Source organism: Dermacentor variabilis, chromosome 7 (assembly GCF_050947875.1).
Source record: "Dermacentor variabilis isolate Ectoservices chromosome 7, ASM5094787v1, whole genome shotgun sequence".
NCBI classification, from domain to species: Eukaryota; Metazoa; Arthropoda; class Arachnida; order Ixodida; family Ixodidae; genus Dermacentor; species Dermacentor variabilis.
The window spans coordinates 36,254,492-36,326,580 of record NC_134574.1 but is presented as its reverse complement, the minus strand read 5'-3'; the positions used below and the strand labels follow the sequence as shown (position 1 = coordinate 36,326,580).

Here is a 72,089-nt window from a genome sequence, read left to right as displayed (position 1 = left end):
CCAAGCTCTACTTGAGACGAGAGCGCAGCTGCCGAATGAGACGATCGCGATGTTCACTGAGGAAATGAGCCGTCTGTTCCGCCACGCCGACCCCGAAATGTCCGAGGAGAAGAAAGTACGTCTACTGATGCGTGGTGTAAAAGAGGAACTTTTCGCCGGTATGGTAAGAAACCCACCGAAGACCGTCGACGAGTTTCTTCGTCAGGCGACGAGCATCGAGAAGACACTGGAATTGCGGAACCGGCAATTCGACCGACGCACCAAGCCAACAAGCTACTCCGGAATTCAATCACTGGCCACGGACGATCTATGCGAGACCATCAGGGCCATTGTGCGCGAAGAACTGCGCAAGGTCTTGCCATCGTCGCAGCCTCAAGTGGCCTCGATCGCCGACATCGTGAAAGAAGAAGTGCACCGATCGCTAGGAGTTCCTGAACTGCAACCAAAATTACCGCAGCCCCAGCCAGAAGCGATGACATACGCCGCCGTCGCACGCCGTCCAGGTCCCCCTCCGCGACCACGCCAGGGCCCTGCAACGACGCAATTCCGTCGTCCACCGCCGCCGCCGCCAGCACACCCACCCGTCGCCCAGCGCACCTACGCGAGGAAGACGGACATTTGGCGCGCCCCCGACCACCGCCCGCTCTGCTACCAGTGCGGCGAAGCCGGCCATGTGTACCGCCGATGCCCATACCGCGACCTGGGATTGCGAGGCTTCGCCGTCAACGCACAGCGCCCGAGGGAAGGTGAACGACCTCGTGACATCGCCGACTACCTCGCCGCTACTCAGTGGAGCACTCGACGACCATCGCGTTCGCCATCACCAGGCCGCTACCTGTCGCCGCAGCGCCGACCATACACTGGCCCAGCCCGGGGCCGGTCAGCGAGCCCATATCCGGAAAACTAAAAGCAGCAACCGATGGAGGTGCGGTTGCTGTTCATCGAACTGACGAAGATCCTCCGCCGCTGACGAAAACGACGAAGAAACGATCTCGACGACATAACAACGACACGCCGCCGTCCCGACGAAGTCAGGAAGGCAAGACTACACCGACGAACGACGACTTGACGACGGGACGTTCCAACTTCAGTTCAACACGACACAGCCGTGATCCGACGCCACGACCTAACTGCAACGCCAGACAAAGAACCACCGACCTCGACGTGCTTCTCGACGGCCACGCAGTCACTGCCTTAGTCGACACGGGGCCGATTACTCTGTAATGAGTGGACACATCGCCGCCCAGATGAAGACGGTTAAGACTGCATGGGAGGGCCCCCAAATTCGGACCGCTGGAGGACACCTCATTACGCCGACTGGAATCTGCACGGCAAGAATTACCATTCACGACCGGACTTACCCTGCCACCTTCGTTGTCCTCCAACAGTGTTCACGAGACGTCATTCTCGGCATGGACTTCCTGAATCAACATGGCGCAGTCATCGACCTGAAGTCGAAATCGATAACGCTGTCACAAGATCAAGCGATACCGCCGGAGAGCTGTCGTAGTCACCACGCCTTGAGTGTGCTCGAAGATCAAGTGAGCATCCCGCCGCGTTCCAGCATTATTATTTCCGTCGGCACTGAAACACCCGCTGACGTAGAAGGCGTCATCGAGGGCGACCAACATCTACTGCTCGACCGTGAAATTTGCGTCGCAAGAGGGATCGCTCGACTCCACGGAGGGCAAGTGGAAGTTATGCTAACCAACTTTAGCCAAGAGTTCAAGCACATCAACAAGGGCACGACAATCGCATACATCGAGGAAATTGTGGAAACCAGCAATGCCTTTGTCCTCTCGGATTCAGCCGCATCTACCCCGATGAGCATTATCCCCGAACCAGACTTCGACGTGAATCCAAGTCTTCCTATGAGTAAGCAGCAACAGATCAGAAGTCTTCTCAGACGATACAAAGACTGCTTTTCGACGTCATCGAGGATTAAACAAACACCAGTTGCAAAGCATCGCATAATAACCGAAGAGAGCGCTCGACCACTCCGCCAGAGCCCTTACCGAGTTTCGACGCGAGAACGTGAAGCTATTAGGCAACAAGTCGACGAAATGCTGCGCGACCACATCATCCAGCCGTCGAAAAGCCCGTGGGCCTCTCCTGTAGTCCTGGTAAAGAAAAAGGATGGAATTCTACGCTTCTGCGTCGATTATAGTCGACTGAACAAGATCACGAAGAAGGATGTGTACCCCCTTCCACGGATAGACGACGCATTGGATCGGCTCTGCAACGCTAAATACTTCTTGTCGATGGACCTCAAGTCTGGCTACTGGCAAATAGAAGTCGACGAGAGAGATCGCGAAAAGACTGCCTTCATCACGCCAGACGGCCTCCACGAGTTCAAGGTCATGCCATTCGGACTATGCTCGGCGCCTGCAACGTTTCAGCGCGTCATGGACACGGTGTTAGCCGGACTGAAGTGGCAGACGTGCCTTGTTTACCTGGATGACGTCGTTGTCTTCGCCAGAAATTTCGACGATCACCTTAGGCGGCTTGCGACAGTGTTAGAAGCCATCAAATCATCAGGGCTCAGTCTGAAGCCGGAACAGTGCCGTTTCGCTTACGATGAGCTTTTGTTCCTAGGCCACGTGATCAGCAAATCAGGAGTACGCCCCGACCCACAGAAGACAGCTGCCATCGCAAAGTTCCCGCAGCCAACCGACAAGAAGGCAGTGCGCAGATTCCTTGGCATGTGTGCCTACTATGGGCGCTTTGTCAAGGACTTTTCACGCAACGCGGAGCCGCTAACACATCTAACCAAATGTGATGTCGCGTTCAAGTGGGAAACGCCTCAGGCCAAGGCATTTCAAGAACTCAAACGACGCATGCAGTCGCCGCCGGTACTTGCACACTTCGACGAGGACGCCGATACCGAAATCCACACTGACGCCAGTAGCCTAGGCCTCGGTGCCGTCCTAGTCCAGAGGAAAGAAGGACTTGAAAGGGTGATATCGTATGCTAGCCGGTCGCTGTCAAAAGCGGAAAGCAACTATTCTACGACTGAAAAGGAATGCCTCGCCATCATTTGGGCTACAGCTAAATTCCGCCCTTACCTCTATGGCAGGCCATTCAAAGTCGTCAGTGACCATCACGCACTCTGTTGGCTCGCTAACTTAAAGGACCCTTCAGGACGGCTGGCGCGGTGGAGCCTCAGACTACAAGAATATGACGTCTCGGTAATATACAAGTCCGGAAGAAAACACTCCGACGCCGACTGCTTATCGCGCGCCCCCATCGATCCCCCGCCGCAAGACGACGAGGATGACGACGCCTTCCTTGGGATAATAAGCGCGGAAGACTTCACTAAACAGCAACGAGCCGACCCGGAGCTAAGAGGCCTCGTCGAGTATTTGGAAGGGAACACCGTCGTTGTCCCTAGGGCATTTAAGCGCGGGTTGTCTTCGTTCACGCTACAAAACAACCTGCTCGTGAAGAAGAACTTCTCACCAGTCCGCGCCAGCTACCGTCTTGTTGTACCGTCAGCGCTGCGTCCAGAAATACTGCACGCCCAACACGACGATCCAACCGCTGGGCACCTCGGGTTCTCCCGGACGCTGTCGAGAATACAGGAAAGGTATTACTGGCCGCGTCTGACCGCCGACGTCGTCCGTTATGTCAAGACATGCCGAGACTGTCAACGACGCAAGACACCACCGACAAGGCCAGCAGGATTACTACAGCCGATCGAACCTCCTCGCCGACCATTCCAGCAGATTGGGATGGATTTGTTAGGGCCGTTTCCGATATCAACATCCGGGAATAAGTGGATCGTCGTGGCGACGGACTATCTCACCCGTTTTGCTGAAACTAAAGCTCTACCAAAAGGCAGCGCAGCCGAAGTGGCGAAATTTTTCGTGCAGAACATCCTGCTGCGACATGGTGCCCCACAAGTTCTCATCACCGACAGAGGAACGGCTTTTACAGCAGAGCTCACCCAAGCCATTCTGCAGTACAGCCAGACAAGCCACAGGAGGACAACTGCCTACCATCCGCAGACGAATGGTCTCACAGAGCGCCTGAACAAGACCCTCGCCGACATGCTAGCAATGTACGTCGACGTCGAACACAAAACGTGGGACGCGGTCCAGCCGTACGTAACCTTTGCGTACAACACGGCGGTGCAAGAAACAACACAGATCACGCCGTTTAAGCTGGTTTACGGCAGGAACCCGACGACGACGCTTGACGCCATGCTGCCGCACGTAACTGACGAAGAGAACGTTGACGTCGCTAGCTATCTCCAGCGCGCCGAAGAAGCCCGACAGCTCGCCCGCCTGCGAATCAAGAGCCAGCAGAGGACCGACAGCCAACACTACAACCTCCGACGATGCTTCGTCGAGTACCAACCTGGCGACTGTGTTTGGGTCTGGACCCCGATACGCCGACGAGGACTCAGTGAGAAACTACTCCGACGCTATTTCGGACCCTACAAGGTCATCCGACGTATTGGCGCTCTGGACTATGAGGTCGTACCAGACGGCATTTCGCATTCACAGCGGCGCCGCGCACGATCTGAAGTGGTCCACGTGGTGCGCCTTAAACCCTCTTACGGACGCTGACAAACTTCGCCATTTTTGTTCTTTTCATTGCTACGAGTGCTTTTGTTTATTACCTTCGTTTCTTTGCAGCATCGAGCCGATGCTTTTTAAGAGGGGGGTATTGACACGTGTACTTATCTTTATCGGGCGACCACGTTTCGCCGCTTAAAAAATATAATCACACAGCGAGGGACGCGCCTGCATGTATCCGACGTTTCTGGAAAGTTATCGATGCTTCTACCCGGCTGTCTGTTGTCGCCGAACCTTGTGTTGTCTGATTCCATCGCGTAACGCGAATGGTGTAGAACATTGTGGAAGGCACGCGGGTCCGAACGATTAGTCTGGAACATTCGACGACTGCTCTATAAAAGCCGACGCGCTTGACCCGCTGATCAGCTTTCCGACGATCGCCGACCGTGTTCGCCGCTATCGTTGTGCTATAAGTGTAGCCTGTTTTGTGGGCACAGGTTCGCCCAATAAAAGCTAGTTTTGTATTCCACCGTACTGCTTCTTTCTTCACCGTCACTACCACGTGACAATACCATGGGGTACTCACGTTCTATCTATTGTACTTACGTGAGCAAACACTTCGGATAAGTACCTTACTACCTTGCACGCCATTTTCGCACACTGACTACACTAATAGCCAGCTTTAGCATAGCGTTTCTTAGGTTCCGTTCAACTAAGTTTTCACGTGCTGAAGCAATGAAGGGAACTGCGTAGAATAACAACTTAATAATTGCGTTTTGCTGACATGCGAGCGACGCACTATGAGTGTGGCTGCAAAATGACGGAGAAACAAAGTGGACACTCCCGCAGGCTCCGCTGAATCGGCTTTCTAACGGAGCGATGGAAGCGTTCTACTTTGCGATGCTGGCATGAGCGCCGTGAGCACGTGTGCTAGCGTTTTCACTAAGCAGCTGTGTGCAAATTGCTAGCACACACCGTAAACGGTTCGCTAAAGCTGTCCAATAGCACATTGACCATGCCCACCGTGCCATGACATATCACAAATCAGCGACAGCGCCGGACACTGGCGTAAAAATAAAAGTCTTTTTTCTCTCTCTCACGACGATGACCTACGCCACACAAACGCTTATTACCCTCCAGGCTCCTATGTGCTAATGTTGACTCCTCGGCGTATCCTTCATTTAGAAAAGCTCTTTCCTCTGATAAGCGGGTCAAGAGCGTTGGCTTTTATACAAGAGCCATTGAAGGTTGCAGAGTAATGGCTGGTTCCCACGTGTCTTTCAGAAAGTACTACACAATTCGCGTCGCGCATACATGCAATCAGATTATACAAAGTACGGTGACAATAGACAGCGCATAGACCAATCGATAGCATAGAGAGACTTCCGATACCTACAGGCACGTCCCACACTGAGCAATAAGACAGTGAAACGCGGTCACCCGATAAGGATAAACAAGCACACGTGTCCATATCTTGCCGTTGAAAAGTGCCACATACCCAGTGGCACACACCCAATTATCCAAGCTGGGGACAATGAGGTTCATTGAAGAGCGGCACACACCAAGTGGCCTATGCCCAGCAATACAGTTAGCATGAAAGAGTGGCACTTACCCGGTGACACGTACCCAGTGGCTTAAGTTGGTCCGACGGTTGGTTTCGAACTCTGTTCACCAGCAAATCAGCCCAATGTATAGCCATTAAGGCATCGACTACCCAGCAACACAAGCTGGCGGGAAAATGGCTAGATAGAAAGTCACCTGAAAGTGTGGGAAGTTCTGAAAGATGTAGGGATACGAGTGAGGTGCCCACGGCGCTAAGCCTCGGCCCACTGATCCTCGTGGTTGGCGCACGGCTGCCCATCAACGACCGCGGTTAGGTGCAAGATCGAGGAAACAATAGACGGCAGGCACTTGTTCACTTGGAACGCATTTATTGCGTATGCAACTAACCACTAGGAGCAAGCCAGCAAGCTATATAGTTGACATAATTGAAAGTTGCATCAAAGAGAATAGTACGCTAGATAAAGAAAACGTCCGACCTACCAGGTGAGGATTCAGGCGGCCGCAGCGACTGCCATGGCAAGAACGTGATTGATTAAGCACGTGCGGGAAAACAGGAGCGGCGGCGGATGCTTTCACGCTCTCCGCTTGCTGGTGACCGAAGGAAGTCGGGCGATCTCAGAGCGATCTCAGTTCACACAAGCAATGGCGCTAATAGCGCTCGCGGTGCCATTGCGCCACCCGCGAAAGGATGGTTTCCCCTCTCCCCAACCTGCTTGACGCGAGTGTGCCCGACGCGACGTTCGCCGCGCCTGCGACGGACATGGGACCTGAGGACCCCCACAAAGAATACAATCGCCTTAATCACCCTTTCATACAATGTCGGCTGACCTTACCGTATTACAAAAAAAAATACGAAGTTGAAGGCTTCATTGCCTTTTTCTTCAACCTACTGCTGCTGTGGCTTTCATGCACACCGCTTCGGCGATTGGTTCAGAGTGTATATATACACGGAAAGAGCGTGACAGGGAGGAAAGGGTCGTTTGGACCTTTGCACTGCGTCGAATGTGCAAAATTCCCTCTGGCCTCCAAAGGAGCCGACAAATTGCCCTCTTGATAGCGGTTATTATGTATTCGAGAAACTGCAGCGCTAGCCTTTCTCTTAACTAGCAAGTCTAGAGGGGAGCTAGATACAATGGTAGAGAGGAGGGGCAGAGTAGCGAGAAAATGGGAGAACCGACGCAATCGCGGAACGAGCGCATAACAGCCGTTCCACGACTCGTGTTTCCATTTACGCCCAAGCCCACTGTTCGACCGCTGCGCCGCCATGCGCCGCTCGCGTGTACCACGTTTCTAGGTCTTTTCTTCGCGCCCTAGATCCTTACAAGTAATTGGCGAGACTAGGGAGATGGGCGCACAATCTGCTCAGCCAGCTATCGCTAAGAGAAAATAGGTTTTCCAAACACGTCGCCTAGGCTATTTCGAAATAAATGTTGCGTGCGGGAGATGAAGTAAAACTGGACCACATTTTTGAGTCTGGATAAAGGGATAAAGGGACGTGATAAGAAATTGTTCGTGGTATGCGAGGAGCCTCGGTCTATAAAAGCTGGGATAATCGTGGGGCATGCAGGGTTTCTCGCCCCACAAGAAACCCTGCAACGATGAGAATTGCAACGATGATACCATCGTTGCATTTAAGCGTTTTTTCCTTCTTTACATGACTATATCTCTTCCAGCCGAAACGATAGCAAGGCACAGGCGCCACACACGACGCATATTAAACTATCGCGCGATGTCTAGGAGCAAAACCTAATTACACATAAACTCCTCTGCGAGTTAAACTAAGTATGCATAAGCATTGTGCCACTCGCCCATCTCCCCGCAGCTCGATGTCATTACCAATGTTATGTCACTTGATTACACCAGCCCATAGCGCAGTGGCGACGCGAATGGGTGCGGATGGCGGCGCAAGGAGCATTGATGACGCAAACAAAGTACTGTAGGTGGAGGCGCCAGGTACGCTGATGACGTTCCCATCATTATAAGCCGTTATCGCTCTTTAGCGCCTTATTCGACCACGTCGGACTGTGAACCTACTCAGGCGGCGTGTTCGTATGGCACCACCGCGCGTGCTGCATCTTGAAAGCGTTCTGCGATGCCCACAAATAGTGCCCACTGCTCATACATTTGCGAGCTGTGTTCTCACTGCTTACTTAGTCTTGAAGAGATACGCGCATCCGTAACTTGAAAGCGATCAGCGAAAATGGCAGAGATAGGCGTTTGCTGAGAGCACCATCAGCGCTGCGTTCTCGCCGCTACTTTGGCGTTAAAGCGAGAGGCAGCGAAAAGGCAAATTTGCTCGTTGCTTGGGGCGCTATTTCGAAAGCGGTTTTCTCGTTGGGTAAGGAACAAATGCTTACGCATTTAAAATTAAACTTACGTACACCGCTAAGCTCTGCTAATGCGGGATGGGCCGAGCAGACTGCGTGCCCAGGTACTGCCAGGGACGCAAAACCATTTATCTAGACGGATCTAGGGCGTGTGCCGTGGCGCTTCGGTGAAAAAATACCTAGAAACGTGATATGTGCGGGCGGCGCATGGCGGCGCACTGGGCTTGGACATAAATAGAAACACGCTTCCGCGACTGCTTCGGAGAAAATTACGCCAGAAGGCGAGGAAACAATACTTTATAGACAGTTTTCTCATGGGCGCCACCATATTGCTACGCAGTGGCGCCATCTGTGGGCAGTGGCCATGCTGGCTTGGGCGAGCACTCAGTTTTGCATGGCAGGTGTACGCTCGGCGGCAGTTTCTGGCGTTTGTTGTCGCGCCCGTGTTGTCACGACGTGGCGTTTTCTACGTGGAAAACGGTTCTGAGAGGCGTACTGAAGGGATTTAAGCCGGTATGGTAGGACTTTCTGCTAGTGTTGAGGCGGACGGAGCACGCAGCGCGATGTGTGCGCGCATGTATGAGCCTACAATCAGCCTCGGAGATCAATTATGCATTTCTTAAAGTTCCATTGACTAGTGTGATCTTATTGTAGTATTATCCTCTACTTCTACGCTGCGGTTTAGGAGCAATGAAACATACAAGACAATCGTAACAGCGTTAGTACCGTCTTGCCAAGATAATTCTGAGCTATGCTGTTATACTTTGACAAGCGTTCATGCTGTTAGCTGCAGATTACATTGCGTGCCTACTTGCTTCTGTGCATGTGGTTTCCACCCATGAATAAAATAGTTTAGCTTAGTAATAACCGCATACCTTACAGTGTGCACAATACTTGTCCAGCAATGCGACCGTTTACTAACTGTGCAACCATCCTAAGCAGTGGTATGCGCTGCATTACAAATATCTTTGTTCTATATAGCGCATGGTCCACGCTTGCGGCATCAACGTTTAAAGATCTATAAATGTTGTGCTGCGTGACTGTGCGAGGTCGTACTGTGGCGTTAGCGCGCTTTTCTTTCTTTTTCAAGAAAGAGGATGATAGCCGAATTTTTTTTTTCGGTTGTGTTCGTTCCGTTCTCTATGACGCACTCACACGTATTACGGAAATTGTGTCCTCAAAAATAGCCATCGCATTTTCTTTTTTATGCGATCCATCCCGGATATTATGGCTTTACCGCGCGAGAAGGCAATGCTGAAGCACGTAGCTTATGTATGTATCATGCTGGTTCTCCAACCGCAGTGATCGCTGTGTTGAGCAGCGCCAACGGCCTCATGCAAAAGGCTAGCGCAGACATATAGTGATTTCAAGCCTCCTACACTTGAAATGCGTCAGAAGGATGCCGGTGTATCACAAACATTTGATAGCGCCTGTCGCTTAGATGTTTCGGGGTGGCCTTAGGTTGGTCGTACACGAGCATGCGCTCTTATGTTTTAGTCCCTACGCCAAACGATCAGATAGTGAGCTGGGGTGCTATGCAGGATGCGCCGAGTTTGGCGAAACTCGGGATCTTCACGAGCTCTGGCGACACCCCAAGATGAAAGCACGAATGGTACCGAGACACAGTTTATCTTTCGACAAGCCTGCAGTTTCATTGGTTTGTCTAGATTCACTCTGGCTGGCTATCATTCCTTGGGCGTTGCCTTCTGGGCGGTCGACAAACTGGGGCTCACGTGATCATACCGTCGGTGCATGGTCGTGCCATCTTTCACTTGTTTGTCGTTCCACCGAGTGCATTACATGCACAAGCGAGTTATAAAATAAACGCATTTAGTACAATATTATTAGTTAGTTTAACGTGGTTTAACAGCATTTTAAAGCTTGCAACATGTACACGGAATGTGCATTAGACTAATTTGTAATTTAGTACGCTTCGCATTATACCACGAGGGAACGCTGTGGTGGCGTCATCACATCCATTCACCGGGCGAGCATGGCGGCTAAGCATCGGAGGCGCCCAGTGTAAACAAACTCGTACAACGAGCTTGCAGTGCGCGACGTAGTGATCAGGCTCGACGATGACCACTATTCCTTGGATAGTTCTGTTCCTCCGTGAGCAATCTTTCCGTGCACCCCGAAAGACTGCCAATAGCTTCGGCGATTTTACAGATCGCAACGCGCACCTACTGTTCACGGCGCAGTGCTGAAGAAACAACTTGTCCGGTGCTGCTTCTGCGAGTGCGCTGAGTTTCTCCACTCTGCGTGACTGCGAGCGTCACGAACATTACATAGTGTGGGCAAAAGGCAGACATCCTATATAGCTACGATGCGACAAGGAGGTTGTACCGACGATGGATCTCGCTACCAACATAGTGAAGGAGACATCGACAGACTGCAGTTAAGTATATTTCTACTGTTTCATATTTAGCATAATAAGAGTGCACGGATTAAGTCGCTTTCGTAGTAACGAACTGAATGTCCAGCAGTTTAAAGAAGGCAGTGAGAACCAATGAGTGTTCGTGCTTCTACATGCAAGTGGGCCCGCGAAAATATGGAAAAGTTGAAGGTAACCTTCACTAACTTGGTGAGATAACAGAAATTCATGAGTGACATTAAGCCCGCAAAATTTATGGAAGAGTATCTTTATCCAGGTGAAATATCAATAGCAGGCACTGATATAAAGCAGGAAAGTTATACAAAAATTTCATGGGTTGAACAGGACATGGAAGGCATTACCGAATCGTGATCGCCACGTTACCGATATCCTTGAAAAAGTTTAGAATCATTGCATTCAACCGGTTATGCAATATGGGACATAAACCTGGAGGCCAACAAAGAAACTGTGCAGAAAGCGAAGTAACAAAAATTGTTGGAGATAGCATTAAGGCAGGAAGACAGTGGCGTAGTAAACCGTGGCAACTGATATGCTAGTTGACCTTAAGAAAAAAAAAAAAAGGAATCGGCAGGTAGGCCATGCACGTAATCGATCACTTGTTGCCAATTCATAACAGGTGATTACATAAGCGTGACAGAATGGATGTCAAGGAGAGAGAACTACAGCCGAGGATGGTAGAAAATTGCGTAATGGGACAAAAATATGATGTCTGTAGGCATAGGATGCAATCAGCTCGTATAAGACGGGATTGTAGGGTGAGGCATTTGTTTTGCAGCGAACAAAAATAGGTTTGTGGTGCTGACAGTAGAGATTCGTGAAGGTGCGGGGCCACCTTAGCTGCTGGCACACTAATCAACATGATAATTGGCCCTGAAAAAGAAAACCCCAGTTATGAAAAATAAAGCAACGTTGTCCCAACGCATTGTTTAATTATGCATACTACACTAGAGGTTTCTACAGTTAAGGGCACTTAGTACTAATAGTGCAACGATCATTTTTCTTTGTAAATAATGGTTTGTATGCGGCTGATTCATTGCAATACACTTTTTTGCAGCAAAACATTCTGCTGCTGGAGGCACTCAACCGCCTGGTGGCAGTAGGTGAGCGCCAGGCACGTGCTCTTGAGAGTGTGGCAGAGGTCCAGAGGGCTGCTCTGCAAGAGTAGTATCGGTGCCCTCACTGCTCTCCTGTGAAGCCCACAGAAGGCACCTTATAAAGGAGCTCTCAGTCTAATCTTTTGTTTATTATTCAAGAACATGAATAAAATTATTGCAGCAAACATTGTGCTGTGCATATTAGGAGACTTGTAACATCCATTGGTGTCCCTTCAATATAGGCAAAAACGTAAGACAACCTGTGCCACTCTTGGACCATGTAAATAAAGAATACACTAATGCAGCATACACGTCATTGTGCTGTTTGTTCTTTCTATGTGCAAGAATACAGTGCGTGTTGATAGCCACAAGATGAACGGTGTGTGTAATTCACAATGAAGACAGGAAACAGCAGGAGTTTAATAATGCTATCACCTATAGACTGTGCATATGACTGCAACACACCCCGATTCAAATGTGCCATTACATGCATGTTCGATACCACATATTGTTTAGCATTGTCTTATAATTGCATGTACTATATTTCACACATCTTAAGCCTTTGCATAGCACACTTCTAATGTATCCATTTCATAGGCCAAATAATTGTACACTTTGTCATTTTGTGTTGTATGAAAAGCAGCATCCTTTCCAGTCGGAAAAAACTTCAGAAGACAGGAGAGGCCTCGCCCAGATGACCAAAACGCAGCAGCCGATTGCCTACACGTTTAAAGAAATAGTCCCTCTCCAACGAGCAGGTATTAGTCTGTCCGGCGGCACGATGTCAGTCTAGCGTGCGTGCCCATTGGTGCAGGCTTGTGTTCATCAGCCTTAAAGTGCAGATTCCGCAGCCTCCTAAAGTTGTATCCGACTATAGAAACATGTAATGCCTAGCACCAGTAGCATAAACTTCTGCAACTTGATAGCACACAATGATCAGGAGCAGAAATCTATAAAGGCATCCAAGCAAAGCTGGCTGGCCACACTTCCATTATGAGGGGCTGCCAAAGGTCTCGTGAAATATTCCCATGACGTCCTTGAAAAAGAGGTGGTGTTTGGCACTTCTTTAGAATCAAAAACAGATTACAGTGAATGTTATGTAGCACGTCAAAACAAACTGAGCTTGGTTGTCTGCACAGCATGTAATGGGAGGTTGTGATTCACATAGGAAACAAACTGCTCTGTCCAGTACAATTTTGAGGCCGGTATGGCACCTATTATGTCAACAGTGTCAATATACAAATTACACTTTTCACAGGCCATTGATTTCACCATTATTTTTGTATGATGGCTCTTTCAATCAGTTCTTTTATAACATGAGCAGGTGGATTTGAAAGCAAAGCTTTGTTTGCAAACCTTCCGACTTCCATAATTGTGTGGCAACGCACTGGCATGTTGTCGAATAGCTCACACTTCCTCGGTCCTGCACCAAGGAAGCCCAATGCTCTATTTGAAGTTGGATCGCATAACAATTCAGCGGCACACAAAGAAGAGTAACACACACAGCAAAGCATTCTGCTGTGTGTATTTCTCTTCTTTGTGTCCCGTCGAATTGTTGTGCAATTAAACTTCAAGCTACTATACCAATACACCCAGTCTTCAACATCACCAATGCTGTAGTTATTAGGCCACAATGGTGCACATCTTTGAAATTTCCCAACAGAAATTAGCTCTCCAAAAAATCACAAATGTTAAATTTTGCAGCACAGGTGTATGTATGCACGTGCCATATTCTTTACCACTAAACTCACAGGAATCAAAGGGGCAAGCATTAACCAGCCTTGCTGCTGCCGTTACCATTATCATCATGACACCAATGGAAAGACAGTGCCACGTTTCAGTAAAGGGAGTGCCGGAGGGAAAGGTGTGAGAGCGAGGGCTTACAATAAAATAACGGTTACGAAACATGTTCAATGCCAATATACGCTGCATGTCGCTCAGCCTACTTTGGCATTGCGGCAAGCGTTTACTCGTTTGAGCATATCACGTTTTGTGTAATCATTGCTCTAAAGCTGTACAAGTGGTCTATTTGCTCTGCAATTTTTATTTTTATCATGGTGGGTTAAAGACCCACTTTTCATTGGCATCTGCACCACATTTCTCCCGATATGTAATTTTGCCTTGGTGGTTCATGACATGTTCACGCACAGAGAGTTCTGCAGAGCATTGGATGTGCATTATTCTACTGCTTAAGAATTAGAGCCCCATTATGAGACGAAAATATACAATTTATCCATCCAGAATAACGCCGCCCCCCTAAAAAAAGAAGATACACTGAACCTCTGGCACATGCATCGACGGTGAACAGAGCAAACAATCTCAAGTATTTTCTTCATGCAAGCCAACACACTAAGATTCTCAATGCATTTTCATTTCGCCACAAATGCATAGGCAGAACCGGCTTGGCGCAACACCCACATCTCGCGCTGCAACAAATTGTGCAATGCCTCGCTGTTTCATAGTGCGGCCGATAGATTACGCATGACCAAAATTCAGTATTGTGCATACTAAGTAACTTCACCAATGAAGAACCCCAAGTTATTTATGAGATTAGGATTCATAGATTACTTCACACAATTTGTGATATCCATTCATCTATTTATACTTAATTAACCTCTTTCCCAAGAATGTGAGCCATTTGGAACGCACCCTGACAGAGAAGTAGAACAATCGGCAAAAAGTCATCAACCAGCGAAAAAGTCAGTATCATAAGCAGCCGCATGTGAGATGTCGCTAACACAAAATTTAAGTCGGCTACACAGATGTGACAAATTTGGCAATATGGCGTGTCTAAACATTGCTTCAATGTTAATCACAGTAACGCTGACATTGAAGGCGCCTTAATTCCTACGTACGTTCCGTTGACACACCCGACTACGTTGGTAATGTTCCCACGAAGTAGGAAGCATTCTTTTATATATGCCCGCTCAGCCGCAGTATTCTGGAAAGCTAGCCACCGCTTACGCACTGCCGCATCGATAAGCGCGTCAGACACATCTCTGACACAGTGGCTAACAGTAGTTTGATAGCGTCCAATGTAACGCTCGGCGCCGACGCATCTCTGAAAACTCCCAGTCTCGTAGAAACGGAGCGCACAGATGACTTGCTCTACGACGGTGACTGAATGAAGCCCGCCACACTGTCTCCGCAGACGAGAGTCTTCGCCTAGCTCGTCACACAGCCAGCGCACTGATGTCTTCGACAGGCGAAAATGACGCTGCAACTCCCCGTCGGTCATGTAGGTGAACGGGTCCGGACGGTCATACTGACGCTTGCTGCCGCTGGATGCAATGAAACAGGCTGCTGCTGCCGCCGCCATGTTTCCGAGTTGAACTCGGAGGGGGTTTCGCGATGTACGAGTTTAGCACGAGTTCGCCTGTCAATCAAAACCAGAGGTCACGCCCCGCGCGAGGCATGTAACTCTTGTGTGCGCACCCACTACAGTTGGGCTACGCCCAACTTATCTTCCGGCAACAGCGACGCGGTGTCGAGCTGAGAGGCATCAACTATCTTGACCGCCGACACAAAACGCGCACAATGCACTGTCATCGGTGATGTACTGAGCACCACTATCAAAAACAAAGCGTTGACTGTCGCTGGCTTATGCATACATCTTCTCGGGCTGAGATGGCCGCACAACACGGTTTCATTGCCTGCATTGTGGCGACGTAGCGCACAGTAAATAATTATCGGCACGTCACTGTAGCTGCTTACAAGGCGTCGATGCGGCGAGGGGGACGACGATGCTGAGGAGTGCGTATTGCAGCAGTCGCTTGAGATGGCTTCTCTGTCATCGGTGATGAAACGGAGCCACAGCGTCGTAAACAAGATCAGCGTCCTAGAATCGCTCGCTCTTCTAGACCCAGTGCAATGGCATTTCTTCATCACAAGCACTGCGCACTCAACAGTTCCAACACCTCTCTCCGTTCGAAATCTGATTTCATAACTGCACACAAGAGCCCTCACCTGCCAGAATGCGAGTGCTGCGGTGCCGTTACGATATCCATCTGCGATCGCTGCTGGCTCCAGCAGAGGTAACCCGCAAGCACCTTCGACTGCACAACACACTCATATATTGCGTACATGCGCTCAGAGGCACCTTCACTGGGCAAGCGATGACAAGCGATGAATTGTGTCGCTGGGGAAGCACGCACTTTTCGCAATGTATCGCAGAGGCTTCGCGTACAAAGATAAACTGGTACATTTTCACTGAACTGCGTCACTACGCACTCTAAAATCACATACCACCACGGAGGAAGGAAACTAAGGAGAGGCCCTACCCCCTCCGCGCGCTAGGAGAAAAGTGTGGCGGAAATGACGTATAGGTATTCATTTCTTTTGCTGCTTTTTTATTTTTTTTGCTGCATGGCCACGCTTTTTGGGCCACAATGGCGGCGTTGTTCTGATTTTTTGAGCGCTCACACGTGTTGCTCTGGTAGGTTTCGTGCCGTGGCAAAGGCGCTGTGTGGGCGGGTTTGCGTTAGTCACCGTGTCTTGTTGCGCTGTGTTACCTGCACCGTGCTCTGCCGGATGTTGCGCGAGCGTGCGCGAAACCACGCGCAGCGCAGCGTGGTTTCGCGAAAGATGTAAACAAGAGAGGAGGGTGGCACAAAAGGCGGAGCATCGCTATGAGCAACGCCAACTTCCGGCTTCACTTTTGCTTCACAAAGAGTGACGTCAGGGCCTCTCCTTAGTTTCCTTCCTCCGTGCATACCACCATTTGGGAGCGACAGCCGTTGTGTTGTTTTTAGTTGGTAAAGCGGTGGCCGTAATGGCCTAGTGAAGCGCCCGCGATGAACAACCGTACCGCGGCGCTGCGTTTCTATTCCCCTAATAGAGAAAGAGTGGCCCTGACCCTCCATGGATCATGACCAGCATTATTGAGAATAGCTCTGCAGCGCCCCTAGGCGACTTATCGCCGTATGAACGCCCTCGTGCATGCGACCCGCTTCAATGTACCGCCTCTAAGCTTTCGCCTCACTGTCGCCACTCGCGGCAAGAAGTGCAAAATTTAATAATTTGCTCGATCTCAGTTTGTCATCACAAATTTCTAGCGTTGAAAACGAAAAACAGATACTTAGAGAAACAAAAATGTTCGTTATTTTATTTGATGTATTTTAACGTATTCGTTTGAGTGAAAGTGTAGGTGCAAGAATGCGCCGCATGTACCCTGTTCGCATTCGATGGAGGAAAGAAAGATAGCACCGGAAAGAGGAGGCACGCCCTTGACGCGCCCGGGAAAGGCGTGGCAAGCGGCTCACGGCAAGTGTGCAGACAGACAGCGGGACAGTCACGGTATCGCTAAGTTGCGATAATCCGTTGATAACAATACGCGGCGCTGGCGCGTTTTGTTGTGCAGCCTTCTGCGCTTGAAACGTGGAAGCAGCGTGCCGCGCAGGGTGCGCTCATGTTGTCATACGCGGCCTTTTTTCTACATATTTTTTTGCCTGCACCTTCGGCGCGTTCCGCGCTATCTCCGTTCACTGACTGCCGTCGAGCAAACTCGGGTAAAACTCGGGTGAACGAGAAACTCGGCGCATCCTGCATAGCACCCCAGATTTACCATTTCATGCTGGTAACAGGGAGACACCGATTCTCTTCGTTGTATGAAAACCGATGTACGCAAAATAGTTCACAACACATACACACAGCGCGGTTGATAACGCGCGTCGCATGTTTGCGCCCTCAAGAGAAATTTCCGCGTACTGTAGTGCACCGATGCACCGGAAGGCTTCCCTGAAGACCTTATATGACCGGACATTGCGTAAATTTCCCAAAGTGCAATCTAGAACATCGAAATCGTTCCGCAGCACGCGACCACAATACTTTCAAGCAACGACGCGCCGGATCGCCCATGCCAGAAAGGAGGAAAGGCTCGCCGCGCACCGTTTATTCCTCGCCCGATGAAGAGGTCTGTAACTGCGACAGCGGTTGCGGGCAAGCTGAAGGTACGGTAAGGTCCGCTTCTGTTAAAGTTAAAAATACACGCCATGCAGATGTGTCAAGCTGACAAATGACACAGGGCGTGCAAACGAAAAGCCGCATTAACGCACCGTAAGGTCTATGCTACACTATGGAAGCGCTGGCACGTCAAATCAACTCTTCCTTGCCCGCACCGGTAGCTTTGCAACCATGGCGCTGATCGAGATGGCAGGTTGATCATTCCCAACCGCGGCGTCTATGTTTCGACAGGATCAAAATACAAAAAGAGCGCATCCGGACTTAGATTTAGCTGCATGGTAAAGAACACCAGGGTGTCAAAATTAACCCGGAGTCCTCCACTATGGCGTGCCTCATAATCTTATTGTGGTTTTGCTACGTACAGCCCCGTAATTGAATAGAAGTTTGAAAAAGTTCGGAACCACTCTGCGGGCTTGGTGAAAAAACATAGCCTGCGAATAGCATACGCTTCTGTGAACATCTCAGCCAAGTTTTGCTGTTGTACATGGCGCATGAAGCTCGCAAGCGGAGCGCAATGTCTTCTTTCTCTCGAATGATCTGTTTTCAACAGAAGCCTGCTCCTTATTCTCTTCTGGAGGCTTTATTTCTGGGCGCTTTATAATAAAGCGGATTCCCATACGCGGCTTCTTTTGGCCAGTAGGTGACGTCAATGAAGAATGTGTTCGGATTACTGCGCTTCTTTCCAATGTTACTGTGTGTATTGACGAAGTTCAATAAATTACAGGCTGAAATAAGCAGAAAATGCTTTCCAATTACGATAATGATTGCACACTTCCAAAGAAGCCGAACATCGTCTGCTTACGCACGCTAGATCCCGGTCGTCCACGAAGGAATTGAACTTTGGGCACCCTGCTTGTCGCTGTCGTATCCGGCGGGTCTCGCCAACTTCTACTACTTTCGTTTGCTCAACTAACCTCGAACCACGCGAAACTTAGACCTCCCCCCCCCCCCCTCCAATAGCCCGCGCCCACTCACTTCTGCCCGCTCCTCGTTAGACGCCGTGGCAGACTCATTGATAGCGCCTCGAAAATACCCAATTTGGATGTGGATACTATCCGACGGTCAAGGAGGTAAGACAATTCAGCACCACGTAGCATAGTCAGATTTTAGCATATACACGTGAGCACGCACTCAAGTCCTGTCGTGCACAAACAAACGCAGTTGCACGTAGTCGTGGTCTTCTACATAGCGTGGACACCGCGGCCGCCGCGGTGTGCCGCCACGAGTCCGCTGGCTAAGTGCGCGGCGGTTCGCTGAGCACAACCGCGTTTGACTTGCATTTGTCCCGTCTAAATGGGAAGTAGAAGCGTCCATGTTAAGGGGCCCTTAAACAACCCAGAAGTCGATATTTAGTTGTGCACGAGTCTGCAACGAACACGTAGCCGCGAGAATCTTTTGAAACAGTGCCGTAAAAGCGGAGTTATCCGCGTTCGATGATCTAAACGCGACCTTCGCTCGTTTTGCTCGTTGCTTCGCTACGCTGCATACGTCGGCTCATCTCTCTAGATCGCTCCTCCTGGTCGAGCATAGAGTCAATGTAACCAGCTATAGAGGACAAGCAGGGCCGAATAGAGGGGGAACCGCTAGGGCGCCTCCCTGTTGCTACTCGTCAACGTGGCCAGCACAATTACTATTGAAAGGGCTGAAAACAAGTACAGGTCACCGTATGCTTTGTCATTAAAAAACGCATATCTGATGGCTTCATGAAGGTGATGAGTGAATATTAAGTTTACAGAAAGCGCTTGCTACGTGCGTAATTTATGTAAATCACGATGTACGCGTTCATTCAATAAAGCATGGCGAGGATTTCGGTTTCGAATCTCTGTGTTTTTGGATGCGTTGTAGTTTCGTGCAGTTAGGTTTCACATGCGATCGCGCGATGACATCAGATGCTATAGCACCGTCGTGCCTTTGTGTGCCACAACCAAGCCCCGAAGGACTCTGGCTTTTACCTTCACATGCAAGTAAGCGAATGCGTCTTCTTGTTCAGAACATCCCTCGAGTAGACAGCTTTTGTGATGCACCAGAATAATTTGAGAAGCGTCACAACAAAGTATTTTTTTACCTATCGCTCTGTCAGCAAAGCAATAAACAAAGAAGACACTGAGCATGCGGAGTGGCGTTTTTATTAGCAGGTTTCCCTTAAGTAATAGGGAATTGCTGTACTGGTGGATCAGCGCAACCGGAATTGTACTGGCGAATCTACAAGCAAGTCATAGAATCCGTTGAATTATTGCACTTTTTTTAATGTTGAATAATTGCACTTTGAACTATCATGCTTCTGCAAAGGCCACAGATGAAAGACATTGAAGCCTGATATTGTACCGAGTATTTTTGTGCTAGGAAGCAAACAACATGTGAGCGCCTAATGCGGACAAAATCGAGGGCATGAGCCCACATAATAATAGAGTAGGCCTTTTATTAATTGTGCGATATTTTGAACGCTTCCTTGCATGTCGTTGCATGCGACATATCTTTTCTGGTCACAAATGTGTGCAGCGAATATATTTGCATGATCGACACTTGTGGGACCTGTGGGGCTTGCGCGGACGGCCTGTAGACCATTCACTTGCACTTAATGCTGAGTCTTTTACATGTATCCAAAACTGCAGGTACGCACATCAGAGCTCTGCTAGCATTTTCAAAATTTAATTATTTTAGACAACACACACATATGCAATACTGACATAATCTCAAATACCACTAAGCAGCTGGGGCACAAATTTTTTACTCGCAGATAAAATAAGTAGATCATGCGAACACCTCCACCTAATTTTCCTTAAATCAGTGTGTACAAGGGTTATGCAAAAATAAATTTTTCTCGCGCACCGATTATTTTGCTGTATAAGCCAGAGAATCCACCACAATAGTGTACGGTATATCGTACATCATACTAATGTGTGCGTTAGTTTACTACGTGAGATGAGTTATTTTTCTGAATCATTAAGTCAAATTACACTGCAAGCTGCAGTCATCAATCCTCTGTTGGATTTCGCAAATGCCCAGTGAAACATGTTTCTCTGTTGTGCGGATATGCAATGGCAAGCCCTACTATGTGTTCGAAAAGTAAAATTTAAGCTCTAAATTAGAGAAGGCATTTCTAGTCATAAACAACAAGCAAAATGATGAATGCACAGTATCAGAAGCCCGAGGTGCGGAAATTATGAGAAGTGTCAAATGATTTTAAGGAAAGAATGGTATTTGAAAATGCAAGACTCTTTCGCGGAGATCAAGCAAAACTCAATATAGGTAGACTACTTTGAGAAATTATGCGAGTAATGAGACAGCAAACAATGGGTCAGGAAATGTGTTGTTTTTTCTGAAAAAAAAGCTGAGGATTGTCATTACACGAGTCATTTTAGCATCATGAGCCTGCTGCTCGATAAATTCGGAAACAAATAAAAAAACAAGCCAAAGAAAAGAAAACAATTTAGTGCTGCTCTTTCCACAATAAGGTAAATAAAAATACGTATCACATCTAGTGTGCACATATCAGACACCTTGTGAAACAATGAAGGAAAAATTCAATTTCGAGCTATGGCACTTGCCCCGTAGGTGTGGGGGGCTTTGCACCAATAGCGATAGTTACCACTGCATTTAGAAATTGAAAGCAGTCATGCATACAAAGATGAGTGTTTCTATTGTTACGTGTAGCTGAAGTCCAATGCTATATAAAATTTATTTACAGGGACGCTAACGGAAGGCCAAAATGGCGATGCTATATCAAGCGGGCCCATGTCGCTTTCTTCCTCTTCAGTGCAGCCACACTGTGGCGGCTGTACCGTAGCATCATCCCCGGCAGTAGAAGCGCCGTCCCGGTGCTTAATCTGCACATCCGCGGTGAAAGGTGTACGGTATGGCTTTAGTCTCGCCCCGTGAACGATGTCACTTGCAGCCGACGATGACGCTGAGAGGTCAGCGGGGATGACTTCATACGTGACATCGGTCGCTTGTCGCACCACACGGTATGGGCCCCTGTAGCGCGAGAGCAGCTTTTCGGAACCACACATCGAATAGGTGACCAGAGAAGCACCAGAGAACCCGGAGTAAAGTGCATGTCGCGATGGTGGCAATCATAGAGGCGTTTCTGATGCTCCTGTGAAGCCTCGAGATGGGTGCGAGCGAGCTGGCGCGCGTGGTCAGCGTGTACGATCGCGTCGCGGGCGTATTCAGTGGCTGAACGCTTGGCCGAGGGCGACAAAGTGTCTAAGGGCAACGCGGGTTCTCAGCCATATAGGAGATAAAACTGTGAATAGCCGGCGGTGTCGTGACGCGATGAATTATACGCGAACGTCACATATGGTAAGTGAAGATCCCACTCGTGGTGGTCTGTCGCGACTTACTTCGAAAGCATGTCGGTGATGTTCCGGTTGAGGCGCTCCGTGAGCCCGTTGGTCTGTGGGTGGTAGGACGTGCTGAACTTGTGCTTCGTCGAGCAGGAGCGGAGGATGTCCTCGACGACTGCCGACAGAAAGCTGCGGTGTTATGGTTGGCGTTTGACACCACGTGGCAAAAGGAATTTCATCCGACCATCTTCGTCGAAATGAGGCGTGAATTCTCCTGCGATGGTTAACGTCCCGCACTTCGTGCACAAAGAACTTTCTCTCACCGGACCTTTTACCAGGCCTCGTCGAAATGAAGCGTCACTTTCTAACTCGCCATGACCGTTTCGAGTGTGCCTGTCTGCCGGAAGCCCCGCAGTGTACAGACTCTTTTGTGCGTGTGTGTGTGTGTGTGTGCAAGTTTAGAGAGGCCCTTTCCTCGAATGGGACCTACAAGAGAGCTTCTACGAACCCACAAAGCGCAGAAGAGGCGGGCAGGCGTCTACAATTCCCGGAGGCGGGACGACTTCTTCCTTTCAACAGGCTCGGTATAGCCAGAGTAGGAGGGGCCTTCTTTCTGTGCCTGCCATGTGACATCGACGGAAGCAAGATCCCGCCCACGATGAAAGAGAGCCTATTTAAGAGGCTCCGAAATGTACTTTTGATCACTTCATGCTCTTCTCATTTTCTTTCATCTACCTTTGTATAAACCGTGCAAGTTTCGCACTAGAAATCGTGTCGCCCTTGCTTGATCGCCATGGTTTACCGGATGCCTGAGACAACGCCACGCTACCCATAAGTAACGTCGGTCGAGATTCGATAGAAAGGCACCGCTACTTCTCGGCAGCAGTACGATACGCTACCTTGGAGTACGCAACAGCGGCCACGGTCAGTGAGTAATTGGCGCGGAGCACCAGGCACTAAAATGACGTCATAGAGCAGGAAGTCAGCAACGACAGCAGCACAACTTGTCGGGAGGGCTCTAATGATTGCGTACCGCGTAGCATATTCAGTAGCGACGGCGACCCATTTATTTCCGGAGCCCAGGAGTGAAAACGGTCCAAGCAGGTCTAGACCAACACGGAAAAAGGGTTCCGGTGGGGTGTCGATCGGCTGGAGACATCCAGCTGGAAGTGTGGAGGGCTTCTTCCGGCGCTGACAGGGCTCACAAGCGGCAACGTAGCACCGCACGGAGCGGGCGAGACCCGGCCAAAAGAATCGACGTCGTACACGGTCGTATGTGCACGAGACGCCCAAGTGTCCAGCCAAGGGAGCGTCGTGAAGTTGTTGGAGGACAGCCGAACGCAGGTGCGACGGAATCACGAGCAGAAGGTCAAGGCCATGTGGATCGAGATTGCGGCGGTATAATGTCCCCTCCTTAAGCAGAAACATAAGGAGAGAGGCGTCGCCAGGCGTTACTCGTTGCCGATTTCAAGCAACTGGGACACAGAAAACGCAAGCGATGAAGCCGCATCAGCCGGTTCGTCGACGGGGTAGCGGGACAAACAATCGGCATCCTGGTGCAAGCGTCCCGTCTTATATACTAAGGAGAAGGTATATTCTTGCAGGCGTAACGCCCAGCGAGCGAGCTGTCCCGTGGGGTCCTTAAACGAGGATAGCCAGCAGAGCGCGTGGTGATCAGTGATGACACAGAAGGGGCGTCCGTACAAGTACGGACGAAACTTCGCAACAGCCCACACAAAAGCGAGGCACTCGCGCTGTGTGATTGAATAATTGCGCTCAGCGGGTGATAGGAGTCGGCTGGCATAGGCTACAACGCGATCATGTCCACGCTGGCGTTGTGCTAACACTGCTCCTGTGCCGTGTGTAACACCATGTGTAAACACCATGTGTAAGTATAACTGCCGGAATTGGTGCGACCACGTAATTACCGTCAGGTACAGCTGGTGAGGACAACAAGACGACGTGTGTCACAGAGTGAGGTGGTAGGCGAATAAAATTCATGCGGCTCAAACGGCTTGGAGGCGGGTCCACAGGGTCGGCAAGAAGAGGCAAATCAAGGCGAAGCGAGCCACCCGAACCGTCAATGAGGGCAGAATGATTGGCAAGGAAAACCAGACCGAGAATGATTTCATGAGTGCAATGCTCGATGACGGTGACGAGAACGACGGTGTGTCTCTCAGCAATGGTGACTCGGGCAGAGCACATGCCAACAATAGCGACATTTCCTCCGTCGGCGACTTGTACAACTTGGTTCCGGGCGGGTGTCAGAACTTTCTTGAGCCGACGGCGAAGAACAGCCCTCATAATGGACACATGCGCCCTGGTGTCAATCAACGCGCACACCGGAACATTGTCGACGAGAACGTCCAAAAGATTCTTGTTTGTGAGTAATGTGAAGCGAGGATTTCGTGCTAATGTCGTCATTGTAGCTTCACCTTCAGAAGCTGCACCGTCTAGTTTTCCGCTCGGGGGTGTGGCGAGTAGGTCGGAGAAGCAGCACGGCGTGACGGGAGTGAACGAGATTGACGACGGGAGGGAGAAGGCGAGCGGGAGTAGCGGGGTCGTGTCAAAGGTGTCACAGGGTCAGAATATAGAGCAGGCATAGAAGGGGCGAAGGAAAAGGATGGCTAGAGGGGAGAGGGTGGTAATCAGGAGAATAGCGTGTCGAAGAAGTCCAGCGGCTGCGGCAGTGGCGAGCGACATGTCCAATGCGTCGGCAGTTAAAGCAGATCGGCTTGTCGTCCCCGGTTCGCCATTCGGAGGGGTTGCGCTGTCCATAAGAGTAAGAATAGCGCGGTGGGGACGTGCGTGGAGGAGAGGTTCCGAGCATACGGAACGAATGGAGTGCAGGCCAACGTTGGACATCTCTTGACGGACGACGGCCTGGATCAAGGAGATTGTCACCGGAGAATGATCAGGTGACGGGAATGAAGGTGCCGCCGGTTGTGCCGCTTCGACCTCACGACGAATGATGCGGGTCAAGTTGTCACATCGCGATGGCTGGTGGAAGAGGTCATCACAGGATGACGTAGCAGCTGTGTGGGGAAGTCGCGTGATGTGCTGGGATACCCGGCGGCTTTTAGCATGCTCGAGACGGCGGCACTCCTTGAGGATCGTATCGATGCTGGTGATGTTCGTACACACCAGTTAATTGAAGGAATTGTCAGGAATTCCATTGAGGACGTGATTAACCTTATCGTCGTCAGACACGATCCGGTCAGCCTTGGCACAAAGGGCCAGGACGTTGAGAATGTATGACACGTAGGACTCGGTCGACGTCTGTACGTGTGAGGCAAGGGCTTTCTTGGCATTGACTTGGCGACCGAACGGATTGCGAGAAAGGTCGCGGAGCTTCTCTTTGAAGAGATCCCAGCTCGAGATCTCCTCTTCGTGAGTCGGGAACCATGCAAGTGGGGCTCTGTCGAGGTAGAAAAGAACGTTCGCAAGCATAATAGTCGGATCCCACCTGTGACTGGTGCTGACACTTTCGTATAAGCGGAGCCAGTTGTGAACAACAGGACTGCCGACTCCGTTTAAAACACCAGGATCCCGAGCGGGGAAAACGGCGACGTAGGTCGGGGCTGCAGGTGGAGACAGTTGTGTAGATGAAGTGCCGCCAGCAGGAGCCGGAATTGCACTGTCGCTGTTGCGACCGCTGCGAAGCTCCATGCCTGGTACGGGGAACGTCCATCTCCACCAATGAATGTTACGTGTAGCTGAAGTCCAATGCTATATACAATTTATTTACAGGGACGCTAACGGAAGGCCAAAATGGCGACGCTATATCAAGCGGGCCCACGTCGTCTTCTTCCTCCTCAGTGCAGCCACACTGTGGCGGCTGTTGCGTAGCAATATATTTGGCTACCACTTCTAATGCCTCCACCAAGTACTAAAATGCTGCACGCAACCATACCAAGGATCTCATAGCAGCACTTGCAAGTAAAAATTAAAAGCAGTCAAAGTGCTGGTGAATTCTGGACACTATCTTTGACAGCCTTTAGGCAAGCACAGTGCAAGAAGCAGACATAAGCACTGCAATTATTTCCATAATTCCGTGTTTGAATCGCCTTGTCTTCTTGCGTAGACGATGCCTGCGGCTACCCACTGCAGCTCCCACATGCAGACTCCGTAAGCCAAGACGCCATTCAGGCTCATGCAGGTACGAGGTATTGACATTCATCCAATTTCTTTATTTTTCTTACGTTTAGGCAGCCAGCACACCTCGAACAGCCACCTTGACTGCGGGTGTGTCACCCTAGTCGCGAAGGACGCATTTGAGGGAAAGCGACAGGCAATGAAAACAGCCAGTTCTCCAAGTAAACGATACTCTTTCTCTCGAACGACTCCTACGCCTCGCCACGCCAGCGAAGCTGTGAAGACTCCACCAACAAAGATGCCACGGAGCCACGTGCAAGTCGGTGCCAAGAAGTAGTGGCACTGGTGTTGACATTTACCCAATTTATTTCTTACGCTGAGGCAGCCAGCACACCTCGAACAGCCACCTTGACTGCGGGTGTGTCAGGAGATTCCTGTTATAGATATGCTGATAGTAAACTTGATTAACTTGAACTTGATAATAAACTTGATTATAAACTTGAACGCAAATTGGACATTGATGCATTGCTTTTTTGAACATTTAACGTACACATACAAAATGTGTTATACTTTGCAGCACTACACAGCGTATTCAGAAGCTTAATTCCCTCTGTTTTTTCCCTTTATGTACATACTGTGTCGCCCTCAATGCTGCAGTTTATGCTTTAGCAGCTGCTTTGTCGATGTATTAGGCAGTATCACGCAGCCATTATTATCAATAATAATAGTAATAATAATGATGATCACTATTAGCACTGGATGCGAAAAGAAAGAAAGGGAGGTCGAGGGGTAAGGACGAGGGGGATCGCACTTGGTGGCGTGCTAGGCGCGGCCGATAGGTGAAAACCGCACGCGGAGTTATGCCTGCCAGCGATCCGCCTTGAGGAGAAAAAAACGGTGGGGGGAACGAAGAGAAAAACACCGTGAAGGATGCGTAACTCGAACAGTGGCGTAAAGCAACGCCTCGTGCAAACACGTCTCCCAGCGTGTTCTTTGCACTACGCAGACAAACAACAGTGGTACATTCTAGGTAACGTTTAACATTAGCTCACGACTCTCGCATCGGAATAAACAGTGAAGAGTTAAACATTCGTCGTCAGTATGAGCGGTAATTATGGTCAATGAAAGCAAACAGCACAGCAAGTTTTTACGCTTACATTTTATCGGTCTCATCGCGTCCGACTTTGAAGAAAAGATATTGAAAAAGCATAAGCTTGTGTGTCTTGTTTCTAGATACTGGCCAGTAAAACGCGCAAAAATGATTAACAACAGCAAGAAATGGAAACAAGGTGACTTTATAAAAAAAGAAACGTGAGGAAACAAATGAAATTGTATGCCCGACAGCGCGGCTCAAATAATAGGCAGCATGTGCACTCGTCTTGAAATTCTAAACCTGAGGATTTCTCGGCTTTGCTCCTCAGGAAAAGAAAAACAGCAGTTTTCTATGTCAGGGTGGCTCCACGCGTAACTCAAACGATAATCTCGGGTCAAGAGCAGAGCTAGAATTCACGTGCGTTCTCCGCGCGTCAGCCCGTGATAACCCAAGCGTTCATTGCACTCCTTGGGCTCATTTTTCAACACCGTGTATCGCTGAATAAGAGGCACGTCGCGGACCCCCGAGGCTTCCAGTGTAGCATCTCGCCCTGCTGTGGAAACGCGCCTCAAAATGGGCTGGCTCAACATTGGAGCATGCGTGACGCTTTCCGTTATAGTCACTGCCAGCGTTGTGACGAACCGCCCCCAACGCGAACCCACAGACGGATTTAGGGTAAGTCCCACAGTGTTGGTGGGAACTCTAGGGGGCCATGTTATTTTGGTGGCGTTGACTGCACGTTCAACACCATTATCCGTATGAGCTCTAAGTCCTTGATTAAAAATTGAAGAAAATGTCATCCTAGCCCGACCACATACTGATCTTTGAAGCCACCACTCAACGAGATTGTTAACGTTGGATCGCTACTTCCAATGACGCCTGGCGCTCAATGACGTCATCGCTTTTCCTGTTAGAAGAACACATGCCACACTAGAAGAGAGGTGATGCGCTTTTTATTCATCTGCTGTTTATTATAAAGAATAGTTAGTACATTCGATACAATAATTTTCAGACAATAAGTTCATACAGTAATGAAGCGTTATATTGAACTACAATATGGGCGCTCAATGTTTGCGGGCATTGCTTCTTCGAAGTGCAAGTATAGAGCTCAGTGCCAAACGGTGACTTATTAAGGGCGGGAACATGTCGGTGACACAAGTTGTCTCCATTCACGTAGTGATGCCCTTGCTTATTGATTTAGGGACATGAAGAGCAATGCTGGCACGAATTGACGATGATAATCCGCTGTGTTGGAATCACGCGCCAATTAGCCAGGCATACAGACAGATTCAGCGGACGGTGGCTGTGATTACGGAGAGTATCTGTCCGCCATGGCAACTGACGCCTAAAGGCCAAACTACACGTACGTGTGCCAGCGCGAGACCGCTTGCGCCCACGCGCCTCACGCATGCACAGATGGTGCAGGACGGCATGAAAATATCTTCTACGCAAACGGTGATTTCGAAAGAAGTCCCACCAAGCGGCCGCTGCTTCTTCGGTGAGATATTATTTTCTGTTTTCCTTGAAGAATCAGTGCTATTTTTAGACTTTGTGCTGTTTTCCAGAGAGAACAGACATACCATGTGATACCCATGTGCTAAATATCAAGCACAATATCGCGTGGTTTTGCTATGCTATGCAGCGCATCTACGCCTGCCACGGCGGTAGGCAGCAAAGAACACCAGCATGAGCCATATGTCCGACAGCACGTTCCTAGGCGCATGAGTGCCACAGAATTGGCGCCGCATTCGGAAGTGCCACAACACGCGCCTAATGTCATATAGCCGGCGACGCTAGTTTTCGACCTTACACTACGTTCCAGCGCACTTTCCGGGAATATAGCTGAGACATGCGAAAGTGTAGCCAAGAAACCACGGGTTGACGAAGACAGCACATCAAGCTATGAGCTAAGCGAAGGTGAAGAAATAGACTGTGATGATACGCTGTTCTCCTTCGCAGTGCATAAAAAGAAGAAAAGCGACCTGAGGGAATTCCAGTTGTTTTTCGACCCTCTCAGGAAGGCCGCATCTTCTGGCTGCTGAGAAATTGTTTCTGTGGCAAAGGAAAAGGTGCAATCATTCTGCGTGAATAGAGATGGAAATTTCTCTGTAAACGTTACTTCAGTCTCATTTGCAAGAGATCTACTGTCGATGAGTCAAGTGGCTGGTTTAGGAGTCGAGCCATTTATTCTGGCATCCTATACCAAAAATGTCTGGAAGATACGCCATATGTCCCAGTTGAATATACAGAACAATTGGTTGACTTGCTGAAGAATTTTGGTGCGACATCTGCTCGTCGTCAGGCGCGCTACAATCACCGAGAAGACGGAACGAAAGAATCACGCCTTCTGAGAACCGTTCTTCATTTCAGAGAAGACAAACCAACGCAGCAAAGAGTGAACTTGGGTTTCGCGAGTCATGATGTAGAAGGATGCCACGGTCCTGCTCTGACATGCTACTACTGCCAGAGATTCAGACATTTAGCGAAGAACTGCCGTCGCTGCAAGATATCCTCAGAACATCACAGCCAATCAGAGAGCAAGTCTGTGTGTCAACCAAAGTGTTCCAACTATGGCGGAAACCACACAGCTTGCTACTGCGGGTGCCCTCTGAGCAGAGCAGCCTCAAAGTTACATAGACATGAGTTGAAATACGGAAGGCTGCCTCCTCGTAATGCGCCCCCAACCGCAAGATATGAGCCTCCAACTCCAAACAAAGAAAAAGAGGAAGGGGACAATTTGAACTATTCCGCAGCTCTAAAGCACTCAGGTCGGCAACATTCCGACATCGAGAGATACGATCCATCTTTATAGAATGCTACTCATCTTGGCCAAACATTGAGTCAAATTCACCGGCCTTCTCAATAACGCCCTCTGCCATTGACACAGCAACCTCACCTAACATCTGAACGACTACCTCTGCAATCGCCTCAACCAGACCAGTCATCCCAGTGACAGTCCCAGTCAGTTCTTCAGCGACCTGCTACGATCACACATGGACAAGCTTCCGCGTCGTTTGGTGATTACGCGTCTTTACCCATGGCACAGATGGTCCTGTCCACGCTATTCGCAGCTCTGCGTGCGATTCTCTGCCAAAGGTAAAAGCACTGCTTTCTATTGAGTCGTTGGTGCTTCCACAACTACAAACAGCTCTACGGCAGGCTTAAAATGAATACTCGTTACAACAATGTTTTTATATTTCAGTGGAATGCTAATAGCATTCGAAATAAGGCAGCTGATTTTCGCAAACTACAAGCCCAAGATAACTTTCCTGTTTTACGTATGCAGGAGGCAGGCGTACGAGATGACTTTCGTCTTCCAAACTGTTTCATATAAATCATCGCGCCTTGCTGGATGTAACAGAGGGATGTTATGCGTGAGAAAAGATATGCAGTCCTGTTAATTAGTGTCGAGCGATTCAGATATACTGGACTTCGTGCATGCAAGATATCTTTTAGAAATAGATGCGTCACCAATCTTTATCTTGAATGTTCTAGAAAAATATCTGTAGACAGCTTCGTGAATGTGTTCGATATCGCAAAATCGCATGTGCTGGTTTGTGGGGACTTCAAAGCACATAACGTCATCTGGGGCTGTGAACATAATGATTCCTGCGAAAGCATTATAAGGTACGCCGCAGAAAAAAAAAACGTAATTTGATCGTGTTAAATGACTGCACACCATCCGTCTTGCGGGGGTTTCGCAACTGAAGCTGTATAGACGTTAATTTCTGCTCACAAGACCTTCTTGATGGCGTTGAATTGTGAACGGACATACAAAAGCTCGGTGGTGAGCATTTTCCGGTACTGGCAAAACACCGTCTCATACGGAGTGAAGGAATCCGTCGCTGCTCAAAATATACCGATTGGCAAAGTTTGCGTCAATATTTAAGTAACTCACTGGGCAAAAATCGTACTTCAAAAGTTTCGCAAATACATTGTATGAATCTTAAAAAATCTGCACAAATCATGAGAAGCCAACAAACAAAGACCAGTTGCCAGTAAACTTCACCCAGAAGGATTACGTACTCGTGACACCTGCGGCGGAAAGGATGTGGCACATCCGCCGCCAAGGTTTGTGAGTGGTGGCGCCGGCTAACACTCCAAGGTTTGTTTTAGTCGTAACACATAACTACCGAAGAAAGCGGATGGGAAAACCACACCGCGGTAGCTCAGTTGGTTATAGTACCGCACGCGTAACGCGAAAACGTGATTCGTTACCAACCTGCGGCAAGTACTTTTTTCATCCACTTTCATTGCCATTAATTTATCATTTCTTCAATTCAATCATTAGGCACAAGTAATTTCCCCATGTTTTCCTTCGTGTCTTTGTTGGCTCCTAATGATATGATTAATAGAGACTTTTAGCGTGTCCGGTACTCGGGCAAGCGCGGGCGGTTTTCCGGTTTAGCGGGGGCGTCAACGTGAGCGGCCAGATTGGTGGCGCCAGCTGGTGGCGCAAAGCTCAACCACACAAACACAGAGCTAATTACTATATTCTGCTTAGCTGCTGGCGTAAATTTTCGACAGTGGCGTAATCGTGTTCTCAATTACGCCGCTGCCAAAAATTTGCACGAGTGGCGAAGCAGGATATGGTGAGTTACTGCAGTTTTAGCTATGCGTTTGTCTGGTTGAGCTCTACAACACCAGGCGGCTTCACCGCTCCGGCCGCTCACGTTTACGCCCCGACGATCCGGTAATCCGCCCAAACCGCTCCCGTTTACTGGAATAGCGTCCAAGCTAAAAGTCTCTAATAAAGATCGGGCGCCCCCCTTTCTTCCAGATCTGCACAAAGCAAGTCATTGTTCCAAATGAATACGCTGCAATTGACGGGGTAAATGAATGTCTAAGAACAATTAAAGACGCACAGAACGTGCTTACCGCCGCAGCGGAAGACTGGATGACTACAACATGGCACAGAAAATTAAGTCAACTTCGCGCAGACGCCTATAAAAATAAGGATGGCGAGAATACTGCGCGTCGTTGTCTCCTTTCACTCCAGTTTCCAGAATATGGCCAGTTGTCCGATGTTTTAGTGATCCAGTTACCCAAAGTCATCCTTTCCGAGTCCTTGCAGCAGCGCGGATCCCTCCGGAAACATCTGTGGCTGTCGATTTCTGTCAATTTCTATTCAGACGAGGAATTCTGTTTACTTGACTACAATATACAAGTTCTGCAACACTAGCAGAACAGAACATTCGTGCGTCCTTTATGTCACAACACCCTCAACTTGACTGTGAGTTTAGTTTAAATCAATTGAAATGTGATTTTACGTCATGCCGTGCAAAGACAACTGCAGGCGCAGACGGTGTTACGCATGTGATGCTAAAGAACTTTAGTCCAGCAGGAAGAATGGCTTTTTGGAGATATCCAATAATATCCGGATAAGAGAGACCCTTCCAAATTCGTGGAAATTAGGTCGCGTAATTCCAGTAATGAAACCGGGAAACACACCCCTTTGTTGTGACTCGTACCGACCCGTCAGTCTCACAAGCTGTTTTTGGAAACTAATGGAGAAGATGGTAGACAGTCGACTGCAATGGGGGTTATAATAATAATAATAATAATAATAATAATAATAATAATAATAATAATAATAATAATAATAATAATAATCAGCAGCCTGGCTGCGCCCACTGCAGGGCAATGGCCTCTCCCATACTTCTCCAACTACCCCGGTCATGTACTAATTGTGGCCATGTTGTCCCTGCAAACTTCTTAATCTCATCCGCGCACCCTAAATTTCTGCGGCCCCCTGCTACGCTTCCCTTCCCTTTGAATCCAGCCCGTAGCCCTTAATGGCCATCAGTCATCTTCTCTCCTCATTACATGTCCTGCCCATTTCAACTAAGAGGTAAATAACTAACGTTTGTTCCCTCACCCAATCTGCTCTTTTCTTATCCTTTAACATTACACCAATCAATCTTCTTTCCACAGCACGTTGTGTCGTCCTCAATTTAAGTAGAACCCTTTTCGCAAGCATGCAGGCTTCTGCCCCGTACGTGAGCACAGGTAAGACACAGCTGTTATACACTTTTCTCTTGAGGGATAATGGCAACCTGCTGTTCATGATCTGAGAATGCCTGCCAAACGCACCCCAGCCCACTCTTATTCTTCTTATTATTTCAGTCTCGTGATCCGGATCCGCCGTCACTACCTGCCCTAAGCACTTGTATTCCCTTATCACTTCTAGCACCTCGCTACCTATCGTAAACTGCTGTTCTCTTCCGAGACTGTTAAACTTCAGTTTTCTGCAGATTAATTTTTAGACCCACTCGTCTGCTTTGCCTGTCCAGGTCAGTGAGCATGCATTGCAATTGGTCCCCTGAGTTACTAAGCAAGGCAATATCATCAGCGAATCGCAAGTTACTAAGGTGTTCTCCATTAACTTCTATCCCCAATTCTTCCCAATCCAGGTCTCTGAATACCTCCTGTAAACACGCTGTGAATAGCATTGAAGAGATCGTATCTCCCTGCCTGACGCTTTTCTTTATTGGGATTTTGTTGCTTTCTTTATGGAGGACTACAGTGGCTGTGGAGCCACTATAGATATCTTTCAGTATTTTTACATGCGGCTCGTCTGCACCCTGATTCCGCAATGCCTCCATGACTGCTGAGGTTTCGACTGAATCAAACGCTTCGTCGTAATCAATGAAAGCTATATATAAAGGTTGGTTATATTCCGCACATTTTTCTATCACCTGATTGACAGTGTGAATATGGTCTATTGTTGAGTAGCTTTTACGGAATCCTGCCTGGTCCTTTGGTTGACGGAAGTCTAAGGTGTTCCTGATTCTACTTGCAATTACCTTAGTGAATACTTTGTAGGCAACGGACAGTAAGCTGTTCGGTCTATAATTTTTCAAGTCTTTGGCGTCCCCTTTCTTATGGATTTGGATTATGTTAGCGTTTTTCCAAGATTCCGCTCCGCTCGAAGTCATGAGGCATTGCGTATACAGGGTGGCCACTGTCTCTAGAACAATCTGCCCACCATCCTTCAACAAATCTGCTGTTTCCTGATCCTCCCCAGCTGCCTTCGCCCTTTGTAGAGCTCCAAAGGCTTTCTTTACTTCTTCCGGCGTTACCTGCGGGATTTCCAACTCCTCTAGACTATTCTCTCTTCCATTATCCTCGTGGGTGCCACTGGTACTGTATAAATCTCTATAGAACTCCTCAGCCACTTGAATTATCTCATCCATATTAGTAATGATATTTCTCGCTTTGTCTCTTAACGCATACATCTGATTGCTGCCAATTCCTAGTTTCTTCTTCCCTGCTTTTAGGCTTCCTCCATTCCTGAGAGCATGTTCAATTCTATCCATATTACACTTCATTATGTCAGCTGTCTTACGCTTGTTGATTAACTTCGAAAGTTCTGCCAGTTTTATTCTAGCTGTAGGGTTAGAGGCTTTCATACATTAGCGTTTCTTGATCAGATCTTTCGTCTCCTGTGAAAGCTTACTGGTATCCTGTCTAACGGAGTTACCACCGACTTCTATTGCACACTCCTTAATGATGCCCACAATATTGTCGTTCATCTTCAACACTAAGGTCCTCTTCCTGAGTTAAAGCCGAATACCTGTTGTGTAGCTTGATCTGGAATTCCTCTATTTTCCCTCTTACCGCTAACTCATTGATCGGCTTTTTATGTACCAGTTTCTTCCGTTCCCCCCTCAGGTCTAGGCTGACAGGAGTTCTTACCACCCTATTGTCACTGCAGCAAACCTTGCTAAGCTCGTCCACATCTTGTATGATGCCAGGGTTAGCGCAGAGTATGAAGTCTATTTCATTTCTAGTCTCGCCGTTCGGGCTCCTCCACGTCCACTTTCGGCTATCCCGCTTGCAGAAGAAGGTATTCATTATCCTCATATTATTCTGTTCCGCAAACTCTACTAATAACTCTCCCCTGCTATTCCTAGCGCCTATGCCATTTTCCCCCACTGCCTTGTCTCCAGCCTGCTTCTTGCCTACCTTGGCATTGAAGTCGCCCATTAGTATAGTGTATTTAGTTTTCACTCTACCCATAGCCGATTGCACGTCTTCATAGAAGCTTTCGACTTCCTGGTCATCATGATTGGATGTAGGGGCGTAGACCTGCACAGCCTTCATTTTGTATCTTTTATTAAGTTTCACAACAAGACCTGCCACCCTCTCGTTAATGCTATAGAATTCCTGTGTGTTTCCAGCTATATTCTTATTAATCAGGAATCCGACTCCTAGTTCTCGTCTCTCCGCTAAGCCCCGGTAGCACAGGACGTGCCCGCTTTTTAGCACTGTATATACTTCTGTTGTCCTCCTAACTTCACTGAGCTTTATTATATCCCATTTACTGCCCTCTAATTCCTCCAATAGCAATGCTAGACTCGCCTCACTAAATGACGTTCTAACGTTGCCAGGTTCAGATTCCAATGGCGGCATGTCCGGACCTAGGGATTCTTAGCACCCTCTGCTGCGTCAAAGGTCTGACCGCCGCAGTGGTCAGTTGCTTCGCAGCTGCTTGGGCTGAGGGCCGGGGTTTGATTGTTGTATTCGTATAGGAGGGTGTGGCCAAGTACTGCACCATTATGGCAAATCCTGCTCTGGTGAGCGAGTGCCTTACCGTTTGTGGTCACCGGGATTAGGCCGCACTCCATGCCTGTTTATGCAATTTTATCAACACGCGGACTTTCTTTAATCCGGTGGAAAATTGCGCTGCACCGGGATTCAAGCCACGGTCCTCTTCCACGCGAGGCAGATGCTCTACCTCTACGCCACCGCTGCACCCCATGTGGTGGTGAACCCCCACATGTGTGGTGTGAACACACAAATCTGTTTTCCACCTTCATGACTGGTTTTTTACAAAATCAATGTACTGTGAATGCAGTATTATGTTGCATTATGCTGTATTATATATGCTGCAGAATGCAGCATACATGTGTCGAATATAAACGAATGAGTGAAAATGTGAAAATAGCAGTATTCTGAGACACTAAAAGAACATTCGACACTGTAAGCCACATACACGTCCTTGCTGGTATGTTAGTGCTTGGCCTACATGGTCGAACACTGTGATGGATACCAAATTTCTTCGACGACAGAAAAATATTTGTGGAGACAATTGAAGGGAGAGAGTATTTATCACAGCATCACGCAGTGCATTCCGCAGGGCAGTGTTTTTACTCTGGTTTTGTTCAACTGTGTCATGGCAGCCTTACATCTTATATAGGCCTCTGCATCTGCATTACATTAGGCCTATATGCAATTACATCTGCATATAGGCCTCTGGATCTCATATACAAGACATTCAAACAACGCTGCAATTGGGTCTTGATAGTATCCACACCTTTTTTTAAAGAAAGTTGCATGAGTCTTTGATACGCAGAGACCGCAGTACTTCTTTTCACTAGACGACAGCTGTACAATCTCGAACTTACGCTTATGGGAAATAGCATAAATTTCCTCGAGTTATTCTTGACTGTCAGCTTACATGGGCATCACACATCCACGCAATCGTAAAGCAGACCAATGCTGTAATAAACGTAATTCGGTGACTCGTTGGCACAACGGGAAGGGGATCAATATCTTCACTTTTACAACTTCATAGCGCACTCATAAAAGAAAATACAATTGCTTACTGAGCACCTATTCTCCATGGTTTATCGCAAACTTCTGGGGAAATGTTTACTGGCAGGAGAGCTGCGAGTGTGTCTTGCGGTTCGGCAGGCTACCTCGAGTTCTCTAGTAAATGCTGAAGCTTGTCACCGACCATTTCGTGTAGTACGAATGGTAGAAACATGCCGACCTATTTATGGCATCTTAACCCAGCACGTGAAGCATCTGTTAAACCTCGCGCTTAGCGAACGAAACAAAAGCAAAATTCATGATTTTGTTCAACAACAAAAATTGTATTACCAAGATTTCAATTGTTCAATGTGAATGTTAGTTACCGTCCTTGGATATTAAGAAGTCCTAAAATACAATTATCGTTCGACGGGATTATATCTAAGATTGAAACCTTCATGGTAGCCGCACAGCAACTGGCACTCCCCCAAATTGGCTCATAATATCCCCAGTACATCCACGTGTATACAGACGGTTCGTGTCATAAAAATTCCTCGACTTCAGCATTCGTTATCCCACATTTGGCGCTAGAGCAAACATTTAAATTATACCGAGAGGCATGTTCCACCATGGCAGAACTGTTTGCAATCCTGTGCGCTTTGCATTTCATACATAGTGGTATCTACCGCAGGGGGAGGGGCAAGGGGGCACGTGCACCCCCCCCACTCTCAGAAATCCCCACCGTAACAAATGTAAGCTTGTGCAACTTGCATCGCGACCAGTTTTTTTTTACTGCTATATCCATATTCAAATCAGCTTGCTACATTTAACCTACGCTAAGGATAAAATTTCATAATGAGCCATGCCCAACGATTGTGTGCCGGCAAAAATCATTGGATTGTCAAATGGTGGAACTATTTATCTTTGTTCAGAGACAGCCTAAATAGCGTTCAAGTCTCAGTATCTTATCATCATCAAAAATCTAATAAACCTCTCACAGGTATAACGGTCGAATTTCATTGTGTTCACACGACTTATCGTAGATATGTTCCTGCAAATGACGTTGCTTCAACGTGCGTAGCCATTTAAATACAAATAGAACACTGTCTTGAATTTTTTCTAAAGGCACGTGTCACTTCTGACTTTGACAATTTCATTTTCAGGTAGTTTCTAAATAAGAACACCCTATTACGTGTTCCGCGGCAGGAAGAAAACAGTAGATATTTCGTAATTTGGAACAATGATGGCTACTTTTTGGTGGCGTGTACTGAAAATTTGCACTGTGTAGGTTGCTTATGTGCTCTGAAAACAGTTACTGAACAGTTGCTTTCTACCAATTTTTATAAAATTATACATGCCATTTACTTTGCTGCTCCGGTATACTGAGTAAAATATGCGGAGAAGGGTATATATATTTATTGGATGTACGAAGCAATATTCTGAGATACCAGCGAGATATGTACATTTTGTGTAGGTTAATTACAGCCTTTTAGCAAGTTACTCATTGAAGCGTTCTAGGGTGTCATAATGCCGCTAATCGAAATGTTTCCCACGCTCCCGAAACAACAGCACGACAGACGTTTGAATTCCCGTGAGAACATTTGGATGACGCTGAGGCTTCACCTTTAGCAGTGGAACGCGACAGCATTCAAACATCTCTCACTGCTTCTCAAGCTCCCCGGCAACTGCAGCTTATGTAACGGTAATGTTAACCGGGAAACGCTAGCGGCAAACGCACTGCACGAAGGCGAGCTTTCTGGTAGAAAGCGTGGGCCAATCTCCTGTTATTGGTTCGCACTTTTAATATTTCAGTCTGGGAAGATCATGAAAGGTATTTGTTGTCGGTGTTGTCGGTGTTTATTTTTCGTTTTCATGAAATTTGCTGTAATTTTCAAATTTCTGAGGAATAACTTTGTAAAAAATGAAACAGAAGGCATGAGCAACTTTGGAGATAGAAGAGTGATTGCAGATATGCGTGGTTTGAGGGATGTTTTTGCTAAAAGACGGTCGACGCTGAACGGGGGACGCCGACGCCGGATTTTGTGAGCCACGAAGCTCTGAACGCTATCACGTTTATCGAAAGAGTTTTAAGCGCAATGCGTAGGGAAACTGTCATTTTTCTGCTCTAAATGCAAATGTTGCATATAATTACTGAACCCCAGTTTTTCCATGTGATTTCATGCATCATACGAGCTAGGCAGTTTCTTTCGTTTGTACTACCCATCATACGAGATGGGTAGTAGTGATCGGGGGAAAATTAGGGACCCGGTATGGTCAATGTGTAGGCAATGTTCCAAATGGGTGTGTTAAGTGAACATCTTCTAGTAGAATATGCATGCAAGTGGTCCAGAGCGTTACATCTGTTTTACGAAAGGTGTAAAACTTAGGCGGCTGCGCTAGCATAACTACAACTACGAATGAGGTCATATTCTGCAAACATAAGGGTAACAATACGCGAAGTTTATGTGCGATGGTAAAGGCATGTTGAACAAATACCAGGTTAAAAAAATTATAAGCAAATGTTCGAAAGTATCGAGCTGTCGCTATTTGCTAGGTTTCCCGCGGTCGCCGCTGAACTCTGCGTTTCAGTTACTTCTAATTTGAAGGAATAGCCAGAACCAACCGTGGTTGCTTAGTGGCTATGGGATTGGGCTGCTAAGCACGAGGTTGCGAGGTCGAATTACGGCCACGGCGACCACCATCCGATGGAGGAAAAATGCGAAAACACTCGTGTACTTACATTGAGGTGCACGTTAAAGAACCCCCGGTTGTCCAAATTTATTTAGCCACCTACTACGGCCTCATTACCAGATCGGGGTTTTGGAGCGTAAAACCTCATAATTTAATTAAGGAATTGCCAGCATTTTAAGTGCAATTTGTCGCGTAGCTTTAACGTTTCTGGCTCATTCAGAAGTGGTACGAACACCTATTAAACATTCGCCTTTCTTTCTTTTTACTTTTTCATGCGTGTTATATTAGTTTCGTCTGGTGTCCTCACTGAACTTAAACAAGCCGCTCCGTTACGTTTGGTGACTGTAAGGAGAACCTAATTGGTAATGTGCAGGGGAGGTTCAAGATAGATGGGTAATTGGGGCTTTCACATTAAATTAAGTATGCAAGCAGGGATGCGAGCGTGTCTAAGGAGCCGAGAAGGATTTGGCCTGCTGTCCTGGCAGAGCTATAAAAACCACGAAGACAAAATTTTGCGAGAATTGGTGGTAAGCTATGAAAACTATCTGTGCGAAATCAAATGCGGTTGCATAAAGCAGCCTTTGTAAAAAATTTCTTTCACTCAAGTGTTAGAGCACATGACATGGCCGCTATCAGCTACGCTTCTCAGTGTCCTGGCAGCTGTAGGTTACATATGTCTATATTTCGTGGAAAAGGAAGGTGAGTCATAGCAAAGGCAATATGCAACAAAATTGTTACGTTCCTGGTCAACTTAGAAGAGTTGCCAATAAACTGAGCCGTCGTTTTCATTTCTCTATATTTCAGGCGTCATAACACATTCTAACTTGGTTTCAGCGATGTTCTGGTTGGACTAAACAAGACTTTTCGTTTTTATTAGGCAAGAATATAAAGCGTTTTATGGGCATTGTGCGCGGGAACTTCAAAGTCAGGGGTCTAATTATGGCATCTTCAGTAAATTACGTATGCAAGCGATCTGGAACTTTATTAATGTGTTTTGCGAACGAGGAATTATGCCGTTGCCTTGAGGAACTGTGAACTCTAGTTTCTAGACTGCGAAACTTGCATGGTTTATTTAAAGGTTGTTGAAAGATTAACAGAAGAGAATGAAGTGATCTAAAAAGGTACATTTCGGAGCCCCTTAAATAGGCTCTCTACAATTGTGGGAGCGATCTTGCTTCCGTCGACGTCACGCGACCGGCACAGAGTCTGAATCGCGGAAAGAGGGCCTTTCCTCCTCTGGCAATACTGAGCCTCTGCTTATACCTAGCCTGCTGCAAGGAGGAGGGCATCCCGCCTCCGGTTATACCAAGCCTCAGGTCCGGGAATTACAGACGCTTGTCCTTTTCTTTTGGGAGTTGGTCTTTCGCGGAAGTTCCCCTGTAGAGTTGGACGGTTCGAGGAAAGGGTCTGGCTAATGTCGCACACACGCACACACAAAAGAAAACACTGCGGGGCTTCCGACAGACCGGCAGACACTCGAGATGACCATGGCGAATTAGCAAGTCACGCTTCATTTCGACGAGGCATGGTGGGATAAAGTCCTTCCTGCACGAGGTGCCAACCGTAGCAGGAGAAATCACGCTTCATTTTGGCAAGACACGGTGGGAAGAAGTCCTTTCCGCACGAGGTGCCAACCGTAGCAGGAGAAATCACGCTTCATTTTGACGAGACATGGTGGGAGAAAGTCCTTTCTGAACGAGGTGCTAGACGCCAGCCGTAACACCGCCTAACCGGCTCTTCTAATGCCACAAAAACATGTCGCCAACGACACCTCTGAATGCTCCCTAACCTCCCGCTTCCCCAACGACCTCCCATGCCCTCTTCCTTTCTATTTGTTGTTTTTCTGCTCCCCTTTTTTCCCTCTTGGTGTCCCCCCTTTTTTTTCTCTCTCCTTTTCTTTCTTCTCTCCCCACCTTTCCACTCCCTCGCTCTTGTCCCCTCGTCTTGGGAACAGCGCTCACAGATGTTGGGCGGCAGCGCTCATTACCTTTGAAGTCTCTCCCTTTATAACCAGCCGCCACAAACGACGAATGCACGTGACGTCACTGCACTGACCCTTTCAAACTTAAATGCCGAGGATGATGAGGCCGCCTTTGACGAAGATAGCTCCTCCTATCGAAACGTTGGCCAGTCTTTCTGAGGCACCTTATCCCTGTTCCCAAACTTTATACGACAGTGTGCTATTCCATCTGTCAGCCCCTTTCTTGACTTTGGACCATCTATTATTTTCTTTTGACAGTTGTTTCCGTGCTTCTCTTTATTGAAAAAAAATACTTGGTTACGTCCTGCATGCGTAATTCCAATGGAGATAGGCACTTTTTGCCTCATTTCTAGGAGTGGTTTTTTGTGGACTGTTCTGTCGGTGGAGACAAAGCAATCCCCAGGCTTCGAGATGTGTACAGCTTCGCTGTATAAACAAAAGGTGGATGGGAGGATAAAAGTCGACCTGTCTAACGAAGTTTCTTTTACGTATGATTGGCTACACAAGCTAAGCCATTTTTTTTATTTCGTCCACCGAAAGCTGCTGTGCAGGGAACATTGTAATACAAAAGGAAGAAATTATTCAATCACTATGAGTCACCCTCACGTGACAAAAGACAAAGCTTCTCCATACGATATCATTTTTATGCGGGCTTCACACCCATAACATCTGTACCAATGCTACAGCAGAGAACACTGATTCTGGATATCGTGATCGCACCGGCAGCTGCCATGACAGGCTCGCACCCGCTCTAAGTCTGTGTAATTGAAACAGCTGGCGTTCGCGCCTTGTTCGTTTTCTAGCGAGCCGCCTTACCTGTGGCGGAGGGTCCTAAATTAACTTTTCTTTCCTTTTGCACGTAATGGCAATGACTGAAAGCGTCTGAATCATCTTCGTAAGTTCTTTTACTTCTAGCGCTCAGCTTCTTTCCAGGTTAAATGAATGACGCAGGCATCGTCTTTTTTATTTTAATTTTTTTCAAGAGTGGCATGTGGTCTTTTAATGGTGCAGTTCACATATAAACTTTAGAAAAGCCCTAGGAATAAGCCAGTAAGACGCTAAAGAGTTGTATAAGACGGGTGACGTAATCCGGATAGGTAAGAACAGGAAGAAAAGCTGAGTTCTGTCACCTTACCACTTGGCTGTGCAACTTGCTTAAGTGACTACGATACATGTGTATTTTACATTTGGAAAGCAGATTATTGGTTCGTACCTGCCAATGTTCACTGAAATGAACACCACACGGAGCTATCTAGGCTTAACTGCTCAATAAATTTTACCAAATTCCTCGTCACTGTTTCGCGTTGTGAAAGTACTAACTCTTCTTTGTGCCTGCAGATGCTTGGTGCTTTTCCCCGTGTAGTGGCAATCTCCTCTTCGAACAACGATACCTCGTTTAAGTGTCTCACCGCTACTAGAACTCATTTCGACCTGGAAGCAAAGAGGGCTACCTACGTATGGCACTTAGGAGGAAGTCGTGCATCCACTGCCAAGTGAGTAAACTTAGCTACATTTATTCATGAAAGGCTCGAGATAATTCTCCAAAACAAAGAGTTAGTTCCCATTCTCTGTAGAGGTATTGTACCAGGTACAAAGTTTTTGCGCAACCTATCCATCCTTGTCGCAAAACTCGAAGAACTCGGCGCGCACTGCGCGCAAAGCAATTCGCTCTTCTTATCGAAAGAAAAATAAAAGAAAGGATGCAGTCACCCCATAATCGTGACTGTACACCTTCTCACATTGCATCAACAACAATACAAAATATATGTGTAGTAAAAAAAGGAAAAAGAATAACATCATAAGGCCGAAAATCCATAGCGCACAGTCGTATACGCACACGAACGTATATGTATAAAAGAGTCAGTAGAAGGTCAAAGGCATTTGACGAATGTTCGGTCACTTCCGTAGGCGCTGAAAAGGGTTGTGTTAATCCAAAGGTTACGCATGTGTCAACAAAATATGCTTCCTCATCGGACTTAACGTTAACGCCGGATCAGCCTAGGAAGTCTTAGAAAAATTGAAATCCCCAAAAGATTGATTTGAGCAGTAGGGTGAGCGTACGAAATCGTATTCTGAACAATTACATGAAATACCAACAATACCTCAATTGGTAAACTGAATATTAATAACACCGCAGCGTAAATCCCTGTGGGCAGCTATGAGCATACCCCCCCCCCCCCCACTGCCGGATTTTGCGGTCCCGGCGGACTATGTTGAATTCGGGAAAGTACGATGAGAGTTCAATATCGGAAATTGTCGAGTTTAGCCACTTTTTGCATAAAAAGAGCAAGTTTACATTCGGTACATTCAATAATACTTCTAACTTGGTCCCGCTTGGGTATGACACTCCTGATACACTGAGGACGGAAATCGGTGTAGGCATTCATTGGGCGTAGACAGGACGACATGATGACGGCTATTGTGGAGAAGAAACCACTTTTTGTGAGCAGTGATTGTGCACATATGTGGCTTTATCGATAAGTAATCTGCTTTGGCGTAGTATAATTGGCTTGCCCTGAGCTTTTGCGAATTGGGATAGCCTTTTCCGAGCAAGGCGGGTGTTCTGTGAAAAGTCTTCGCTAACGCGGTAGTTTGTTCCTTTACCTTACCTGGGTTTAACAAAACGTGCTCTTTTTCTTTTAAATGTGAAAATCTAACGATTGTATGCCTGTTTACATTATGTTTGGATCGGCCTAGGCCATGCGCTCTTCCGATTTATTTAGATTCGATTGATACGTTCATATATTCCTGACAAACGTCAATTACTAATTTTTGTAGAATTCGGCCCCCGACTCAGTGACGCAATCCTTTAGGCTGTAGAACAACAGATTTGGTCGACAAGCTCGGTATTGCTTATTGATTAATCTGGCTGTAAGCGAAGAGGTTAGCTGTGAATTTTGCGATTTCAGTGCACGCATGTTTCCTACTTCGCTTCGGGGCGGAATGAGAGTCCAGCAATCGGATTCTATTTTATTTAGCCTTTCCTTGATGTCATCTGAGGCCTTGCGTTTTGGCTTAGCTCATTGTGTATGAAGATTTTAATTCGTTCAAAAGTGTTGCCTGACCAGCGTGCAGTTCGTGTAGGGCGGTAACGGTTTCTAGTGATGATTTGGCTGATTCTAGGGTAGATCTATTAAAAGGGCCAGGTTTCTGCTCGACATCGCCCGCGAGAAGCAAAAGCTCAAGTATTACAGATGTACAGTCGCATAATATAGTAGCACAACAGCTGGAACTTGGCAGCGCTAGCAATGCCACCTAACGAATACGTGGCGCACAGATCGAGTGCAATTTCTTGACCTGTAGCAGCGACAGGCGATGCTTGTAAGTGCCGGCCGTCGATGGTGTGATGCTAAGTCCACTGGAGTGCACGTGGTTGGCATTTGGCCTTTTATCCAACCATAATAACGTCATGCTCGCCTCAGTGACATGCGCTGAGGTTAGCGTTATTATGCGTACTTAAAATGAAAGGCAGGAGGAACTCTTGTTTTTAGGGATGACAATAGTAGGCTTACAGAACTTATTGTCAATTACCAATCGTTGATGGTATGCTTTATAGGCTCTTCCACTTTCCTGACGTACTTTCTTGCTTCATTCATTAATGTACATTCACTACAAACTGGAGAAGACAGAGGTAAATGCTGCATAAACGCAGCTTGACGTTACATCAGTCCCCAGATGATAGCAGCAGTGAGTCATGCAACACCGAAGCAAATATTACATAATAACAAAACATATTTTACAGAAACAGGATGCCGCTGACTGAGATATATGCGTTGACGTACGACACATGATAGACACATGATAGTTGGAAGGTAAAATGATAGATTATAGAAAATTTGTGCGCTCAGGTCTTGTGAAGTGTTTAAAATACGGGATGCGTTGTGCGAGCGGAAGAGTTGGGGCAAAGCGTTTCCAATCATTTGTTCAGCATACTGTCACGAAAAGACAATTGAAGATGTAGCCGACGTTGGCGAGACAGACAGTTGTACAAGATGGCGTATTGAAAACTCAAGTCGGCGTCCTCAGCCTCTACTTCTAATTCAGTGCCCCCCTCTTGCCGAGCGCGCGTTCTGGTCACTTCTTTCTCAGTACTGGCGCGTGACACCTAGCGGCATTATTCCCTCGCCAAAAGAAAAGCATCGACCCGATGCTTACTAAACTACGATACTTACTCAAAGAAAGTCGAAGTGCGGAAGTCTTATGAGATCGAATTGGTGCTGCCTTTACGCGCGAAATACGGTTTGAGGCGAATAACATGCACTATCCCTGAGTGGTGCTATCGACGCCAAAGCGACGCGGCTCCGTCGGGAATGACCACATAGTTCACTTCACTAATGCGGCGTATCAGTTTATAGGGTCCAAAGTATCTACTCAGCAGCTTCTCAGACAACCCCTGGCGACGGATTGGAGTCCACACCCAGACTTGGTCACCTGGCTAGTACTCGAGTTGCCGATGTCGAAGGTTGTGGCGTCGTGCGTCTGTACTCTGCTGCTTCGTTATGTGTATGCGCGCGAGTATATGAGCTTCCTCTTGGTGTTAAGTAAGTTGCTCGGCGTCGGAAGTAAGTGATGCGTCGGTGTCGTGAGGGAGCATTGCGTCTAACGTGGTCTGGACCTCGCGCCCGTAGACAAGACGGAACGGTGTGAATCGTGTTTCCTGAATGGCCGTGTTTTACGCGAATGTAACGTACGGCAGGACTTGATGCCATGTTTCATGCTGGACGTCTACATACATAGACATCATGTCAGCAATGGCTTTGTTCAGTCGTTCCGTCAGTCCGTTGGTCTGCGGATGATAGGCAGTGGCGTTGCGATGCTGCGTGCAGCTCAGCTCGAATAAGTCCTCTATCAGTTGGGCTGTAAAGGCACTTCCTCTGTCGGTGATGACATGTGATGGGGCACCATGTCTTAGGACTATGTGATCGATAAAGAACTGGGCAACTTCGTAGGCCGTGGCGCGTTGTGCATCTTTCGTCTCGGCGTAGCGTGTTAGTCTGTGGCGACTATAATCCACTTGTTTCCGCTGGATGACAAGGGAAAGGGTCCCAGAAGATTCATACCGATTTGATCAAACGGCGCTATAGGTGGTGCGATGCGTTAGAGTAATCCCTCGGGCTTCAAAGACAGCGATTTCCTGCGTTGACACTCACGGCAGTTTTGCACGCAACGCTTCACCGTGATAGAAAGTCTGGGCCAGTAGTACGTCTGGCGTACTCTTGCAAGAGTACGTGAAAATCACAAGTGTCCAGACGTGGGCTCATCATGGCAGGCTAGGAGAATGTCATGACGGAGGGCTGCAGGTACGACCAATAGATACTCTTTGTCCCTGGTACTCGAGTTTTTCTCCTAGAGGACACCCTTTCGGAGACAGAAGGTCGAGAGACTGCGAGAAATGTGTCGTGGGATTGTAACATTCTTGCCTTCTAGGTGATCGATGAGAAGGCGTATTTCGGCGTCCTCGCGCTGCCGTATGATCAGGTCAGATGCGGTCAGGGCCCCAAGGAATGCGCCCTCTTCGTCCATGCCCTTCTCGCAAGTTTTGACGGGAGCGCGGGACAACGTGTCCGCATCTTCGTGTTTGCGGCGCGATTTGTAGACGGTGGTAACATCGAACTCCTGCAAACGGAGACAACATCGAGCAAGTCGCCCATACGGGTCTCGTAAGTTGGCTAACCAACACAAGGAGTGGTGGTCTGTCACCACCTTGAAAGGGCGACCGTATAGATAAGGCTGAAATTTCATGATGACCCAAACAACCGCTAGACATTCTTTCTCGGAAGTGGAGTAGTTTATTTCGGCGCGTGAAAGGGTGCGACTGGCGTAAGCGATCACTCGTTCGGCGCCTTCCTGGTATCGAACGAGTACAGCGCCAAGACCGAATTTGCTTGCGTCGGTGTGCACTTCGGTGTCAGCGTCCTCGCCAAAGAGAGCAAGTACGGGTGATTCCTGCAGGCGCTGCCATAACTCGTTGAAAGCTGCGTCCTACTCATCCATCCAAACGAAGGGTGTGTCTTCTCGCGTGAGGCGCATGAGTGGTTCGGTGATCCGGGAGAAATTAGCGATGAAGCGACAATAGTATGCACACAGACCAAGAAAGCGGCGTACTGCTTTCTTGTCATGAGGAGTCGGAAAAGCAGCAACAGCAGATGTTTTGTCTGGGTCAGGCTGGACGCCGTCGGCGTTCACGACATGCCCAAGAAACTTCAACTCTTCGTAACCGAAGTGACACTTTTCTGGCTTTAGTGTGAGATTAGCGGAGCGGAGCGCCTCAAGTACCGCCTCTAAACACTTCAGATGTTCTTCGAAGGTTGCCGCAAACACGACGACGTCATCTTAATATACTAAACAACTGTACCACTTCAGACCCGTCAGAACAGTGTCCATCATTCTCTGGAATGTGGCCGGTGCAGAAAACAGGCCGAATGAAACTACTTTAAATTCGTACAGTCCATCCGTGGTAAAGAAGGCAGTTTTTTTCGTGATCTCGTTCGTCAACTTCACCCACCGTGGTTGCTCAGTGGCTATGGTGTTGGGCTGCTGAGCATGAGGTCGCGGGATTGAATCCCGGCCATGGCGGCCGCATTTCGATGGGGGCGAAATGCGAGAACACCCGTGTGCTTAGATTTAGGTGCTCGTTAAAGAACCACAGGTGGTCGAAAATTCCGGAGTTCTCCACTACGGCACGCCTCATAATCAGAAAGTGGTTTTGGCACGTAAAACCCCATCATTTAATTTTTTTCGTCAACTTCGATTTGCCAATATCCACTCTTCCAATCTGCGGATGAAAAATAGCTGGTTCGCCGCAGTCGATCTAACGAATCATCGATCCGCGGAAGAGGATAAACGTCTTTTTTTTGTGACGTTATTCAACTTTCTATAAACACAGAACCGATGCGTTCCGTCTTTCTTTTTGACAAGGACCACCGGCGACGACCAAGGGCTTTCGGATGGTTGTATGACGTCATCATCAAGCATTTATTTCACTGGTGCATTAACCACGTTGCGTTCTTTCGCCAATACGCGATAAGGCAGTTGTCACGTGGGACGAGAATCGGCATACGTGATTATTCGGTGTCTCGTGATGGGCGTCTATAGCGTACCTTATAAGTAGATGCGAAATTTCCTCCGAAATGTCTGAATTGATGTCGATATTGCTGAGCGTCTGAGATGGGTTGCCCTTTTTCATAGACGCAAAGCCTTCAGCAACGCCTGCTATGGGCTCAGCAAAAGCGATACTAGTATGGCAAAACAGGTGCCGATGTTCCTGGCGGAAGTTCGTCACGAGGAGCGCAGATTGTCCACCTCGAAGCATAATGAGACTGCGGGCTGCACATACACCATGAGTCAGCATAAAGGAGGAACTGCCCTCTGCAACAGCTTCGCCGTCACGCAGATTGTCGCATACGACCGCTACCAGGACACTTGTGCGTGGTGGTACAGTTACGCTGTCGGCGTGAACTCGAAGCGCGTTACGTCGGCAATTGCCGCGGCTGTTCGCTGCTCGCTCTGTCGAAAAAGTCACTGTGCGCTTCCGGAGGTCTATAATGGCACCATAATCTCGCAGAAAGTCGACGCCCAAGATGAGGTCCCGAGAACAATCGCGGAGTATAAGGCAGCTCGCTGGAAACATACACCCACGAATTTGTACTCTGACCGTGCACATGCCCAACGGTGTTACGATATGCCCGTCGGCAGTACAAATTTGCGTTCTAGACCAAGGCGTGATCACTTTTCGAAGTTCCGTCGCTAGTTTTCCGCACAAGATTGAGCAGTCGGCCCCCGTGTCCAATAACGCACTAACGTGGCGGCCGTCGAGCACAGCAGGTATGTCTAGCGAGAGTCTGTCGCTGAGTTCGGCTGCTATCGTCGATGAATCATGCTGAATAGACCGTGCTCGCGTTGATGGGAGGTCTTCCGAAGGGCGGTTATCAGCGGCCCTGCCCCCGAAGGTCACTGTTCTTAGTTTTCCCGGCGAGGGCTTGGCGATCGTCCCTGCGCTGCCATTGGAGGGCTTCTAGGAGCTGGGGAAGATAGCAGGGGGGACAGCGAGCGCGACTGCCACCGCGGGAACAGTGGCATACTCTGCTGGTTCAGGTACTCTTCAATCGCCCTAGGCCTTTCGCCATATCTGGGCCTTGGTGAATCCGCGGCAGAATCTTGCAGTCCGAGGCGGCGGTATGGACACTCGCGGTACACGTTACCGGCTTCTCCACAGTGATAGCACAGAGGCCTTCTGTCCGGGGTACGCCAGATGTCAGATTTCCTTTCGAGCGGGCGCCGATCCTGCATACGTTGGATTCGTTGCACTGATGGGAGTGGTGGGACGTATTACGCGGCGTAAGAGGTGGCGGGGATGAGATGGGTCAGAGCGCGGACAGGGACTCGCCCCAGAAATTCCGCATACGACGGCCGTCGCAACTGTGCTGTCACAGGCGGGGCATTGCTGCTTGGAACGGGACCTTGGATCGCTTGCTGCACTTCACTTCTCACGAGGGCAGAAATGGAACCAAGCGTGGGCTGAGGCGGGCAGCTGAGCCGTTGAAGCTCATCACGCACCACAGAGCGGATAAGGTATCGGAGAACGGCCAGATTTCCAAAGGCAACCGCGTCCGTCAGTGAAGCAGCATTCGCGTGCCTGTCATACGAACCTGAGCGCTGGATCGAAGGTGAAGTAGCGTTCATTTGCCTTTCATAGAAAGCTGAGCGCAAGTGCAGCATCTTTTCCATCGTGGTGTCTTCGGTGAAGAACTCAGCCACGGTTCTCGGCAGCCTTCGAGCCAGGTCAGCAAATAGCTGTTCTTTAACTTTCCGCATTAGATGGCGCAGCTTCCTTTCCTCTGACAGGGTAGGGTCCACCCGACGGAAGAGGCGTGCATATCATCTACGTACGACGTCACGCTATCATTCAGCAGATGGATGCGGGATTGGAGCACCCGTTCGGCTCGTTCGCGGCGATCAGCATTGGTGTATGTCTCCAGCAAGGCACGGCGGAACTCGAGCCACTATTTGAGGAGCCGTTCTCGGTTCTCGTACCAAGTGCGAGCGCCGTCCTCCAAGCTGAAGTAGACATTTCTGAACTTCGCCGCGTCGCTCCATTCGTTTATCTCGGCAACGCTCTCAAACTGGGCTAACCAGTCTTCTACATCCTCGAAGATATCTCCGTGGAACACTTTCGGCAAACGGAGATTCAACAGCAGCTACTAAGTTGTTGTTGTGGCCGTACCTTGCATAATGGTCGATAGAGACGTCGATGTTCCTTCCATACTGGTTTGTGGGGGCGTCGTTGTTGTGGCGGAGAGATGATCAAGCTCCGAAGGGAATCCTCGGATTCTCCTGCTGACCCGGTGAACAGGGGTTTTCACTAGTATAGGGCTGGCACTCCTGCTACCAGGAGGGGTTTGTAGCATCGGATGAACCGTACCCCGCACCTCCACTAGTTTTGTCACGAAAAGACAATTGGAGATATACCCGGCGTCGGCGAGACCGACAGTTCTACAAGATGGCCTACACAAAACTCAAGCCGGCATCCTAAACCTCTACTTTTTCAGCGTCCACCTCTTGCCGAGCGCGCGTTCTAGTCACTTCTTTCTCAGCACTGGCGCGTGGCATCTAGCGGCAATATATGGTTCTTGAATGAGAGGCACTACTTAACTCACGAATTACAATACTACAGTGTGCTGCACTTATCACCAAACTGGCTGAAGCGCCATGCTTAGGCTCGGATGCAGCATGTTTGCGTCGAGCTTACGCCTCGAACTGATTGGAAGCTGGGATTAAGTTTAAACTGAATAAAGGTGGATCGGAAGGCGTTAGTGGGTGGTCCCTGGAGATCCCACATAGATCGAGCATTGTTTAACTGCGCGAACAAACGAACCACAAAGACAGCGAGGGACAAGGACGGGCGCAGATGGCGCCCAGAGGGCGCCCGTCCTTGTCCCTCGCTGTCTTTGTGGTTCGTTTGTTCGCGCAGTTAAACAATGCTCGCTAATATCTACCAACTCGCCCAACAACAAGTTCTTCTAAACCCACATAGATCTTCCAAAGTGCAGAGTTCATGCTATCTAGTTGGCTGTTGTGTTATTTACTAGTGTTGAACAGTGCTACATCTTACACGAAATCTGCGTTTGCCGTCGTGATTTATTCCATATTTCTTTCGATGTATTAGTTTAGGCCATCTTATAAAACAGCATGATTCAATTAGAGAAGGCCAAATGAAATGGTTCGTTACATATGGTCCTACAATGTGTTGTTTAGATTTATGTCTTTCGGTTTGTCTAATCGTCTGCCGAGCAACGGAAGCCTTGGAATCGTCTCTATTGAACTGAATTGAATTGAGTTTATTTCCATATTGAATGGAGGAAAGTCCGAACTAAAAAGTGAAAGTTCATTCACTTGACAGAGGTTCGGACCCCCTTCACAACGCATACAGTAGGTAAACCAGTGATACTCCTAACATGTCAAACATAACGTCAGCACAAGAAGCGTTAAAAACAAAATGGCACACATTTTAATCTCAAAATTTCAGGCACGCACTAATGTTTCACATACTCTCTGTAGCAAAAGAATAGAGAGAATTTCAGGGTTATATACATGAAAAGAAATGCTCATAATGAAATGCATATTAGTTTTCAGACAAGCACACCCACATAGAACAGATGGTATCATGAATGCGTCACAAAGATTGAGCGCAGTGTGTTTTTGCTGACATTTGTGATATCGATCTCTCGTTCATGCAAAAAGTTTAGAAGTACAGGTATACTGTGTTGAAGCATTTGTCCTCCATGCTTCGTTTGACAAAATGGGGCTTCCCAATTCTCGTTGATACGCGTGCTGTATATAGGTGTCCTAATCTTGAAGTGCGAAAACGATGTTATGATGTCTTCCCTAGTAGTATTCATGCTATCTTTACATCTTCTAGACTTCAGTTAGGGTAATAAGCCAAGCTTACCTTCACTCGCAAACTAAATTAGGTTTATGGTAATACCTATCTGCAAGGAGTAACCATAGTGGTACAAATGAGAACACTCTATCACAGCTCTACAAGAAAGTGAGAGATACGTTTTAAGACAATGCTCCTAAAACAAACAGGAAATAAGTTGGTTTTTATGAGCAAGTGAACTAAGCCGACATTTACTACGCAGAGTGTATACTGGTGTACAGTTTTGTGAAAGTCACCTAAATAATGCAACGTAATTATTTTTCCCTCGTGCGCAAGTGACGTTCAAAACGACCACCTGTGTGCAAAAGGTGGCTTAGCGGTTTCACCTTTTGCACCACCTCTGTCATTTTGTCAGAGGCAGGGCGCATTTTTTGGAGTTGTAACAGGAACCTACGCACGGACATTCACGATATTGTGATGTGTGTATCTTCACGCTGCATGTTTGCCATTTTCCTTGCTGGGAATAATATGCTTGTGGTACTAGTTTTCTTTTGTTGAAGTTCCACGATTCCCAGTAAAATGACCTTAACCTGGTTGACGCCGCACTTGAAGAGCCAAGGGCGCTATAGGGGATTGTTGGTCGAAACACGCGTTCAGTTTGTGTTTAGTTTCTCCTTACGCGATATGCCTAGGCCTCCCCGAGTCGTCCGCCAAGCCCGAACAATGATCTCCGATCGCGTCCCATGTGCTTGCAGTTGATAGCGTTCGATCGAACGCTCACAGCCGTTCGTAATCGGCTTGATGCCCAGCAGCTACCTTGTTATTTCATTTGTGGTCACAAGCTCCACTGAAACAAACTGTTCTTCGTTCACCTGCATCGTGCGCTTTCTTAACGCGTAGAATCAACGATATTTTCTCATAGTGTTGCATGAGCGTTGACAGCATGTTATGTCGGCCTTACATGCCCCCTCTCTCCCTTACAGTGGCGAGAGGCGGTGATAGCGTGCACGCACGAAAAAGCACGTTTCAGTGCAAGCGTTGTCTGTTGCGCTCTTCATTTTACGGATGCGAGCCCGGTTTTTGCAGTCCATGAAACCATGTCGTTACCAATACAATTCTTTACAATACCCTTGCGAGACCTAATACACTCCTTTTTCTGTTTTCTTCTTCTATGGCACGCACACAGTGTCAGTATTACGAAAGTAAAGAAAGGTAAGGCCCAGCAATGGCAAGGTGTATTTAAAGATGCCCTATCTTATTTTTTCACGCGTTCGGCTTTACACAGATTTGATACGAAATGGCGCATTGATCGAAAATAAAAAGGGCATCTGCAGCAGTGAAACCGCGCTGAAGTTCCCGTTGGCTGCGACACCACATCCCGTGCGCTCTGGAATCGAGCTCAGCGTATGAAAGAAACAGTTGCTGCCGCGCAAGCGCGGCAGGCGGTGCGTGACGGGGGCGGGCATGGTCGCGATGCACTTCACTTTCGCTCTCGCAAACCTGTGTTATCTGCAGCTTCCTTTACCGCGCAAGCTCTCGCCGGTGGTCTGATTTGGCCTCGGTAATTGCTATCAGAAATTAATGCATAAAAAAGATAATAAGGTCGAAAGGGAAAAAAAGTAAAGGCAGTTCCACGCAGTGAAAGCTGTCAAAACAGCGAAGCTGGTGGTCGTTTTCCCAAGTTCCAAGTCGTTTTTAACGCGATTTTCATGAAAGTCTTTTTTCTCGTCGTCGTTTTGATAGATTCGAGCTTCAATTCCGGATTGCGCACACTCTTCACTTGCGTGATGTTGCGATCAAGCCATAGTATATCACATACCTTGCACTTGTGGCCGCACTCACGGACCCGGAATTCTTTGTTGAACCGCCCGTCTGCACCCTCTGTGGGAGAAATCCTCGGGCTCCTGCTCTCGAAGCTGGGGGTTAGCTTGCTTCCGCCGGCGCTTGGCTTGCGCTGCCGTTCCCGATCCTCGGCGGTGGCGGCTTCTTTCCGCTGGCGTATTGCTTGGGCTTCTCCCTCTCGAAGCTCGGGATTTGCGCGACGTCGGCGCTGCCACTCTTGTGTGCGCTCCCGCTGCCGCTCGCACCGAGCGGAAATCGTGGGGCGAAAGGGTGCGTGCCGGCGAAACACCTGCTCCTATGCCCCTTCCTCCCCTCCCCCACAGGGCACGCTCTGCCTCCTGCCCCTCTGCGTGACAACGGACGCCGGACGGCGAAGGCTTGACTTAGAACAGCTCCCCTGTTGGCAGTGGTCAGTTTCAGACCTAGGGAGCCACGCTCAGAAGCCGAGTGCCTCACCCAGTTGTATAAACCAGCGCCTCCTAGATATCAGGCTTGTGCACTCCGCTTTATCACATCATGCCACTTCAAGCCAAGTTTCCATCGCCAAGCCCGACGGGACAAAATCGGTGACGTCAAAGTCACCGCGGCTTAGTTGGGAACGTTCCCATTAGATTCTATGGCAGTGGGGCAAGTTACCATGACGTCACGGATCGAAGTGCACCGGCCTTGTGCTATCTCGGAGACGTTTGCCAAGCGTCTCAACGCGCTTGCTTGCCCGCGAGGAGTTCATAACTCGAAGAAACCACTCAGTGGCGTTCAATTGAATATCGATGCTTTCGCATTCACAAGTCACAAAAAGTGCTTAGGTGTTCTCTGATTTGGCGAGTCCAAGTCGATTTAGGATTCGTGGGATCAGGGTTTTCATTCATTTTTGTCTCGTAAATTATACAATTCAAGGTCTTCTACTGCAAGGACAACAAAAATGCGTCAAGGTTAAGATTGGAATGATAGAGACACACCAAGTAATAGCCTAGATAAAGTTATGTACTAAGCAGTAATTTTGCATAAATAGCGAAAGAAAAAACCCGTCATGAAGCCTAGATGAGCTCGCTCAAATAGCCCATGGCTAAAACCAGGACCGGAAGTGCGCAGTCTAGAATGTGGACCGATCCGGAATGTAGTGCAATGTATCTAAAATGCAAGAAAGCAAAGGAAAGAAAGTAAAGGTAATGTATAAAAGGACTCAATGTAAGAATAAGATGGTATACTAACGCAGGGCAAGTTGATGCAAGTAAACGAAGTTAAGGCGTCTGAGCAGTGGTTGACATCGAAGAAAGACTGCTATTCTGGAGGAAAAATCGACTCCCCCAGAAGACCTAAACTTGGACATGCCACCAACAAACCAAATGGCACACCACTGCGCCATGGAACACCTCGTCATCCTTTGATGTCGATCTCTGTTAGCTCGCCCGTTTTCTTTTTTCAGAACCTACTCACAGAGTGCGTGTTTTCGTGAAATGAAAGACGCAGTAGATGACACTCGCACTCAAATTTACATTGCACTCTTTCTCTATCAGCGACATCTATCAGCGACATCGATTCTCCTCGTCGTTATGAGAAGCCTATGATGAGAAAGGCACGCGCCCATGCTATGTTAAAAATCTGCCATATTGTACCTGCTGTATGGGACAATACGAAGGTCGCAGCTTGCTTTTAGTATATGGGCATTCGGGCTCTTCTTTTCGCCTGAATCGCTTGTAGGATTCTCTGGTGACATTCTAGGTTTTATTTTTGATTTCAGAACTGCGACGCTTTACGTACGTGGTAGTAAAAATGCAAAATAAGGTATAGAAGTGCCGGACAACGGCGGTGACGGCTCCCGATACTTGCAAACTGCTCGCTTGCAACTTATTGCTTGACTGAATGTTCGCCCTGGTTTGTGGCCGCCATCTTGTACGCGTCCAAAAAGCCGACGTTCTGTTTCGCCTCACGCCATTGTCGAGGCCACCCGAATATGGCGGCCTAGGTCAGTGTAGGTAAATCCCGTCAGGCGAAACCGAATGTTGACTTTTCGAACTTGTACAACATAGCGGTGATGAAGAGCGGTACCTTTCACTCCCATAAGCAGGAACAGGCCAACGTATGTACTTGTAGCCTGCAGGATGCCCTGTGATGCGTTTTGCTGATGCGGTGATTGATTCATTGCTGTGTCGTAAACAATATAACAGTTTTCATATTTTGTCCTGTGTGCTACGGCTATAGTCCAACTACCTTGTGTTGCAGAAGTGCTTAGTTGAGTCAAAAGGATACTTCTTGAAATTGAATTTTCCAGCACGTAACAATAGATATTGTTACAGTCAGATATAGCGGATAATTGGTACAACAAAAGTTATAGGGAAGTAAGTAATCGCAATTATGTCTATTCTTTCAGTTAGTTACAACGTTTTCACTTTTCTCCTAGGAGGAACGCCACTTTCGACATACAAGCGGGAAATGCACCTGACCAGGTAACCTACTACGTAGACAACGGTATGTATGGTTTTATTAAGCGCAGCTTTTCGTTGATGAGGTAATAATAGCGCGTTAGAGAGTGAAAGGCCCCACAAAGGAGGCACAATGGGTGCTCATTGGCTTTGCTTGTTTTTGACTCTAATTTGAGCGTTGGTATAAGACCGTGAGAATGCAGATTTTTAGCACATAGCGTATTTTTAACTAAGAACACGCCAGTTTTTGTTGAAGACACAGTATTAACGTTAGTCTTTTATTTGTTATACACCTAAGTGACCGTTATCTCATGTCTTCATTTACTTCATAAGTTAACAGATGGGTGAATAATTCGGGCCCGAGGAAGCACGCAAATGAGAGTGACTGCCCACTTAAAAACATAAAAAAGCTACTTAGGATGGCTGTGCTCTAGGAGCGCACTTCTAAGAGTGTTTAAATATTGGAGCCCTTCCATGTGCATTAAGGTGGAACGCTTAAAAAGCATATCCACTCACCAACCGAATTAAATACAATTTTTTGCACAGGAACATGCACAAAAAATCTCAGATCAGAGCTGTAACACCGTTTCTTGCACATTACCTTGAAGAAGACAAGTCCACTTGTCGAAACGTTGGCTCCTGCATTCACCTTGCTCACGTTTTGCTCATCGTCTTGAATTTCCATCTCCCGCATTCCCCGTCTTTTCTCTGCGTTTCTTACATAAAGCATTCAATAAATGTGCTCTCATTGACAAGTAGTGGCACACGAAGAAATAAAAAGTCGGCAACGTTGGGACGAAACGACAGTTGTGCCCTGTGCGGTCATATGCTAGCGGTGACATTAAAGCTAAAGAATATTGCGCTCTTGAAGGCTCGTGGACAGTAAGCTGTTTACCTACTAAAGTACCTCCTAATTTATTTACATTCCTCTTTACTAATCGTATATCTGCAGTGCCTATTGACACTACAGTGGAGGGAAGATTATAGAGATAGGAAATAAAAGAGGTAAACACAGGCCGCAATCGGAGATCGTTGTTCGAGATGTGCGTTCTGTTTGCATTCAGTTTCGCCTCACGTGATTGGCCTAGGCCACCGAGTTCTCCGGATCTCCGATCGCGCCCATTATGTGGGGTTTGCATGCATAAATATTCCGAGTGCACTCAAAGACTACCGCCGTTCTTAAGAGATGGAGCTTGCAGTAACAGTAGCGCAGTGTGCACCACTTTACTGATGATAACATGATGAGGGCCAATTATCCAAAGGACACTTTATTCAAGAAAGATAGAGCTGACAAACAAACTTACACTTCCAGAAACTAAAAAGAAGACGCACTCAGGTTTACTGTATTTACAAAACTACGGCCATACATAAACATATAGATATGAATACTTTACACCCGCGAAATGTGCTGTGGAGCGCAATATCTTTTAAACAGCGATTTCGCGAATGGTTCCATGTTTTCTTGAATTGACATGAAGAGCTCCTCACTGGGCGTTATGTAAAGTTTATGTTCTGTACTGAAAGTTGTAAGTCACCGTCCAAGGAGAATTCTACGGAAATAATCTTTAAGGGGTATATATTACTTGCCGATAAAGAAGCAAATAAAATATTCTAAAGAATGGTGCGAGGAGGCGCACTTCCGTCTCCACAGCAGAGTCTCTCACCCGCTGCCTCAACCGATGCCGTATAGCGACCTCTTTCACCCGCTTTGTTCCGATGGCTAAGCCAAGCACTTACATCCGTCCCTGAGAAGCCAGCATATATTATATCCAAAGAAATCACAGGCGAATGCATTTCTTGGTTTAATTAAAACGTCTAAGTGATGAGACAGAGGGAAATTAAAGTGTACGAGAAAGCAACTTGCTGCCCATGGGAGCCGAAATGACATATTTCGGAGAAGGGGAGAATGTGTCTTCGGGTCAAACTTGCTGCTAAATGTTTTCTTTTTTTTTTTTTTGCTGTGGATGTAGATTTTGCTCCATTTCGACTTCCATTTCCCTCCACTTTATCATTTCAAATTCAACAACAAATAATTTTCCGAGTGCTCTCTTTTCCTTCATTATCTGTTGGCTTCAAAGTTTGCTACCAATAAAAATCGAGCCCCTAAGTGGCCGCCATTCTCACCTCCTTTTCCTGTAACAATACCTTCGTACCAGCGACATTACCTGCCTTGAATCATTTTTTGTCTATCTTGTCTGTATTTATCATCGTGGCTCATTTGCAGAGACTGCCTTCGCCCACTGCTTTTTATATGAATCCCATAGTTGTTTGCGCTGCTGCAACCATTTTCTTGCGCTGTAGACGCGATTCGCATGGCGCGGAAGTGCTACGGACATGACATGAGTTCGTTGGCGGGGCGTGTGTATTTTTCGACAAAATGAAGTGACCTTAAAAGTAAAGAAAAATTTTGCTACGTTTTGCGTCTGTGCCGGTGGCTATAGCATTGACCATCTCAAAGAAAAGAGCAAGTAAATTTGACACAGTACATCAGTATAAATAATAATTTGCTCTATTCTTATGAGATCCCGCATTAAGTATTGTAAAAGAACCCATCTTACCTATTTAGGGGACATCATTTTGTGTATTGCTGCGTTTTTGCCCAGAGATGTAAGTCTATGCAACTTAAGAATATGTAATTTTGCAGCACTTATTCGTATTCACACTGTATTTTTTTCAGACTTGACTCGCCCGTACACTGCTTTCTACAACTACACTGACTACGAGACCTGTATGGTGACGATAGTTCCCTACGACAACCATGACCGTAAGTACTCGTGCCAATATGACATCGATGCATGCGATTTGCATCTGTTATGCGCAAAAATTTTAGTTCTTTAACGTCAGATTATGCGCGTGTTGTGCTGAGTAAAAAGTGCGAAGTCATTAAAAATTATAAAAGTGGTAGTGCCACAAAATCCAATATTCCATTTATAAGGAAGCTACTCAATCCGCAATTAGGACAGGAGACATTCTACCGTCGCAATACATAATTACATCACAGTTAAATTTGTACGCAACGTCAACGAAAGGACCAGACCGGAGAGAACTAGCCGTTGCGCCTGCAATGCGGCTACATACATAATCATACTCATGCGTATTCAGAAGTTTCTGAAAAATAAGCATATGATAGTTGACGCTTGTAAATTTTGCGCGCAAATTTAGGAAAGATCGACAAAAAGCGGTGGCGTCAAATTTTTCGTAATTACATCCCAGTTAAGTGTCACCAATTCAGTACACGTGCCAATGGAGCGCGGACGTGAATTAGCAGCATGTAGCTACAACCTGGAATTTTTAAATAGTGCCCACATGTTATTACAAATCATTTGTTCTTGCGCCAGTGTGTATGGTGCCGTACTGGAAGGCACACATACCTGTGTTGCCGAAAGCTAGCTCTGTGCCGGGAGTTGGTCTTTTTTATTTATTCCACGCATATCTGCATTCGGTAGTCGTGCAGCTTGGCTTTATGCCAACACGTTTCTCCGAACCTAGTCTCTCCCGCTCACTTTATCTTCTCTCCTGTTCAGCAAACTACTCAAGGGAAAACATGGAAAGGCGGGAGATGGAAATTCAAGACGATGTGCAAAACGAGAACTAGGTGAAAGCGGGAGGCAACGTTTCGACAAATGGCCTTAAAAAAGACAAGTCCATTTGTCAAAACTTTGGCTCCCGCTTTCACCTTGTTTCCGTTTTGCTTATCAGCGGTCTCAACTCGCATTTGGCACAATCTTGATGTGGCTGTGTACGTAATCACTGCTTCCAATGGTAACTGATATAGGCTTTATTCATAGTGAAGCAAAAATTATCATCATAATAATAGTTAAAAAACACAAAAACATAAATGCAGAATTGCTGCTGGGAGGGTGAGACTACTGTACGAAGTTTTGAAGAGTGTTAAATTTTCTCGCATTAAATAAACAATATTGCACATATGTGGCACTATTGGACGTTTACAGTGACGACTTCCATTCGATATGCAGGAGCTTAAGATCCGAATACATTTTCCTGTTGCTTCACTGACGCCCGTTCTCTCGGACTTATTATTACACGTGATCTGTCTGGTTTTTCTGTTCCAGACTGCTTGCTGTGGGTGAAACCTGCCTTGTCACATGATGTTCCGAGGCACTGCTTAGACCACTACGAACAGACCTGTGAAGTCAGGGTTCCTCAATTCGACAATGACCTCTGCGGCAACCTGCAATAAAGATATGTTACTGAAACACACTGCTTAAACATTCAGGTCGCAGGAATTATGAACCCCCACCATAAAGTGATTTTCTTTTTGCACCGCTTTGTGCGTAATCCGCAAACGAATTCTTCAAAAAAGAGATTCTAAACCTTAATCTTAGCTATGAATGAATGAATGATGATGGTTAAGATTCACCGACATGTATTTGTGAAATCCTAAGCATTTTCTAAATAATAACATGCACGATCACCTTTGTCACATTGCTTACGTACGTTTAATCAGTGCTAAAATTCGGATTTTTGTGACTATTTTGGATCAGCTGACCAACTTGGGATCCGTCCTAAGCGCAAGCCATGAAGCATCACGCAATATGAAAAAAACACAGTGAATACAAAGCTACGCGGCGAATAACATCTGCATGTGGTTCAGCAAGAACAAGTGGTCCTCAGTAATTGCCGATGGATAATTTTAGGACATAACATTATGAATATGCAAGAGAGAGAGAGAGAGAGAGAGAGAGAGAGAGAGATGAAAAGGAAATGCATGGGGGTTAACCAGATATCAGTCTCCGGTTTGCTACCCTACACTGGGGATCGGAGATAGGGCTTAGAAAGATGACAGAGAGGAAAACGCAGAAAAAACGAAAAACAAAACACCTACACCCGGAGACACACACACACAAAAGGCGTTCCAGTTAAAGATGTTCGCGAAGGCCGGTAGATCGCAGAAAGCGAAATAGCGCTTGCACGGCCTTCTTCTGTGACGTTAGGTCCCTTCGGTGGTGTAGAATTCTTTTTTCTGATAGCGGTTGGTCGTCCAGTTGGTCAAGTTCGTGGCGAAGGCATTCCCTCTGTGAACTGTACTGCGGGCAAGCGCACAAAATATGTTCAATTGACTCTTCATGGCCGCAGTGGTCACAGGTTGCGGTGTCGGTCATCCCTATGCGCAATGCATAGGCTTTGGTAAAGGAAACGCCCAACCACAGTCGATACAAGAGCGTGGCGTCTTCACGGCGAAGCTGTGACAGCGCTATGAGACTTAATGTCGGATCAAGGGAGTACAGACGCGTATTTCTTAAATGTGGCGCATTCCATTGCGACGTTGTGCACTGCCGAGCAAGCAGGCGGAGCTTCCGTGCTGCGTCAGTTCTAGGAAGAGGAATTGGGACATGACGCTCCTCAGTATGGGCTGAGTGGGCAGCTTGATCGGCCCGTTCATTGCCGATAATCCCGCAGTGACTTGGAAGCCATTGGAAGGTTATTTCATGGCCTGCATCACTTGTATGGTTTAACGTCTCTGTAAAGTGAAATATTAGCTGTTCGTGCGGTCCGCGTCGTAAAAGTGACAGTAAAGACTGCATTGCCGCCTTCGAATCGCAGAATACCGTCCATTTGTGTGGCTGTTCATTACCAATCTAATGAAGGGCAGTAAAGAGTGTTGCGAGCTCTGCCGCCGTCGACGTTGTCGCGTGAGTCGTCTTAAATTCGTTTGTTATGGCTGTCGCCGGTATCACGATTGCCGCCGCGGAGCTGTTTGGCAGGACAGATCTATCAGTGTAGATATGTTTAGAGTCACGGTAACTCTCGTACAAAAATAGTAGTGTTAGCTGTTTAAGGGCTGGTGATGATAGATCAGCTTTTTTTCGTGATGCCAGGTATTGTAAGGTTGATTTTTGGCTGAGTGAGGCACCATGGAGGAATCGAAGGTTTCGCAGCCGGTCTGAAACAAGATGGTAGTGATTCATCATGTGTGGTAATCGTTTGGCTGAAAGATGTGCGAGGTCTGTCCGCTGGTAGAGAGGCTAAGTGGTGACGAGGAGTCCTGGTTGGTGACGAGGTGACGAGTGGTGACGAGAAGTGGTGACGAGGAGTCCTTATATGGGTCCTGAGCACTTCAATGTCAGTGTGAGTCTTGACAAGGTGGTCTCCAGCGATTGCTATCGTAGCCACTGTTGATGCACTCCGAGGCAGTCCTAGACAGATCCGGAGCGCTTGAGCTTGAACACTTTGTATTGTGCGTAGATTCGTTTTAGCTGTGTTGGTTATTGCTGGCAAGCTGTACCGCAGAGAGCCTAGAAAAAGCACCCTGTACAGTTGTAACATGGCACTTGTCGACATTCCCCGAGTCTTGCCAGTGAAAAACTTGAACAGGTGGTAGATGCCTATCAACCGCTTTTTCACGTATGATACGCGAGGGCTCCATGACAAGTCCCTGTCAATTATGACGCCTAGAAACTTGTGCGATCAAACACGTGGTATTGTTTGGCCATTTATCCTTACGCTGTAGTTTGACATTGGTGTGCGCGTAAATGGCACTAGTGCGCATTTCTCGGAGGAAATTTCCAGGCCTCGATTACGGAGGTAGATAGCAGTTTGGGTGGCGGCTCTCTGAATTCTCGCCCGCAACTGTAGGCATGTTACTGCAGACATCCATATGCAGATGTCATCCGCGTACATTGATAATCTGGCTGTGCTTGGCACGTGCTCAAGGAGAGAAATTAGAGTTAGATCAATTACCCAGGGCTAATACACCGCCGTGGGGGACGCCGCGGCAGCTATAATGAAGAGAAGTATGGCCTTCTTCGGTGCTTACAAAAAAGGATCGCATGGAGAGATAGCTCCGTATTCATTGAAACATCCAACCACCCACTGTTACGTCTACGAGAGCAGACAGGATGGCTTCATGCGTAACGTTGTCATACGCCCCTTTCACGTCGAGCAACAAAGAAGCGCAGAGACGCTTACGGCATTTCTCATGCTTAATGTAGGTGACCAGGTCGACGACGTTATTGATCGATGATCGATCACGTCCAAAGCCCGCCATGGCATCCGCGTAGGTGTTGTGGTACCCAAGTACCCCTCCAGGCGTCCTAAGACCATCCTCTCCATTACATTGCCCACACAGCTTGCCAAAGCAATCGGGCGATATGACGAGAGTTCCAATAGCGACTTTCCAGGCTTCAGCACTGGAACAAGGCGACATGTCTTCCAGCTTGTTGGTAGCGCACCATCTCTCCAAGATTCATTGTGCAGCTCAAGGAGAGCACCTCTCGCTCGCTTACCCGGATGACACAGAGCTCGGAAGGAAATTACATCAGGTCCTGGCGCTGATGCACGGCCACACAAAGCTAATGCTGCCTTAAGTTCGTGGATTGAAAATGGTAAATCCATGCGGCGATCACGTTGTGGCGGACAACTACTCGAACGCGTTGGAACGTAGGGAGCTATGAGTTGGCCAGATAATCTGGCGCAGGAATTCTCTGCCACGTCAATCTCCGGTCTCTTTTGAGAAAGGGCAAGAGCCTTGAATGGGAACCTCTCTACGGGTAGTGTCCGGAGACCGCGCACCGTTCTCCATAGTTGCGCTAAAGGCTTGCGTGGATCTAGCGACTCACAGAATGCAGTCCAACGTCGCGATTCGAGCTTGTCTAACCGGCGCTGGATCATCTTTTGCGTGCGTCTGGCGGTTCGTAAATGGCCCACTGTCTTCGTACGTCGGTATCTTCGTTCAGCATGTCGTCGGATTGCTCGAAGTCGTTCTAGTTCCACATCAAATTCCGTCAGTTTCGAAGAGCATTTGAGAGTGCGCATAGTGTCTTGCACCGCGATCTTCATTGCCTCTTCCAAGTCGAAAGATGGATTGGCATCGCAGTGTTCTTCCATCACACACTGAAATTTAGACCAGTTCACTCTTTGGATCGTATCTCCTATTTTAGAAGGAGACAATCCTCTAATTTTGACGTACGTGGGGATATGGTCACTTCCGTGCGTCTCTGTGTCTGCAAACTACCCAGCACACCTGACAAGGCTTCGTGAGGCAAAAGCCAAGTCAAGACAGCTGCTGTATGTGGGGCCACGTAGAAACGCAGGGCTTCCATCATTCAGCAGCGAAAGTTCATTACTGGAGGCGAAAGATACCAGAGCTCTGCCTCTCGCGTTGACCTTCGGACTTCCCCAGAGTGTATGATGGGCGTTGAAATCTCCAATGATGACCCAGGGATCGGGAGTTGAGGATAGGATGTCTTGTAGTATTTTCTGACCAAATCGACTTGACAGAGATAGGTAGGTGCCCACAAAAGTAAAGGTAAAATTCTTTTTCCTTATTGTTAGGCATATATATTGATTATCGTCGTTAGGTGGCACAGGCTGATGAATGTAAGTGAGGTCACGGCGGATAAACACCAAAATCTTGCTGTTTTCACCAACAGTTGGCGAGATAAACGATCATATCCAGAAAGCCTGATCGGGTTCGATAAGTTCGGCTCGAAAATAACGATAATCGGAAAAATATTGAGATACACGAAGCGACGGAAATCCAAAATGCGCGCTCTGAGTCCGCGGGAATTCCACTGAAAAATAGCTGTTGTTGGACCTCATCCCTGAAGGACACTGGCTGGGTAACCATGATCTACTCAGGGGTTGCCAGCACCGGACTCAGAGTGTCCAGTACTTGAAGCGCACTTCTGGCAGACGTTGCGTGCATCTTGCTTAGCAACACGCGAATGGCATTCATTAAAGGCCTAATAAGAGCTATCACTTGCTCATCTATTTTCCGCGACTCCTCAGATACCACTTTGCTGTACTGGGGGCGGCTGTTCTGCTGGTCATGGACGTAGCGGCGATTCCTTTATAGAGAGAGATCTGGCAGTTTTATCCTTTCCGACATCGGTGTTTGGGGTGCTGGAGACTTCCGCCGATGGTACTGCGTTACGAGTTGACTTTTTTGAAAAGTTGATGTTCTCCGTCGTGAAGTCCTTCGACGGTAATGTCGTCTTCGCCGCACTTTCACCGCGGCCTCTTTGTGGGTAGAGCTGTCTCTCACCATTTGTTTAAGAATGATGATCTCTTTCTTGATCTGGAGACAGTCTTTGGAAGAAGCGCAGTGATCACCCTGACAGTTAGGACACTCAAAGTGGTAGCGCTGTAGTTGTCTTCAGAGTGGGGGTCGGCGCCTCGAGGGCAGACGGCGGTATTTCTGCGAACACCATTCACATGGCCAATCTTCTGACAATTTAAGCATTGCATTGGTCTTCGAATAAATGGTCGCACCTGGTGGCAAAAGTGGCCAATCTTCACGATAGGATGGAAGGCAGTCACCTTTGAACGTTATCCTCACATAACGTGTGTTACCGAGGTGGCCAACATGCACAATGACGTTGTGTTCACTTGCTGGTTTTATGAGAACTGGGAGGTCTGCGTTGGGTATTTCATTGTCAATGTCATAGATGACTCCTGTTATTGTGGAACCGTTCGCTGGCAAAGCGCACGTTAAAATCTATGTGATGGGAAGCGTTTGGAAACCAGTAAACAAATGCTTTACTTCGGGGTGCCTAGCATACGCGGCGATGATTCGGAGAGCGGTGGCGCCTGCGCATATCGTTAGATGACAAACGCAGGCAATGATCTTACAGGAGCAGCCCACATCATTATCTTCTTTATTCAGGAGGAAACAGCGCAAGCGACGAGTAAAAAAGTCAAACAACATAAGGCAACGACACGTTGCGCTAATACCAATGCTTCTGTTCAATATGTTCAGAAGCTGCCGGCTTTTGCTGTTGCCTCAACGGCCAAATTAGCACCAAGAGATCTAAGAGTTTCAGAGGAAGAATAGAGACAAAGCGCTGCTACAAAATCCAGGAAAGGGGAACGCTCGAGGGAGGTTAGTATGAGCTGCCAAACTGTATACACATAAGAAAGCCACTTATAAGCCTGGGCTCATGGATGGTAAGTTTCCCAATAAATTACTGCAATTCCTACGTGAGTATGGCCTACACACAGTTAGGAGTAAATATTTTCAGCCGAAGATGAAACGGGGCAACAGGGCAAGTAAGCCACGTAGGAGGAGGAGGAAGAGCGAATAAGTTTGTTGTTTGTCCTGCGAGTTGGTGGGGAGGGACAAAGGTCCCGCCTAGGTGACCGCCAGGAGTTCGTGGGTCCTGGCCGCTTTCTCGGCCCGCTGGACGGCATACAGATCATCTTCGAGGGCAGGGCCTCCCAGCGCGGCCTCCCAGCGCGTGCAAAGCCCGTTGCTAGAGGTTTCGTTCTCGTTATTGTTACATATTCCTCGGCATTCCCATAACATATGCTCCAGAGTGGCTCTGGATTCACATTTGTTGCATTTGAGGTGCGAGAGCGCATGGTTCGGATACGTCCAAGTTTGTAACGGGCGCCATGCGACCGACTGTTTTTTTTTTGTCGATTTTGGGTGAGGGCGAGGGAATATGCCCCTCTGTAACCTACAGTGTTTTGTTATGTCATTATATTTGGTCTTTCTGTCTGTCCTCCCACTCCCACTCATCTACCTCACCGTCACGTCGGGAGGGTGCCTGGGCGTCACTTGCGACCGCGGCTCGGTCCGTCAGCCCTCAAGCCGCGTCGTGCGCCACCCCGTTGTTGCCGTCCTGCTTGAGGGCGTGAGCGGCTGTCCATGCCATGTACATCTTTCGAAATGTTGACCTCCGGCGAGAAAAATGCGTAGTGCATCTGGAGAGATTTGGCCGTTGGCAAAGTTTCATACTGCCGTCTGACAGTCGCTGACCATCACGGTTGCGTTTGTCGGAGCTACTGCGAGCGCTATGGCTACTTCTGCCGCTGTCTCGTTACTTGCGGTGCGTATCGTCGCGCACGTCTTACAGTGTTTCTCGCTATCCATTACGGCTGCCTTAAAAACCCTATGCGATTGTATCGAGCCGTGTCTACGAAGACTGCGTCCTTGTCGCTGCCAAATTTCTTCCGTATCTCCTTCGCTCTGTTCTCTCGTCTGTCCTTATTGTGTTCTGGGTGCATGTTCTTTGGTAGGGGGAGTATTGCCACTGTTTACTTCGTCTCTCTCGGTATGTCCACTTTGACACCGGGCTTTCTGTGGTAACCTATGTCTCTCTAGAATGTGGTTGCCTGCTCTAGTCTTAGAGAGGCGTTCGTATTGTGCCGTACATTGCGCTTCAATGCGCTCGTCTATCGGATTGTGTAGGCCTGATTGTACCGACCTATCCGTGCTGATGTTTATCGGTAGCCCTATGGCTAGTTTGTATATTTTCCGAATCAGGCATTCTGGTTTCATCTTTTCCGCGAACTGCCATTTCAAGTACGGCGCTACGTATACTATTCTACTTCTGACGAAGGCCTGTATCAACCTGATCGTTTTTCCCCCCTCATCCCGCTGTGTTTGTTTGCTATAATTTTGATTAGCCTCATGATTTCCGCTACAGTTTCACCCAGTCTTCTGAGGGTTTCTCCCTTGTTGCCCTTGGCTTCGATGAGGAGCCCCAATACCCTAAATCTGCCTATCTTGGGTATGGGTTTCCCATCGGCTGTCTCTAACTGTATCTTTTCTTTATGAGTGAGATCTTCCCTGTAGTTGCTTGGTTTACGACCTCAGCGAGTCGGTCTGTACAGCAAGAGCTCTGATTTCTCTGCCGAGCAGGTTAGCCCTGCCCCTCCTAGATATCGTTCGACTGTTTCGACCACTGTTTGAAGTGTTTGTTCTATTTGCCCTTCACTTCCGCTTTTCACCCATAGGGTGATGTCTGCGTATAATGCATGATTGAGTCCCTCAATTTCTTGTAGCTTGACCGGCAGCTTGATTAGCGCCAGATTAAATAGCATAGGTGATAATAGCGAGCGCTGTGGCGTACTTATGCTGCCTATCTCGATCTCGTCCGAAACTAGGTCCGCTATCGTGATCTTTGCCTTTCTGCCCGTTAGGAAATTGCGTACGCTACCATACGTCCGTTTTCCCAGTCCTTGTTCTCCTACTCTATCTAGTATCGTTGCATGTGTTACGTTATCGAAGGCCTTTATTAGGTCCAACCCGAAAATTGTCTTTCTCGATCTGCCCGGATCTTCTATGATCTGATGTTTTAGTTGTAACATAGAGCCCTGCGCTGAGAGGTTTCTCCTGAATCCTATCATCGTGGGTGGGAGCGCGTGCCATTCCTCTAGGTAGGTAGTTATCCTCACTACGACCACGCGCTCCATCAGTTTCCCCACTCAAGAAGTGGGGCATATGGGTTTCAAGTTCTCAATCTGCAGCCGCTTGCCCGGTTCAGGTGTTAACACGATTTGTGCCATCTTCTATTGCTGGGGAATCTGCCTTGCCTCCCAATATTCGTTAGTGTATTCTTTTAACTTAGTTAGAGACTCATCGTCCAAGTTCCTTAGCGTTTCGTTCGTTAGCCCTTCTAGTCCGGGCGCCAACTTGGTATTGAGTTTCTGTGGGGCTTCCTTGACCTCTGACTCGCCGATGTCGTTGTCTAATTCGTAATTTGCTTATTTGCTTTCCCTGTGTAGTCAGGGTGTATGACGGGCATCGCTTGCGAGATCTTTTCTTGATTTCCTTGATGAAGTCCTGCTCTGTCCCTCAGTACGCTTGCATTAGCCGATTTATATTTTACCTATGTGCCCAGTTGGTTCCATACAGCTCTAGCAAATGTGGAAGGATATTCTGCGTTTTTGCCATTCCTATCTGACTGTCCATGTCGTTGAATTTTTCCTCCCACTGTTGTCTGCGTAGCATCTGGGCGTACTGTTCTATGCCACTGTTCAATTCGGCTGTCCTTCTACAAAGCGTCCGGTTGTGTTTTTGTTTTTTACATCTCAGTTTCGATCCTGCCTTGGCTTCCATCGGACATTTGTAGAAGCTTATTTTCTACGATCTCTAACTCCGCTGCTGGCGGGACCGTTTTTCGTAGCTGCTGCTACATCTTCCTTTAGTTTTAATCCCGTTCCTCAGTATCTTGTGTCATGTTGTCGGCCTGCTCTCTTCTTTTGCTGAATTTGTCAAAGTCGACAATTTTAAGGTGGCTACCGTTTTTCTTGCTCAGTCCTGCCCTTTTCGTTATTTCTAGCATATTGTGATCGCTCCCAAAGTCGTGTTGCGTATTTTCCCACTGCGTGTCCTCTATGCTCTTGGTGAATATTAAATCTGGCGTAGTATCCGTGCAAACGCTGGCAACTATTCCCGTGGGAAACGATGTGCCAGTCACGAGGGTCAGGCCTTCCTGTTGCGCGTCTAGAACAGGGGTTCCTTCATTTTTGAGTTTCCATTTTGCAGCACCATGCGACGTGTTGGGCGCTAAAATCACCTCAGATCACTACCGCTCGGTTGTCCGCTGTGGCTAGGGTTTTTCTAAAGAGGAGGAGGAAGTAAACTTTATTAATCTAGAAAGAGTAATTCAGTGGTCGGGCCGGATGTCTTGATCTTCTATTGGTTGATTACGATCTCCGGCCTGCGTGGTTGGCGCCCCTATTCCAGGGCACCGCTGAGCGTGGCTGCTCATCGGGCATGATCCACCAGCTTCCGTTGGAGGCTAGGGTCGCCGCTGGAGAGCACGCTCTCCCACTACCCCGCACTCGGATTTTCTATTTTGTGGAATTCCTTATTCGTATTGCACTCCCATGTGATGTGATAAAGTGTTGGTATTGCACCACACCACGGGCATGTGTCCCTGTATTGTCTTGGGAACATTTTGCATAGTATATGTAAATTTGGGAAAGTTCCTGTCTGCAGCTTTCGCCAGTAAACTGCCTGTTGTTGATTGAGTTTATTGTGAGGCGGGGGATATCTGATCCTCGTCCCTCTATGGTAATTTAGTATGTCAGAGTACGTTGAGATCACTGTCATGAAATCCTCAGGATCTATGTTTAGATCCGCTCGGTTTGTAGGCTCGCGAGCGATCCTATCAACCCTTTGGTTGCCCTCAATCTCAGTGTGCCCAGGTACCCAAAAAATGGTGTGTCTAATGCGTTTATGAGCGTTCGAAATTTATGGTGTGTTCATTTTTGGCAGCCGTAAATATGTAATATAAAAAGATTGTCATTCGTTTCCCGTGTGGCTATGATTTCAAGGAGAATGTGATCGACTGACTTACCCTCCGCGTCGTGTTGCACGACCGTGTGATTTCGTTTTACCAATGTCGTTAGCACTTTCGTCTCCACTTTGGCACTGCCAAAGGACTTGTATCCGGACAATTTTGCCAGCCCGTGCATTTCCCATGTCATTATAATATCCGGGTTTTCTTTGTGTTTTGTTTAAGGTGTTGTGGCAGAATGTATCGTTTTCGATCATATCCTCTACAATTCCATTGCGAAATAGTGTATGTATTTCGTCTGTCCGTGGCGGCGTAACAGGTTTCCCAATCCCTTAGCGGGTACCGGAGGCATATGTATGGCTTGATGGCCATCCGAACCGGTCCTCCCCCCCCCCCCACCCCCCCGGTTCATTGCGGTCCCCATATTGCTAGTTTCGCTTCGTAGTAAGCCATCATTTGTTGCACTTGCTGTAGTACTGCATTTCCAAGTGCCTCTATTTTTGCCTCTATCTTTGACTCAAGTTTCTCTTCCAGTGGTTCAAGTTTAGTTTCAAATTTGGTTTCGTTCTGTTTGATGCTGGGTTCAGTTTTCTGTTCAAATTCCTTCTGTCTTTCTTGGAGCATCGTGGCTGGCTTGTGTTTCTTTATTCCGGTTTCAATGGGTGCATTCTTCGTTTTAGGTTTAATGGGGTTGAGTACTACGTCTTGTTTCATTGCTGGGTCTTTTCCCCCCGTTATAACTCGCGAGGTTTCCTCGGTGCGTGGCACTTTCCCGTTCCTCAAACACTCGTCCTCTTTCCTGAGTTTTCTCATTTCATCCATAAACGCACCATCGCTCCGCCTGATCTGCGCCAATTCTTTCTATAGTGTCTTAACTCTATATATATAAGCAACCTCCGCCTTCGCAAGTGCAATGGAAGCCGCGTCCACCCATCGCACCTATAAGGGTCCCACGGCGCCGTTGACGCTGCTCTTTACTTTTGAGCTCTGGGATCTTCCTCCCCCATGTGCTCTGGGAGATCCGGTATTACTGGTCTTGGGTCTAGATATTGATCTGGACCGCGATGTCGATCTGGTTCTGTTGTCGAGCGGCCCCTTCCCCATGCTGGAAGCTTGGGGAAGTCTTCCGGTACGGATCCGTTTCTAGTACCATGTTCCGACCGCTGTCAACAGTCTTCCCGTCCTGGCTTGTACAGTCTTTCTGCTTCCCTTGCGTTGTACATCGCTCCTTCTTCCTCTCGTCTGGCTCGCTCCCAGCGGCACCTCTTTACCAAGTACGGTACCTTGTATCTGGCTTTACATCGGCGATTCGCCATAGGGTAGTCTGTAGCAGAGCTGGCACTTGGCACTCGTGGTCCTGTGGCGGGTTCTCCATCCCGCAGCCTCTGCATGTCATGCTGTTCGGGTT

The 72,089-nt window shown here is 47.8% G+C and overlaps 1 protein-coding gene across 1 annotated transcript; it reads left to right on the top strand.

The window, feature by feature from the left end:
- Window positions 1-27,842: 27,842 nt before the first annotated feature.
- LOC142589004 (uncharacterized) lies at window positions 27,843-60,924 on the top strand. The gene is made up of 5 exons (XM_075700799.1): window positions 27,843-28,009; window positions 42,882-43,036; window positions 56,666-56,733; window positions 59,365-59,451; window positions 60,761-60,924. The coding sequence occupies exons 1-5, from the start codon at window positions 27,908-27,910 to the stop codon at window positions 60,886-60,888; spliced, it is 540 nt and encodes a 179-aa protein (XP_075556914.1). The 5' UTR covers window positions 27,843-27,907; the 3' UTR covers window positions 60,889-60,924.
- The last annotated feature ends 11,165 nt before the right edge of the window (window positions 60,925-72,089 follow it).

Excerpts from the sequence above, each read along its gene's own strand:
- LOC142589004 (XM_075700799.1), top strand. The coding sequence starts at position 27,908 with ATGGGCTGGCTCAACATTGGAGCATGCGTGACGCTTTCCGTTATAGTC. Across the intron at positions 43,037-56,665 it reads AGTCGTGCATCCACTGCCAA|GAGGAACGCCACTTTCGACA; the intron begins GTGAGTAAACTT and ends CTTTTCTCCTAG. Across the intron at positions 59,452-60,760 it reads TCCCTACGACAACCATGACC|ACTGCTTGCTGTGGGTGAAA; the intron begins GTAAGTACTCGT and ends TTTCTGTTCCAG.